This window comes from Crassostrea angulata, chromosome 6 (assembly GCF_025612915.1).
Source record: "Crassostrea angulata isolate pt1a10 chromosome 6, ASM2561291v2, whole genome shotgun sequence".
NCBI lineage: Eukaryota > Metazoa > Mollusca > Bivalvia > Ostreida > Ostreidae > Magallana > Magallana angulata.
Window position 1 is genome coordinate 32,844,210 of NC_069116.1, and position 70,387 is coordinate 32,914,596.

General features: G+C 35.5%; 3 protein-coding genes and 26 non-coding genes across 35 annotated transcripts in view; 2 read left to right on the forward strand and 27 right to left on the reverse strand.

The window, feature by feature from the left end:
* The first annotated feature begins 5,630 nt into the window (after positions 1-5,630).
* Positions 5,631-10,188, forward strand: LOC128186724 (uncharacterized). Its single transcript, XM_052856585.1, has 2 exons — positions 5,631-6,853; positions 8,680-10,188. The coding sequence occupies exon 1, from the start codon at positions 5,760-5,762 to the stop codon at positions 6,510-6,512; it is 753 nt and encodes a 250-aa protein (XP_052712545.1). The 5' UTR covers positions 5,631-5,759; the 3' UTR covers positions 6,513-6,853; positions 8,680-10,188.
* Positions 10,189-12,931: 2,743 nt separating this feature from the next.
* Trnat-agu (transfer RNA threonine (anticodon AGU)) lies at positions 12,932-13,005 on the reverse strand. The gene has a single exon. It is a non-coding gene; the product is annotated as a tRNA-Thr (tRNA).
* Positions 13,006-13,075: 70 nt separating this feature from the next.
* Trnak-cuu (transfer RNA lysine (anticodon CUU)) lies at positions 13,076-13,148 on the reverse strand. Its single transcript has one exon. It is a non-coding gene; the product is annotated as a tRNA-Lys (tRNA).
* A 2,185-nt stretch (positions 13,149-15,333) lies between these two features.
* On the reverse strand, positions 15,334-15,407 carry Trnat-agu (transfer RNA threonine (anticodon AGU)). Its single transcript has one exon. It is a non-coding gene; the product is annotated as a tRNA-Thr (tRNA).
* A 70-nt stretch (positions 15,408-15,477) lies between these two features.
* On the reverse strand, positions 15,478-15,550 carry Trnak-cuu (transfer RNA lysine (anticodon CUU)). Its single transcript has one exon. It is a non-coding gene; the product is annotated as a tRNA-Lys (tRNA).
* Positions 15,551-17,732: 2,182 nt separating this feature from the next.
* Positions 17,733-17,806, reverse strand: Trnat-agu (transfer RNA threonine (anticodon AGU)). The gene has a single exon. It is a non-coding gene; the product is annotated as a tRNA-Thr (tRNA).
* Positions 17,807-17,876: 70 nt separating this feature from the next.
* Trnak-cuu (transfer RNA lysine (anticodon CUU)) lies at positions 17,877-17,949 on the reverse strand. Its single transcript has one exon. It is a non-coding gene; the product is annotated as a tRNA-Lys (tRNA).
* A 2,182-nt stretch (positions 17,950-20,131) lies between these two features.
* Positions 20,132-20,205, reverse strand: Trnat-agu (transfer RNA threonine (anticodon AGU)). Its single transcript has one exon. It is a non-coding gene; the product is annotated as a tRNA-Thr (tRNA).
* A 70-nt stretch (positions 20,206-20,275) lies between these two features.
* Trnak-cuu (transfer RNA lysine (anticodon CUU)) lies at positions 20,276-20,348 on the reverse strand. Its single transcript has one exon. It is a non-coding gene; the product is annotated as a tRNA-Lys (tRNA).
* Positions 20,349-22,533: 2,185 nt separating this feature from the next.
* Trnat-agu (transfer RNA threonine (anticodon AGU)) lies at positions 22,534-22,607 on the reverse strand. Its single transcript has one exon. It is a non-coding gene; the product is annotated as a tRNA-Thr (tRNA).
* Positions 22,608-22,677: 70 nt separating this feature from the next.
* On the reverse strand, positions 22,678-22,750 carry Trnak-cuu (transfer RNA lysine (anticodon CUU)). Its single transcript has one exon. It is a non-coding gene; the product is annotated as a tRNA-Lys (tRNA).
* Positions 22,751-24,937: 2,187 nt separating this feature from the next.
* On the reverse strand, positions 24,938-25,011 carry Trnat-agu (transfer RNA threonine (anticodon AGU)). The gene has a single exon. It is a non-coding gene; the product is annotated as a tRNA-Thr (tRNA).
* A 70-nt stretch (positions 25,012-25,081) lies between these two features.
* On the reverse strand, positions 25,082-25,154 carry Trnak-cuu (transfer RNA lysine (anticodon CUU)). Its single transcript has one exon. It is a non-coding gene; the product is annotated as a tRNA-Lys (tRNA).
* A 2,175-nt stretch (positions 25,155-27,329) lies between these two features.
* On the reverse strand, positions 27,330-27,403 carry Trnat-agu (transfer RNA threonine (anticodon AGU)). The gene has a single exon. It is a non-coding gene; the product is annotated as a tRNA-Thr (tRNA).
* A 70-nt stretch (positions 27,404-27,473) lies between these two features.
* Trnak-cuu (transfer RNA lysine (anticodon CUU)) lies at positions 27,474-27,546 on the reverse strand. The gene has a single exon. It is a non-coding gene; the product is annotated as a tRNA-Lys (tRNA).
* A 2,186-nt stretch (positions 27,547-29,732) lies between these two features.
* On the reverse strand, positions 29,733-29,806 carry Trnat-agu (transfer RNA threonine (anticodon AGU)). Its single transcript has one exon. It is a non-coding gene; the product is annotated as a tRNA-Thr (tRNA).
* A 70-nt stretch (positions 29,807-29,876) lies between these two features.
* On the reverse strand, positions 29,877-29,949 carry Trnak-cuu (transfer RNA lysine (anticodon CUU)). The gene has a single exon. It is a non-coding gene; the product is annotated as a tRNA-Lys (tRNA).
* A 2,184-nt stretch (positions 29,950-32,133) lies between these two features.
* Positions 32,134-32,207, reverse strand: Trnat-agu (transfer RNA threonine (anticodon AGU)). Its single transcript has one exon. It is a non-coding gene; the product is annotated as a tRNA-Thr (tRNA).
* Positions 32,208-32,277: 70 nt separating this feature from the next.
* Positions 32,278-32,350, reverse strand: Trnak-cuu (transfer RNA lysine (anticodon CUU)). Its single transcript has one exon. It is a non-coding gene; the product is annotated as a tRNA-Lys (tRNA).
* Positions 32,351-34,529: 2,179 nt separating this feature from the next.
* Trnat-agu (transfer RNA threonine (anticodon AGU)) lies at positions 34,530-34,603 on the reverse strand. Its single transcript has one exon. It is a non-coding gene; the product is annotated as a tRNA-Thr (tRNA).
* A 70-nt stretch (positions 34,604-34,673) lies between these two features.
* Positions 34,674-34,746, reverse strand: Trnak-cuu (transfer RNA lysine (anticodon CUU)). The gene has a single exon. It is a non-coding gene; the product is annotated as a tRNA-Lys (tRNA).
* A 2,183-nt stretch (positions 34,747-36,929) lies between these two features.
* On the reverse strand, positions 36,930-37,003 carry Trnat-agu (transfer RNA threonine (anticodon AGU)). The gene has a single exon. It is a non-coding gene; the product is annotated as a tRNA-Thr (tRNA).
* A 70-nt stretch (positions 37,004-37,073) lies between these two features.
* On the reverse strand, positions 37,074-37,146 carry Trnak-cuu (transfer RNA lysine (anticodon CUU)). The gene has a single exon. It is a non-coding gene; the product is annotated as a tRNA-Lys (tRNA).
* A 2,185-nt stretch (positions 37,147-39,331) lies between these two features.
* Positions 39,332-39,405, reverse strand: Trnat-agu (transfer RNA threonine (anticodon AGU)). Its single transcript has one exon. It is a non-coding gene; the product is annotated as a tRNA-Thr (tRNA).
* A 70-nt stretch (positions 39,406-39,475) lies between these two features.
* Trnak-cuu (transfer RNA lysine (anticodon CUU)) lies at positions 39,476-39,548 on the reverse strand. Its single transcript has one exon. It is a non-coding gene; the product is annotated as a tRNA-Lys (tRNA).
* A 2,183-nt stretch (positions 39,549-41,731) lies between these two features.
* On the reverse strand, positions 41,732-41,805 carry Trnat-agu (transfer RNA threonine (anticodon AGU)). The gene has a single exon. It is a non-coding gene; the product is annotated as a tRNA-Thr (tRNA).
* Positions 41,806-41,875: 70 nt separating this feature from the next.
* On the reverse strand, positions 41,876-41,948 carry Trnak-cuu (transfer RNA lysine (anticodon CUU)). Its single transcript has one exon. It is a non-coding gene; the product is annotated as a tRNA-Lys (tRNA).
* A 3,618-nt stretch (positions 41,949-45,566) lies between these two features.
* On the forward strand, positions 45,567-54,259 carry LOC128190459 (uncharacterized). 6 transcript variants are annotated; one of them, XM_052862520.1, is made up of 5 exons: positions 49,206-49,359; positions 49,807-49,928; positions 49,963-50,759; positions 52,757-52,813; positions 53,098-54,259. In XM_052862520.1, exons 3-5 carry the CDS (start codon positions 49,981-49,983, stop codon positions 53,888-53,890), a joined length of 1,629 nt encoding a protein of 542 aa, XP_052718480.1. In that variant the 5' UTR covers positions 49,206-49,359; positions 49,807-49,928; positions 49,963-49,980; the 3' UTR covers positions 53,891-54,259. The 6 variants fall into 6 exon arrangements, with proteins under 6 accessions (XP_052718481.1, XP_052718482.1, XP_052718486.1 ...); XM_052862521.1 differs by lacking the exon at positions 49,206-49,359 and adding an exon at positions 45,567-45,768 and having other exon boundaries at positions 49,807-50,759; positions 53,098-54,258; XM_052862522.1 differs by lacking the exon at positions 49,206-49,359 and adding an exon at positions 46,381-46,655 and having other exon boundaries at positions 49,807-50,759; positions 53,098-54,258.
* Positions 54,260-60,129: 5,870 nt separating this feature from the next.
* LOC128189597 (uncharacterized) overlaps positions 60,130-70,387 on the reverse strand; it is a 14,244-nt gene continuing 3,986 nt past the window's right edge. The window contains exons 1-8 of one of the 2 annotated variants that reach the window (XM_052861258.1): positions 68,498-68,673; positions 68,264-68,323; positions 67,477-67,645; positions 64,228-64,445; positions 63,882-64,004; positions 62,738-62,881; positions 61,742-61,897; positions 60,130-60,463 (exon numbers count right to left, since the gene is read on the reverse strand). In XM_052861258.1, coding sequence (XP_052717218.1) covers positions 60,171-60,463; positions 61,742-61,897; positions 62,738-62,881; positions 63,882-64,004; positions 64,228-64,445; positions 67,477-67,645; positions 68,264-68,321 — 1,161 coding nt within the window. In that variant the 5' untranslated portion in view covers positions 68,322-68,323; positions 68,498-68,673 and the 3' untranslated portion in view covers positions 60,130-60,170. Of the gene's footprint in view, positions 60,464-61,741; positions 61,898-62,737; positions 62,882-63,881; positions 64,005-64,227; positions 64,446-67,476; positions 67,646-68,263; positions 68,324-68,497; positions 68,674-70,387 lie in introns of those variants that run through there. The other variant, XM_052861257.1, reaches the window with a different exon arrangement.

The following is a 70,387-nucleotide window of genomic DNA, read 5'->3' on the forward strand; positions in this document are numbered from 1 at the left end:
ATGTGTTTATATTTACAAGACCTTTTATTTGATATCAAGAAAAAGGGGCTGGCCCCTCAAATAAGGGGCCAAGAGGGCTGTAAATTCTTTTTATAATAACTGTTAACTGAAAAATAATTTGTTATCAATTATAGAACCAAAAATGTTCATTGTACATTTGTTTATCTATACGGTACCATACATATGTCATATGATACGTAATTAGGGGTTTCAAGGGGCCATATGTCCAAAACTTTGATCATTAATATCTAGAAAAGGAGAAATATTTTGATAAGAATTATAGAACAAAAAATGCTTAAAATAATGTTCTTAACGATATGGTATCTAAAACATATATGTTGGTGGCCCTGGTAAGGAGTTTAAGGGTCGGCCCCTAAAGCACAATTGTTCGGATATCTCTAGATCGGTCAACAATTCGTGAATACATGTTGAACAAAATATGTTTATATTTACAAGACCTTTCAGTTGGTATCAAGAAAAAAGGAGTGACTCCTCAAATAAGGGGCCAAAGGGGCTACGAAGACTTTTCATAATAACTTATTTTTTGCGATAATTTGTAATTAATCATAATAACAGAAAATAAGAACTTATTATTCATAATTCAAAACTGAAATCCGTTCTTAAATCGGACGATGCAATACAGAGATATAGGGGTTTAAAAATTGATTTTTCCGGACATTTTGATTCCACATTCTTGGTTAAGAAAATAGTTTATGTTCAGAGTTAAATGAACTCGTACCTAAAATTATTCGATAATTGTTGAATCGTACTTTTACACATTCGGATTTGTATTTGCTAAGTCGTTCTTGAAATCGATAAGCTTTGTTAATTCGTACTTGGAATCATTCGGATTTTGTTAATTCGTACCAAGAATAATTCGATTTTTTTTCGTCTTAGTTTCTTATGTTGGTTTAAGAACCCTGCTTTTTACAGGAACTTCTAGCGTTACTTTCGACATTACCGGAAGACCCACTCGTTGCTTTGCAACGAGCTTTGCTCTAGTTTTTATTTCTTGTTCTTTTCAATACAATGTGATATTACTTTCAGAAAAAAATTCCGAAATACTAATTACAACTTTCTTTTTTGTGTAATCATTTGAATTTTTTCTGGGTTCGTGTATATATATGTACAGAACATACTTATTTACGCGCGAATGATACGACATAGGAAAAAAATAATCGGTTGTTCGTAGAACATTTTTATCTTACGAATGTGACTAAATTTATTTTAAATATTTTTCAACATTATCAATGTAAATAATATCAGGTGTATTTACTGTTTGTGTTTTTACATCGTAATCTCTGAAACCAATAAAAATACTAATATTAGCAGAAAAATCAAATCCCGCCGAATACTGAAAAACCGATTTCAGTTAGCAATCATACGGATTTTATTTTTGGTATTGACTATTGAGTAACGGTAATTTTTTTTCTGGATGATTTTATTATTTATTATTTTATTTAAAAGCACCATTCCATCAGTTACTCAATTATATAACAATTGATGACCTGGGGCTATATATATTCCGAGCTGTGTGCGCTGAAGCGACACAAGATTCTCGGTCGCATGTGGCGATTGAATTTACACAGACTGACCGAATAAACAAACGGGTGGGAAAGTGAAACTAAATGTTACACATGAGAAGAAGCCACCAAAAATGATTTTCGATAGATCTTGATATCGTTTTGACAATTAAAAAAGTCCAGCGCAGCTCCTGTCAGCGGGGCGGGGGGGGGGGGGGCAGATGAAAACATAATAAAATATAGTTGTGTCCGTGCAAAATATGAAACATGAACGCGCGATAAGGTACATGTAGAAGAACACGAACCGACCCCGGATTACTTGTCCACTCGCGCCGGTTCTCCTCAGCCATGTGCGAGGGATGATCATCATTTAAAAGTTTACTATTTGTGTGTGTGTGTGTGGGGGGGGGGTTTGATTTAAAACATTATTTGTGCAGTTTCTAAAATATTTTACATAAACAAACTAACCACTAATTTATGTCTTACATGTACGATGTTTACGGTTTGGAGTAATATCGCTCATTAATATTCATTTACACTCAAATGTTCAATTGAATAAATACAAGATGGAAAAACTTTTTTAGGATTAAATTGAAACAGTTCCTGTTTTTACGGCTATATTAAGTCAAACACGTTCATATGCATGTAAGTGTGCGTCGCGTTTTGAGAATCTTGTGTATTAAATACCCGCTTAATATTACCGCTAGGTAGTGCAGCCGTGGCTGATCTCATCGGCTGTTGGCGAAGGATATATTACGTAAAGGTACATGTACAACGCACAGACAGGCACAGTTCAGAACCCAGGAAGATTTGAAAAGTTTGCAGTATAACGACCATAATCTATCAAATAGAAGTTATTTATTTTAAACTTCAAACCCACAATTGATCTGTGTCTATTATTGCTTTAGATTGAGAATGACATTGCTTTTATTAATTAACTGAACGATTTCTTAATTGACACCCAATCGTTTAATCCATAAAAAAATTATGTGTAATCAAAACGAAACCAATTATCGAGTTTGCGGCTAAATAAACTAATACATGTTTAAGAGACACAGCTTTCGTGTATTAAATTACCGCTGACTGTTACAGCCGCGAGCATGGTGACCGATTTTCTCGGCCGCGGGCGAGGGAGAGCTTACGTAATAGTACACACACACACAGCTCTGATTCAAGGTAGATTTTAAATGCATGGAGTTAATAAATAAAATGTAATGCATAGAGTTTTTTAATTCCATATTTTGTGGTTAAATAGAAAAGAAAAAGAATGTTTTGTTTTCCAATTGCCGTTTTTAATGATTTTGCACAATAAGAACTTAACAACAATGACTTAAACTCCTAAAAAAAAGCATGTACTCCAACAGAAAAAAAATTCTTATAAATTAATGCCTCCTGTATAAACCAGCATACTTTCTGCGGCAACTTTATGCCAGTTGTACGCACAAAGACTTTCGTTAACTTGTCAAATGAAAACAGGTACATGTCAACATGTAAAGCTTTTTACACTCATACTACACAAATCACTTACAAAATAATATTGTTACGACCTTTATGAGATCCCAACAAACAACTTTTCCAGCGACATCCATATCAAAATCCTAACCGTTTTTGGGTTATTAAGCAAAAACTTTTAGGGGCTACTTGCCCTTAATTTAAGGGGCCAGTCCTTTTTTATTGGTGTCAAATGAAAGCCCTTGATATTTTGCACAACTTCTATTCTACATGTCTTAACAAAATATTTTTCATTAAAAAGATATAAAGGAAAATATGTCTAAATTTTTGCACTTTTTGGAAACCTGTTTTTTGACCCCCTACCTTTTCCTAAATAAGGAACGTAATCCAAAAACAAAAACCGATGTGTACAACTTCAATGTCTTTGTTATTCAAATTCGTTGGATTCCCATTCCCTGCTATTATAGTCTGGGAGCCTTTGTCTGGAAACCAAAGGCCCTAAAAATTTTTAAAAGGGGAATAACTCGTTAACGGAAAAAGAATTCTAACTTTTATGAATTGATGAAGATAGTGTTTTGTAAAGTCCATTAGCCCTGAAAATTTGAGCAAAATCCGTTCAGAAATGAGCACGATATGAAGCCTCAAAGTTCGCGTCTAGGAAGAAAAAAAAAAAAGAAAAATAAGAATAATCTTAACCCGCACAATAATAGAAAGGTCTTCCGTTGGAAACGGAAGACCTTAATAACATTGTAACGACCTTTATGAGATCCCAACAAACAACTTTTCCAGCGACAGCCATATCAAAATCCTAACCGTTTTTGAGTTATTAAGCAAAATTTTTTAGGGGCCATTGGCCCTTAATTTAAGGGGCAAGTACTTTTTTATTGGTGTCAAATGACAGCCCTCTATATTTTGCACAACTTTTATTCTACATGTCTTAACAAAATATTTTTCGTTTAAAAGATATAAAGGAAAATATGTCTAAATTTTCGCACTTTTTTGAATCCTGTTTTTTGATCCCCTACCTTTTCCTAAATAAAAAACGTAATCTAAAAACAAAAACAGATGTGCACAACTACAATGTCTCTGTTATTCAAATTCGTTGGATTCCCATTCCCTGCTATCATAGTCTCGGAGCCTTTGTCTGGAAACAAAAGGCCCTAAAAAATTTTAAAAGGGGAATAACTCTTTAACGGAAAGGGAATTCTAAATTTTATGAATTGCTTCAGATAGTGTTTTGAAAAGTACATTAGCCCTGAAAATTTGAGCAAAAACCGTTCAGAAATAAGCAAGATATGAAGCCTCAAAGTTCGCGTCTAGGAAGAAAAAAAAAAAAAGAAAAATAATCTTTCCCGCACAATAATAGAAAGGTCTTCCGTTGGAAACGGAAGACCTTAAAAAGAAACAAAGCAATAACAAGAAGGTCTTCCGTTGGAAACGGAAGACCTTAATAAAGGAGGAAAAGAAACAAAGCAAAAACAATAAGGTCTTCCGTTTCCAACGGAAGACCTTAAATATGAAACACAGTCTTTAGTTATGACGGAGGATCCAAGGATTAATCAAAGACCACTATCACGTTGGCTTTTGTCAACTGTTGTTTGAGAGCAGGGAGTCGCAAATTTTTTACTATCTTAAATATGTTGTATAAAATTTCAATTCAAATTGATATTGTGTAAATTGTCGCTTAATGGTATATCTTGTGAAATATTTATTGCTTAATTTTGTTCCTGTTGGTGACCTGTGTCTTATAATTACAACAAAGTCGTAAACCTTTTCAGCCCCACGGAATGATCCCCAATGCATAAATTTTTACAAAAATATTTTATTCCGAACTAGTTAAAAAGATTCAGTTATTAGTGATAAAGATAGGGGCTCGCTTGTCGGATAGCACATTTTCGTATTGTTTGCCATTTGTTCTGTGTTCTAAAAATAGATCCCATGTCGGCTGATGAAAATAGGGTACCGTATTTTGAAGCAAAGTTACAACATAAATGTGCAAGCTTCAAACTTTTCAGATTTTTTCAGATTTTTAAAACTTAAGAATAAATCTGTAGCTGCGCAGTTCGACAGCTGCTTTAAGTGATTAAAAAGGCATTATCCTGTTCTTGTATGCATAAATTGCATAGAAAACAACATCTCATATTTCATGTTTAAAGATGAACATTGCATACAAGTAAGTAAAACAGCTATGGGCACCAAAATGGCTCCCTCTTATCTGCTTTAATATTATGCCAATATTTTAATGGGAAGATTATAACGCATCTTCTTTATCCTTCATGATCCTTAGCGCTCCATATAAACCTTTAAGCTGGTTGCGTTACATAGACGATATTGAGATAAAATGGGTCGAAAACCGAGACTGCCGAAATGATTTCATAATCTTTGCCAGTTCTTTCCATAATTTAATCAAATTCACAGTTGACATACCAAGTTCCAAAGCGTATTTAATTTTTTGGACACTACATTAGCTCTGGAAGATGGTGAAATAAGATGCAGTCTCCATACCAAACCTACTGATTTTCATCTCTATCTGAAGTCGTCTAGCTTGCCACCCTCCATATACCTTAAATTTAGACGAATTCTTAAATGTTAAACAACAGTCAAACGAATTAAAAATACTGTAGCCTGATTATTTGTTCTGAATGTGTATAATTGAAATTATGTGCGTGATGGGTTTTCATACGTACTCGAATGGGTTTCGGGTCACGTGGTCAGGTAATATAAATAGTAGGACCATGCGGTGGCTTGGCACTCTAAGCTCGCTCGCTAGTAGTAGTAGTTAAAATGGCTACAGATGATATGGAAAGTGTTGATTTAGGACTATCAAACGAAGAGGCAGTTTCGTTATTTAGTTCATCATTAAACAAAGCGCTGGAAAAGCAGAGTAATTTAATTGTGAATACCATAACGGGGCTCACTGAGCAACTTGCAAAAAACAATACGGTAAGCGGTGCTGCGCACGTGGCAGAGACCGGACCAGCTTTTGAATTTAAGCACGAGGGGCACAAAATCCAATTCACTTTCAACCAGGAGAGGTCTCAAAAGTTGGCTGAAATTGAAGGTCTAGTTCAGGAGGGAAACTTAGCGAAGGCCGCGCTCGTAATTAACGAAGAAAAAGCCGCTCTACAACAAAGAAACAAAATCCTTAAAATCGCTGACCGTCATGGCTGGGACACAGTACACGACTATCTGGACGACCCGCTGGCAGACGGTACTGAAGATGCTGCTAAGCTTCGTTACGCTATGGGTCGTGCTGCAAGGAAACGTGCCTACAGAAGTAGACCGTACGGCAGGCGCAGGGGCGGTTTTGCGCCCAGTGACTTTTTTCGTGGCTTTAGCCAGTCGTATAGCTCCACCGACAAATTCAGCAATGCAACCTCAAAAGTCGGACCCACAGGATTTCAATTCCCAAGAGAGCGTGCTGGGTGTTTCTACTGTCGGCAAGTCGGTCACATGGTCAGGGAATGCCTCTATCTCAAAGGACAACCAATCCCAACCTTGTCAGCACCGAATACTAGCGGAGTCCCAAAACAGTGAACATAGTGAAGTTGAGTATATGTTTGATTTGCATGAGAAATATGAATATAAACAAAATGTTAAAGTTATTAATGTTAAATCAAAGCTCAAGAAAAATGTGGGTTTTTGGAATACTGAACTGAATGCTAATAGCTTTATTTTGAATGTTATAAAATGTGGGCATGCAATTCCTTTTAAAGAATTTCCAACGAGTATCATCTTAAAGAACAACAAGTCATCATTGAATAATGCAGATTTTGTTCATGGCGCTGTTTCAGAACTTCTTGATAATGGGTGTATAAAGGAGGTTAATAAGCCATCTTTTGTAGTTAATCTATTGACAGTTTCGGTCAATACCTCAGGTAAAAAACGTTTGGTGCTAGATCTTCGGCATGTAAATCAGTTCATTGAAAAACAAAAAGTTAAATTTGAAGGTATTTAAGAGGCTATGTATTACGCAAGAAAGGGAAAGTTTATGATCAAGTTTGATATAAAATCTGGTTATCACCATGTTGATATACATCCTGAATTTCAGAAATATTTAGGTTTTAGTTGGGAAATTGAAGGTAAAAATAGATATTTTGAATTCACTGTTTTGCCTTTCGGGCTTTCTTCAGCTGGTTACATTTTTACAAAAATTGTCAGAGTATTGGTGAAGTATTGGAGATCTCAATGTATTCCGGTTGTTGTATATCTAGACGATGGTTGGGTTTGTTCTGACTATAATTCGTGCATAGAGACAGCTAGTTTTTTGCGAAAAACTTTAGAATGTTCAGGTTTTCAAGTAAATATAGAAAAGTCGCAATTCGTACCGGTGGATAAGATAATTTGGTTAGGTTTTTTGTGGAATTTGAGAGATGGTATATTAGAAGTACCTAATGAAAAAATTGAAAAGATTCGTAAGAATGTAGAATTGGTAGTGGCTGATATCGAACGAGTGAGTGCGCGAGATGTCGCTTCTTTTGTTGGCAAAGTTATTTCATTGAAACCTGCGTTAGGTAGTATTTGTCAGTTGATGACACGGTGCTTGAGCATGGCCTTGTGTAAAAGGACTGGTTGGGATAGTGTATTGAATTTGTCACGTGATTGTGTTACAGAACTGTTTTTCTGGAATAAAAATTTGGGTAATTTGCCAAGTTCTAAAATCACATGGTTTAATAAAACACCATCAAAAGTTTTGTTTTCTGATGCAAGTGGGTTTGCAGGCGCAGGCTATTCTATTGAACAAGATACAAAGATAGTACATTATATGTGGAGTGACTGGGAAAAATCAAAAAGTTCTACGTGGCGAGAGTTGAAAGCAATATGTGTTATCATTGAAAGTTTATGTGATGATCTGTCGGGCAGATTTGTAAAGGTGTACACAGATAATCAAAATTCTGTATTAATTGCATGTAAAGGTAGTATGAACAATGAGCTGCATCAGCTTGCATTAGATATGTTTGGATTATGTGTGGCACATTCGATAAAATTGGAAATAGAATGGATACCTAGAAATATGAATACAGTTGCAGATGAGCTAAGTAAGATGTATGACTATGATGACTGGGGAGTTTCGGATAAAATTTTTGAATGCTTGAATAAGATGTGGGGTGAATATACATGTGATTTATTTGCAGACAGCAAAAATACCAAAGTCAAAAAATTTTACTCTAGATTTTGGACTCCTGGGACATCAGGAGTTGACGCTTTTGCACAAAATTGGGCGGATGAAAATTGTTGGGTTGTTCCGCCTCCTGTTGTAATTTGTCGAGTAATTGTGCATATGAGAATTTGTAAAGCATTTGGTACATTAATTATTCCAAAATGGAAATCTTTGTTTTGGCCTATGGTTTGGAACGCTAAATCTAATAACTTTTACAATTTTGTGTTAAAGTTTATTGAATATAAAAATCCAAAAAGGTTTTTTACGGTGGGTTCAGATACTAAAAGCATTTTTGCTGCAGAAAGATTTAACAGTAACGTGCTGGTTTTGAAAGTGGATTTTAGAGGTGTTGAAATTGAATGAAAAAAGCACCATGTGCATTTTGTTATATGGGTATAGGCACCATGTGCGAAAGTTACACAATAGTGACACCATGTGTTATTTATAAAGCACCATGTGCAAAACGAAAGAAATTTAAACAGTAATGTTGATCGTTTTTAATGGTTTTTAATTTAAATTTATTTTAAAAAATTTTACATATAGGTCCGCAATATTTGGACGGAAATTCAGGATTTGGAAAAGGACAACAGATTTTCGTCAGCAGCTTCGAACATTCGTTATATCATCAGAAAAGGAAAGAGCGACAACTCGAATAAAATTTATGATTCTTACTTCAAGAAGTTTCAAAGCTGGTGTTTAAAGCATTGCGTTTCTCATCTGCCAGATACAGTGAGTACAGTAGCCGTTTTTCTTAGCAGTCTAGTGCAGGAGTCAGTGTCTGAATCAGTGTTATCAGCATATTTCTACAGTATTAAGTGGTACCACGATCTAAATGTATATGTTAATAATCCGTGTGATTCTAAGCTTTTACATATGGTTATGGAGGGAGGAAAGAGAATTCTTAGCAAGCCGATCCAGAAGAAGGAACCGATTACTCCTGAAATTTTAGAACAGACCATAGCGAAGTATGGAAATGACAACTGTAAACGTGATTTATTATGTGTAAGATTGTGCGCTATGTTTTTGATTGGATTTGCAGGATTTTTCAGATGCAATGAGTTAGCAAATTTACGTGTTAGAAATATATCATTTCATGAGATGTATATGTCTGTACATATTGAAAGTAGCAAAACTGATGTTTATAGACGAGGTAATGATGTGCTTATTGCTAGTACAGGTAAATCTACCTGTCCTGTTTTTTGGACAAAGCTTTATTTGCAGCTTGCAGAATTATCGGATAAGCCAGACAATTTCATTTTTCGTTCCATACGTTATTTGAAATCGCAAAAATGTCACAAGCTTTGTGTCATTAACAAACCTTTGTCTTATACTAGGGCGCGTGAAATTCTGCTTGAGGCTATATCGTCTATTGGTTTAAATTCAAAGCTTTTTGGTTTGCATAGTTTGCGCAGTGGCGGTGCTACATCTGCAGCTTCAAGTGGGGTAAATGATAAATTATTAAAACTACATGGCCGATGGAAATCGGATTTTTCAAGGGACAATTATGTTAAAGACACTGTTGTAAATCAATTAAACGTTACAAAAAATTTAAGCATATAAAATTAAATGTTTATAGATGTATGTTGTCGTTTATTGTGTTATTAATTGTATTGCTTGTATATCTGTCAGCCAAACGTCATATTAGTATCTCTTTGAATCTCTAAACGCTAGCGAGCAGCGTACCTATGTAGTACTTGTTGGTTTTATTCATTTAGCACTTTATTGTTTTATATTCGGACGAACGTAGTGAGGGAGAATATAATTGAAATTATGTGCGTGATGGGTTTTCATACGTACTCGAATGGGTTTCGGGTCACGTGGTCAGGTAATATAAATAGTAGGACCATGCGGTGGCTTGACACTCTAAGCTCGCTCGCTAGTAGTAGTAGTTAAAATGGCTACAGATGATATGGAAAGTGTTGATTTTTGGCTGACAGATGGTTGTTTAATGTGTTTTTGTGTATAAATAAAATAACGCTAGCGAGCAGCGTACCTATGTAGTACTTTTTGGTTTTATTCATTTAGCACTTTATTGTTTTATATTCGGACGAACGTAGTGAGGGAGAATATAAACACATGTAATTGATAACCCCACTTCCCTTTCATATTACTCGAACTGAAGATATTAGTATTGAAAAATGACATTGTGAAAAAAATTGTTTCCTATGTTCATTTAAGCACTGAATGCTTATTTTTGGATGTCGTTGGTCCAATTACACACCAAGCGGTGCAGACAAATTGAATACCGCGCGTTAACTTACACATGTTACATCTACGTGTAAATTTTTCATATCAGTACGCTGATTAGCGGTGAAGCTTGAATACAGAACTGAACTGTATCGGTTCATCGGTAAATTAATTACTCGTTGATTGTATTTTCTATAGTAATAATTAATTTGCACTCAATAACCTCATTATGATAGTGATGCCTGTACGGAGATGTTAATTGGTTCCATTAAAGCTGCTACATTAGAAGCAAATAAATAATCAATTCTGATTGGTCAAACAACCTCAAATTGAGGTTCAGACGCTTCCTGAATTTGTTGTAAAACTGCTTGTGATTGGATATCCAAACCACGACTCATGGATGAATCTTAGAGCTAGCCGGGCGGTGATTTACCTGTGGTCGCCTTGTCGCCTTTGGCTCACCTGTGTCCTTCGCTTCACTTTTACGGTCCATCTTCTCGGCGGGATTCAGTCACCCGCAACGGAAATTAATATCACAAATTAATCACACACAAAAATAAATGATTGAGTGTTAAATCAAATGGACTCCGACTGAAATACCGTGGTCCGATTTTTGGCGCTGAATGTGTATCAAAAACATTTAATTGATTATCCTACCATCCTTTCAAATTACTCGAACTGAAAAAAGCACTGAAAAATGACATTGTGAAATGAAGTTGTTTCCTATGTTCATATTCTATTGAAGACGAACTTCGCTTTATCTTAATATGTCCCATACACGAAGGTCATCGCAAAAAATACATTAAGCTTTATTACTGGGGGGATAAACACCTTCAATGTCTAAACTTTTGCAGCTTTTTAATGCTTGTTAGCTTAAAAATTAGAACAGATTTATGTAAGGCATATTAGATGTTGATATCATATGTACACTTCTGTCACATTCTCCTGTTAACCTACCTGTACGTGTACAGTAAAACTCGTTTAGTACGATCAGGGATATAGCGAAATCTTCGAATATAGCGAAGTGTTTTTGAGTCCCCGGTAAAATGCTTAACAAATATTTCCAAAATTTTACGGTTATAACGAATTCGGATATAACGAATTTACGGATATAGCGAACTGATTTTGAGTACCGTAGAGATGAGTGATAACGAAATTTCACAATTTTATAACGAAGTTCTTTACAGTTTAAAAAATTTGCACTACCATTTAACATAATAGTTTGAATGAATTTATTTTCACATAAATTCTTCAATTCACAATCCGATTATCAAAGGTATCAAAAGATTGTTTTTCATTCTCAGTCTCACTTAGCAAAAATTGCAGTCTTGTGAAAGAAAATATGTATATAATGAATTCGCTATAGTTATTATTACGAATTCGTTATACGGATATAACGAACTACGGATATAACGAAGTAATTCCATTGGTCCCTAGGACTTCGCTATGACCGAGTTTTACTGTATATTGTTTATATTTAGATAATTATAGCACTGATAAGCTCTACAGCTTTAAGTTAATACAGAACTGAACTGTATCGGTTCATCGGTAAATTAATTACTTGTTGCTTGAATTTCCTAAGGCAATTATGGATATGCACTTAATTACCCTCATTATGATAGTGATGACTGTACGGAGGTGTTAATTGGTGACTTATTGGACCAATCATTGCGCTCTTAACCCCAGGTCACTTTCAAGACGAAACGTATCATTGGTCAACGATTTTTAGGAATCAGCAATCATACCCAATTCAGTTAATCATTCAATCAACAAACCAAAGTCATACAATAATGTGGTAGTTAAACGGTTGTCGCGGGCGCGCCAAGCGCTAAGTACAGCTTCTTCGAAGCGAATTTTCTTGTTTCCAATTCAATATATGACAACAGTAGGCAATGTACTATTTTCCTCAGTTTTAAGTTCTTGAGACCATTAAAATGTTTTGATTTATATACATAAAGTAATTGTCGAGAACGAACACACTTTTCCCACCGAAACCTGATCTATCAATGATTCCATTCGACTGCGATTGAAATAATTAATAGAAAAAGTGTCATCTCAAACAAGATACTGTTAGCAATCTTCGTCCGTATTGTTCCGTTTGGTGTCTAAAAGTAAGCGGTTTTGTAAACACAAAGTCGAGTCAGACGTTTCTTTTTTCCGGATGAAAACAGAACCTCATAATGTACCAAAGTGATTTTGTTACTAATGAGCACTGTTGGCTCTTCAAAGATCTAACTATACCGCCTGCTTTCTCCATCCCATCAATGTGCTGGTGGGGTTTTATTTTTTTCTTTCAATTCATCGATGAATAGTTTTCGCAAGAACGCTAATTTGAATGAGATTAAAAAAAAGAGAACGTCTGAAGTGAATTGGTCATCTTCCATAAGAAACAGAGGACACATGTGATCGAAACAGTGATGAGTACCTGAAAGAGAAGGGTTTTATGGATAGGCGATGCTCTGTGGAACGCTCTGTGGTACATGTGGAATTCGTGATAGGGGAAGCATTGGATATCTGACGCATTCGCAAAAGTTTAGCAGAGCGTAGTTTCGATCTACGGACCTCTGGGTTATGGGCCCAGCACGCTTCCACTGCGCCACTCTGCTGAAGGCTCCAGAGGGAGTCGAACCCTCGACCTCCAGTTTACTAGACTGGCGCTCTAACCAACTGAGCTATGGAGCCTTATATATAGACCAGTAGAGCGACCATATCAACCAGGATAAGAAAGGTAGGAATAAAAATGAAAATGATACGCCCAACGTGGGGCTCGAACCCACGACCCCGAGATTAAGAGTCTCGTGCTCTACCGACTGAGCTAGCCGGGCGGTGATTTACCTGTGGTCGCCTTGTCGCCTTTGGCTCACCTGTGTCCTTCGCTTCACTTTTACGGTCCATCTTCTCGGCGGGATTCAGTCACCCGCAACGGAAATTAATATCACAAATTAATCACACACAAAAATAAATGATTGAGTGTTAAATCAAATGGACTCCGACTGAAATACCGTGGTCCGATTTTTGGCGCTGAATGTGTATCAAAAACATTTAATTGATTATCCTACCATCCTTTCAAATTACTCGAACTGAAAAAAGCACTGAAAAATGACATTGTGAAATGAAGTTGTTTCCTATGTTCATATTCTATTGAAGACGAACTTCGCTTTATCTTAATATGTCCCATACACGAAGGTCATCGCAAAAAATACATTAAGCTTTATTACTGGGGGGATAAACACCTTCAATGTCTAAACTTTTGCAGCTTTTTAATGCTTGTTAGCTTAAAAATTAGAACAGATTTATGTAAGGCATATTAGATGTTGATATCATATGTACACTTCTGTCACATTCTCCTGTTAACCTACCTGTACGTGTACAGTAAAACTCGTTTAGTACGATCTGGGATATAGCGAAATCTCGAATATAGCGAAGTGTTTTTGAGTCCCCGGTAAAATGCTTAACAAATATTTCCAAAATTTTACGGTTATAACGAATTCGGATATAACGAATTTACGGATATAGCGAACTGATTTTGAGTACCGTAGAGATGAGTGATAACGAAATTTCACAATTTTATAACGAAGTTCTTTACAGTTTAAAAAATTTGCACCACCATTTAACATAATAGTTTGAATGAATTTATTTTCACATAAATTCTTCAATTCACAATCCGATTATCAAAGGTATCAAAAGATTGTTTTTCATTCTCAGTCTCACTTAGCAAAATTTGCATTCTTGTGAAAGAAAATATGTATATAATGAATTCGCTATAGTTATAATTACGAATTCGTTATACGGATATAACGAACTACGGATATAACGAAGTAATTCCATTGGTCCCTAGGACTTCGCTAAAACCGAGTTTTACTGTATATTGTTTATATTTAGATAATTATTGCACTGATAAGCTGTACAGCTTTAAGTTAATACAGAACTGAACTGTATCGGTTCATCGGTAAATTAATTACTTGTTGCTTGAATTTCTTAAGGCAATTATGGATTTGCACTTAATTACCCTCATTATGATAGTGATGACTGTACGGAGGTGTTAATCGGTGACTTATTGGACTAATCATTGCGCTCTTAACCCCAGGTCACTTTTAAGACGAAACGTATCATTGGTCAACGATTTTTAGGAATCAGCAATCATACCCAATTCAGTTAATCATTCAATCAACAAACCAAAGTCATACAATAATGTGGTAGTTAAACGGTTGTCGCGGGCGCGCCAAGCGCTAAGTACAGCTTCTTCGAAGCGAATTTTCTTGTTTCCAATTCAATATATGACAACAGTAGGCAATGTACTATTTTCCTCAGTTTTAAGTTCTTGAGACCATTAAAATGTTTTGATTTATATACATAAAGTAATTGTCGAGAACGAACACACTTTTCCCACCGAAACCTGATCTATCAATGATTCCATTCGACTGCGATTGAAATAATTAATAGAAAAAGTGTCATCTCAAACAAGATACTGTTAGCAATCTTAGTCCGTATTGTTCCGTTTGGTGTCTAAAAGTGAGCGGTTTTGTAAACACAAAGTCGAGTCAGACGTTTCTTTTTCCGGATGAAAACAGAACATCATAATGTACCAAAGTGATTTTGTTACTAATGAGCACTGTTGGCTCTTCAAAGATCTAACTATACCGCCTGCTTTCTCCATCCCATCAATGTGCTGGTGGGGTTTTATTTTTTTCTTTCAATTCATCGATGAATAGTTTTCGCAAGAACGCTAATTTGAATGAAATTAAAAAAAAAAGAGAACGTTTGAAGTGAATTGGTCATCTTCCATAAGAAACAGAGGACACATGTGATCGAAACAGTGATGAGTACCTGAAAGAGAAGGGTTTTATGGATAGGCGATGCTCTGTGGAACGCTCTGTGGTACATGTGGAATTCATGATAGGGGAAACATTGGATATCTGACGCATTCGTAAAAGTTTAGCAGAGCGTAGTTTCGATCTACGGACCTCTGGGTTATGGGCCCAGCACGCTTCCACTGCGCCACTCTGCTGAAGGCTCCAGAGGGAGTCGAACCCTCGACCTCCAGTTTACTAGACTGGCGCTCTAACCAACTGAGCTATGGAGCCTTATATATAGACCAGTAGAGCGACCATATCAACCAGGATAAGAAAGGTAGGAATAAAAATGAAAATGATACGCCCAACGTGGGGCTCGAACCCACGACCCCGAGATTAAGAGTCTCGTGCTCTACCGACTGAGCTAGCCGGGCGGTGATTTACCTGTGTTCGCCTTGTCGCCTTTGGCTCACCTGTGTCCTTCGCTTCACTTTTACGGTCCATCTTCTCGGCGGGATTCAGTCACCCGCAACGGAAATTAATATCACAAATTAATCACACACAACAATAAATGATTGAGTGTTAAATCAAATGGACTCCGACTGAAATACCGTGGTCCGATTTTTGGCGCTGAATGTGTATCAAAAACATTTAATTGATAATCCTACCATCCTTTCAAATTACCCGAACTGAAAAAAAGCACTGAAAAATGACATTGTGAAATGAAGTTGTTTCCTATGTTCATATTCTATTGAAGACGAACTTCGCTTTATCTTAATATGTCCCATACACGAAGGTCATCGCAAAAAGACATTAAGCTTTATTACTGGGGGGATAAAAACCTTCAATGTCTAAACTTTTGCAGCTTTTTAATGCTTGTTAGCTTAAAAATTAGAACAGATTTATGTGAGGCATATTAGATGTTGATATCATATGTACACTTCTGTCACATTCTCCTGTTAACCTACCTGTACGTGTACAGTAAAACTCGTTTAGTACGATCAGGGATATAGCGAAATCTCGAATATAGCGAACTGTTTTTGAGTCCCCGGTAAAATGCTTAACAAATATTTCCAAAATTTTACGGTTATAACGAATTCGGATATAACGAATTTACGGATATAGCGAACTGATTTTGAGTACCGTAGAGATGAGTGATAACGAAATTTCACAATTTTATAACGAAGTTCTTTACAGTTTAAAAAATTTGCACCACCATTTAACATAATAGTTTGAATGAATTTATTTTCACATAAATTCTTCAATTCACAATCCGATTATCAAAGGTATCAAAAGATTGTTTTTCATTCTCAGTCTCACTTAGCAAAATTTGCATTCTTGTGAAAGAAAATATGTATATAATGAATTCGCTATAGTTATAATTACGAATTCGTTATACGGATATAACGAACTACGGATATAACGAAGTAATTCCATTGGTCCCTAGGACTTCGCTAAAACCGAGTTTTACTGTATATTGTTTATATTTAGATAATTATTGCACTGATAAGCTGTACAGCTTTAAGTTAATACAGAACTGAACTGTATCGGTTCATCGGTAAATTAATTACTTGTTGCTTGAATTTCCTAAGGCAATTATGGATTTGCACTTAATTACCCTCATTATGATAGTGATGACTGTACGGAGGTGTTAATCGGTGACTTATTGGACTAATCATTGCGCTCTTAACCCCAGGTCACTTTTAAGACGAAACGTATCATTGGTCAACGATTTTTAGGAATCAGCAATCATACCCAATTCAGTTAATCATTCAATCAACAAACCAAAGTCATACAATAATGTGGTAGTTAAACGGTTGTCGCGGGCGCGCCAAGCGCTAAGTACAGCTTCTTCGAAGCGAATTTTCTTGTTTCCAATTCAATATATGACAACAGTAGGCAATGTACTATTTTCCTCAGTTTTAAGTTCTTGAGACCATTAAAATGTTTTGATTTATATTCATAAAGTAATTGTCGAGAACGAACACACTTTTCCCACCGAAACCTAATCTATCAATGATTCCATTCGACTGCGATTGAAATAATTAATAGAAAAAGTGTCATCTCAAACAAGATACTGTTAGCAATCTTCGTCCGTATTGTTCCGTTTGGTGTCTAAAAGTAAGCGGTTTTGTAAACACAAAGTCGAGTCAGACGTTTCTTTTTCCGGATGAAAACAGAACCTCATAATGTACCAAAGTGATTTTGTTACTAATGAGCACTGTTGGGATCTTCAAAGATCTAACTATACCGCCTGCTTTCTCCATCCCATCAATGTGCTGGTGGGTTTTTTTTTTTCTTTCAATTCATCGATGAATAGTTTTCGCAAGAACGCTAATTTGAATGAAATTTAAAAAAAGAGAACGTCTGAAGTGAATTGGTCATCTTCCATAAGAAACAGAGGACACATGTAATCGAAACAGTGATGAGTACCTGAAAGAGAAGGGTTTTATAGATAGGCGATGCTCTGTGGAACGCTCTGTGGTACATGTGGAATTCGTGATAGGGGAAGCATTGGATATCTGACGCATTCGTAAAAGTTTAGCAGAGCGTAGTTTCGATCTACGGACCTCTGGGTTATGGGCCCAGCACGCTTCCACTGCGCCACTCTGCTGAAGGCTCCAGAGGGAGTCGAACCCTCGACCTCCAGTTTACTAGACTGGCGCTCTAACCAACTGAGCTATGGAGCCTTATATATAGACCAGTAGAGCGACCATATCAACCAGGATAAGAAAGGTAGAAACAAAAATGAAAATGATACGCCCAACGTGGGGCTCGAACCCACGACCCCGAGATTAAGAGTCTCGTGCTCTACCGACTGAGCTAGCCGGGCGGTGACTTACCTGTGTTTGCCTTGTCGCCTTTGGCTCACCTGTGTCTTTCGCTTCACTTTTACGGTCCATCTTCTCGGCGGGATTCAGTCACCCGCAACGGAAATTAATATCACAAATTAATCACACACAAAAATAAATGATTGAGTGTTAAATCAAATGGACTCCGACTGAAATACCGTGGTCCGATTTTTGGCGCTGAATGTGTATCAAAAACATTTAATTGATAATCCTACCATCCTTTCAAATTACCCGAACTGAAAAAAGCACTGAAAAATGACACTGTGAAATGAAGTTGTTTCCTATGTTCATATTCTATTGAAGACGAACTTCGCTTTATCTTAATATGTCCCATACACGAAGGTCATCGCAAAAAATACATTAAGCTTTATTACTGGGGGGATAAAAACCTTCAATGTCTAAACTTTTGCAGCTTTTTAATGCTTGTTAGCTTAAAAATTAGAACAGATTTATGTAAGGCATATTAGATGTTGATATCATATGTACACTTCTGTCACATTCTCCTGTTAACCTACCTGTACGTGTACAGTAAAACTCGTTTAGTACGATCAGGGATATAGCGAAATCTCGAATATAGCGAACTGTTTTTTGAGTCCCCGGTAAAATGCTTAACAAATATTTCCAAAATTTTACGGTTATAACGAATTCGGATATAACGAATTTACGGATATAGCGAACTGATTTTGAGTACCGTAGAGATGAGTGATAATGAAATTTCACAATTTTATAACGAAGTTCTTTACAGTTTAAAAAATTTGCACCACCATTTAACATAATAGTTTGAATGAATTTATTTTCACATAAATTCTTCAATTCACAATCCGATTATCAAAGGTATCAAAAGATTGTTTTTCATTCTCAGTCTCACTTAGCAAAATTTGCAGTCTTGTGAAAGAAAATATGTATATAATGAATTCGCTATAGTTATAATTACGAATTCGTTATACGGATATAACGAACTACGGATATAACGAAGTAATTCCATTGGTCCCTAGGACTTCGCTAAAACCGAGTTTTACTGTATATTGTTTATATTTAGATAATTATTGCACTGATAAGCTGTACAGCTTTAAGTTAATACAGAACTGAACTGTATCGGTTCATCGGTAAATTAATTACTTGTTGCTTGAATTTCCTAAGGCAATTATGGATTTGCACTTAATTACCCTCATTATGATAGTGATGACTGTACGGAGGTGTTAATCGGTGACTTATTGGACTAATCATTGCGCTCTTAACCCCAGGTCACTTTTAAGACGAAACGTATCATTGGTCAACGATTTTTAGGAATCAGCAATCATACCCAATTCAGTTAATCATTCAATCAACAAACCAAAGTCATACAATAATGTGGTAGTTAAACGGTTGTCGCGGGCGCGCCAAGCGCTAAGTACAGCTTCTTCGAAGCGAATTTTCTTGTTTCCAATTCAATATATGACAACAGTAGGCAATGTACTATTTTCCTCAGTTTTAAGTTCTTGAGACCATTAAAATGTTTTGATTTATATACATAAAGTAATTGTCGAGAACGAACACACTTTTCCCACCGAAACCTGATCTATCAATGATTCCATTCGACTGCGATTGAAATAATTAATAGAAAAAGTGTCATCTCAAACAAGATACTGTTAGCAATCTTCGTCCGTATTGTTCCGTTTGGTGTCTAAAAGTAAGCGGTTTTGTAAACACAAAGTCGAGTCAGACGTTTCTTTTTCCGGATGAAAACAGAACCTCATAATGTACCAAAGTGATTTTGTTACTAATGAGCACTGTTGGGATCTTCAAAGATCTAACTATACCGCCTGCTTTCTCCATCCCATCAATGTGCTGGTGGGGGTTTTTTTTCTTTCAATTCATCGATGAATAGTTTTCGCAAGAACGCTAATTTGAATGAAATTTAAAAAAAGAGAACGTCTGAAGTGAATTGGTCATCTTCCATAAGAAACAGAGGACACATGTGATCGAAACAGTGATGAGTACCTGAAAGAGAAGGGTTTTATAGATAGGCGATGCTCTGTGGAACGCTCTGTGGTACATGTGGAATTCGTGATAGGGGAAGCATTGGATATCTGACGCATTCGTAAAGGTTTAGCAGAGCGTAGTTTCGATCTACGGACCTCTGGGTTATGGGCCCAGCACGCTTCCACTGCGCCACTCTGCTGAAGGCTCCAGAGGGAGTCGAACCCTCGACCTCCAGTTTACTAGACTGGCGCTCTAACCAACTGAGCTATGGAGCCTTATATATAGACCAGTAGAGCGACCATATCAACCATTATAAGAAAGGTAGAAACAAAAATGAAAATGATACGCCCAACGTGGGGCTCGAACCCACGACCCCGAGATTAAGAGTCTCGTGCTCTACCGACTGAGCTAGCCGGGCGGTGACTTACCTGTGTTTGCCTTGTCGCCTTTGGCTCACCTGTGTCTTTCGCTTCACTTTTACGGTCCATCTTCTCGGCGGGATTCAGTCACCCGCAACGGAAATTAATATCACAAATTAATCACACACAAAAATAAATGATTGAGTGTTAAATCAAATGGACTCCGACTGAAATACCGTGGTCCGATTTTTGGCGCTGAATGTGTATCAAAAACATTTAATTGATAATCCTACCATCCTTTCAAATTACCCGAACTGAAAAAAGCACTGAAAAATGACACTGTGAAATGAAGTTGTTTCCTATGTTCATATTCTATTGAAGACGAACTTCGCTTTATCTTAATATGTCCCATACACGAAGGTCATCGCAAAAAATACATTAAGCTTTATTACTGGGGGGATAAAAACCTTCAATGTCTAAACTTTTGCAGCTTTTTAATGCTTGTTAGCTTAAAAATTAGAACAGATTTATGTAAGGCATATTAGATGTTGATATCATATGTACACTTCTGTCACATTCTCCTGTTAACCTACCTGTACGTGTACAGTAAAACTCGTTTAGTACGATCAGGGATATAGCGAAATCTCGAATAGAGCGAAGTGTTTTTGAGTCCCCGGTAAAATGCTTAACAAATATTTCCAAAATTTTACGGTTATAACGAATTCGGATATAACGAATTTACGGATATAGCGAACTGATTTTGAGTACCGTAGAGATGAGTGATAACGAAATTTCACAATTTTATAACGAAGTTCTTTACAGTTTAAAAAATTTGCACCACCATTTAACATAATAGTTTGAATGAATTTATTTTCACATAAATTCTTCAATTCACAATCCGATTATCAAAGGTATCAAAAGATTGTTTTTCATTCTCAGTCTCACTTAGCAAAATTTGCAGTCTTGTGAAAGAAAATATGTATATAATGAATTCGCTATAGTTATAATTACGAATTCGTTATACGGATATAACGAACTACGGATATAACGAAGTAATTCCATTGGTCCCTAGGACTTCGCTAAAACCGAGTTTTACTGTATATTGTTTATATTTAGATAATTATTGCACTGATAAGCTGTACAGCTTTAAGTTAATACAGAACTGAACTGTATCGGTTCATCGGTAAATTAATTACTTGTTGCTTGAATTTCTTAAGGCAATTATGGATTTGCACTTAATTACCCTCATTATGATAGTGATGACTGTTCGGAGGTGTTAATCGGTGACTTATTGGACTAATCATTGCGCTCTTAACCCCAGGTCACTTTTAAGACGAAACGTATCATTGGTCAACGATTTTTAGGAATCAGCAATCATACCCAATTCAGTTAATCATTCAATCAACAAACCAAAGTCATACAATAATGTGGTAGTTAAACGGTTGTCGCGGGCGCGCCAAGCGCTAAGTACAGCTTCTTCGAAGCGAATTTTCTTGTTTCCAATTCAATATATGACAACAGTAGGCAATGTACTATTTTCCTCAGTTTTAAGTTCTTGAGACCATTAAAATGTTTTGATTTATATACATAAAGTAATTGTCGAGAACGAACACACTTTTCCCACCGAAACCTGATCTATCAATGATTCCATTCGACTGCGATTGAAATAATTAATAGAAAAAGTGTCATCTCAAACAAGATACTGTTAGCAATCTTCGTCCGTATTGTTCCGTTTGGTGTCTAAAAGTGAGCGGTTTTGTAAACACAAAGTCGAGTCAGACGTTTCTTTTTCCGGATGAAAACAGAACATCATAATGTACCAAAGTGATTTTGTTACTAATGAGCACTGTTGGCTCTTCAAAGATCTAACTATACCGCCTGCTTTCTCCATCCCATCAATGTGCTGGTGGGGTTTTATTTTTTTCTTTCAATTCATCGATGAATAGTTTTCGCAAGAACGCTAATTTGAATGAAATTAAAAAAAAAAGAGAACGTCTGAAGTGAATTGGTCATCTTCCATAAGAAACAGAGGACACATGTGATCGAAACAGTGATGAGTACCTGAAAGAGAAGGGTTTTATGGATAGGCGATGCTCTGTGGAACGCTCTGTGGTACATGTGGAATTCATGATAGGGGAAACATTGGATATCTGACGCATTCGTAAAAGTTTAGCAGAGCGTAGTTTCGATCTACGGACCTCTGGGTTATGGGCCCAGCACGCTTCCACTGCGCCACTCTGCTGAAGGCTCCAGAGGGAGTCGAACCCTCGACCTCCAGTTTACTAGACTGGCGCTCTAACCAACTGAGCTATGGAGCCTTATATATAGACCAGTAGAGCGACCATATCAACCAGGATAAGAAAGGTAGGAATAAAAATGAAAATGATACGCCCAACGTGGGGCTCGAACCCACGACCCCGAGATTAAGAGTCTCGTGCTCTACCGACTGAGCTAGCCGGGCGGTGATTTACCTGTGTTCGCCTTGTCGCCTTTGGCTCACCTGTGTCCTTCGCTTCACTTTTACGGTCCATCTTCTCGGCGGGATTCAGTCACCCGCAACGGAAATTAATATCACAAATTAATCACACACAACAATAAATGATTGAGTGTTAAATCAAATGGACTCCGACTGAAATACCGTGGTCCGATTTTTGGCGCTGAATGTGTATCAAAAACATTTAATTGATAATCCTACCATCCTTTCAAATTACCCGAACTGAAAAAAAGCACTGAAAAATGACATTGTGAAATGAAGTTGTTTCCTATGTTCATATTCTATTGAAGACGAACTTCGCTTTATCTTAATATGTCCCATACACGAAGGTCATCGCAAAAATACATTAAGCTTTATTACTGGGGGGGGGGGGGGACCTTCAATGTCTAAACTTTTGCAGCTTTTTAATGCTTGTTAGCTTAAAAATTAGAACAGATTTATGTAAGGCATATTAGATGTTGATATCATATGTACACTTCTGTCACATTCTCCTGTTAACCTACCTGTACGTGTACAGTAAAACTCGTTGAGTACGATCAGGGATATAGCGAAATCTCGAATATAGCGAAGTGTTTTTGAGTCCCCAGTAAAATGCTTAACAAATATTTCCAAAATTTTACGGTTATAACGAATTCGGATATAACGAATTTACGGATATAGCGAACTGATTTTGAGTACCGTAGAGATGAGTGATAACGAAATTTCACAATTTTATAACGAAGTTCTTTACAGTTTAAAAAATTTGCACTACCATTTAACATAATAGTTTGAATGAATTTATTTTTCACATAAATTCTTCAATTCACAATCCGATTATCAAAGGTATCAAAAGATTGTTTTTCATTCTCAGTCTCACTTAGCAAAAATTGCAGTCTTGTGAAAGAAAATATGTATATAATGAATTCGCTATAGTTATTATTACGAATTCGTTATACGGATATAACGAACTACGGATAAAACGAAGTAATTCCCTTGGTCCCTAGGACTTCGCTATAACCGAGTTTTACTGTATATTGTTTATATTTAGATAATTATTGCACTGATAAGCTGTACAGCTTTAAGTTAATACAGAACTGAACTGTATCGGTTCATCGGTAAATTAATTACTTGTTGCTTGAATTTCCTAAGGCAATTATGGATTTGCACTTAATTACCCTCATTATGATAGTGATGACTGTACGGAGGTGTTAATCGGTACCTTATTGGACTAATCATTGCGCTCTTAACCCCAGGTCACTTTCAAGACGAAACGTATCATTGGTCAACGATTTTTAGGAATCAGCAATCATACCCAATTCAGTTAATCATTCAATCAACAAACCAAAGTCATACAATAATGTGGTAGTTAAACGGTTGTCGCGGGCGCGCCAAGCGCTAAGTACAGCTTCTTCGAAGCGAATTTTCTTGTTTCCAATTCAATATATGACAACAGTAGGCAATGTACTATTTTCTTCAGTTTTAAGTTCTTGAGACCATTAAAATGTTTTGATTTATATACATAAAGTAATTGTCGAGAACGAACACACTTTTCCCACCGAAACCTGATCTATCAATGATTCCATTCGACTGCGATTGAAATAATTAATAGAAAAAGTGTCATCTCAAACAAGATACTGTTAGCAATCTTCGTCCGTATTGTTCCGTTTGGTGTCTAAAAGTAAGCGGTTTTGTAAACACAAAGTCGAGTCAGACGTTTCTTTTTTCCGGATGAAAACAGAACCTCATAATGTACCAAAGTGATTTTGTTACTAATGAGCACTGTTGGCTCTTCAAAGATCTAACTATACCGCCTGCTTTCTCCATCCCATCAATGTGCTGGTGGGGTTTTATTTTATTCTTTCAATTCATCGATGAATAGTTTTCGCAAGAACGCTAATTTGAATGAGATTAAAAAAAAGAGAACGTCTGAAGTGAATTGGTCATCTTCCATAAGAAACAGAGGACACATGTGATCGAAACAGTGATGAGTACCTGAAAGAGAAGGGTTTTATGGATAGGCGATGCTCTGTGGAACGCTCTGTGGTACATGTGGAATTCGTGATAGGGGAAGCATTGGATATCTGACGCATTCGTAAAAGTTTAGCAGAGCGTAGTTTCGATCTACGGACCTCTGGGTTATGGGCCCAGCACGCTTCCACTGCGCCACTCTGCTGAAGGCTCCAGAGGGAGTCGAACCCTCGACCTCCAGTTTACTAGACTGGCGCTCTAACCAACTGAGCTATGGAGCCTTATATATAGACCAGTAGAGCGACCATATCAACCAGGATAAGAAAGGTAGGAATAAAAATGAAAATGATACGCCCAACGTGGGGCTCGAACCCACGACCCCGAGATTAAGAGTCTCGTGCTCTACCCACTGAGCTAGCCGGGCGGTGATTTACCTGTGGTCGCCTTGTCGCCTTTGGCTCACCTGTGTCCTTCGCTTCACTTTTACGGTCCATCTTCTCGGCGGGATTCAGTCACCCGCAACGGAAATTAATATCACAAATTAATCACACACAAAAATAAATGATTGAGTGTTAAATCAAATGGACTCCGACTGAAATACCGTGGTCCGATTTTTGGCGCTGAATGTGTATCAAAAACATTTAATTGATTATCCTACCATCCTTTCAAATTACTCGAACTGAAACAAGCACTGAAAAATGACATTGTGAAATGAAGTTGTTTCCTATGTTCATATTCTATTGAAGACGAACTTCGCTTTATCTTAATATGTCCCATACACGAAGGTCATCGCAAAAAATACATTAAGCTTTATTACTGGGGGGATAAAAACCTTCAATGTCTAAACTTTTGCAGCTTTTTAATGCTTGTTAGCTTAAAAATTAGAACAGATTTAGCATATTAGATGTTGATATCATATGTACACTTCTGTCACATTCTCCTGTTAACCTACCTGTACGTGTACAGTAAAACTCGTTTAGTACGATCAGGGATATAGCGAAATCTCGAATATAGCGAAGTGTTTTTGAGTCCCCGGTAAAATGCTTAACAAATATTTCCAAAATTTTACGGTTATAACGAATTCGGATATAACGAATTTACGGATATAGCGAACTGATTTTGAGTACCGTAGAGATGAGTGATAACGAAATTTCACAATTTTATAACGAAGTTCTTTACAGTTTAAAAAATTTGCACCACCATTTAACATAATAGTTTGAATGAATTTATTTTCACATAAATTCTTCAATTCACAATCCGATTATCAAAGGTATCAAAAGATTGTTTTTCATTCTCAGTCTCACTTAGCAAAATTTGCAGTCTTGTGAAAGAAAATATGTATATAATGAATTCGCTATAGTTATAATTACGAATTCGTTATACGGATATAACGAACTACGGATATAACGAAGTAATTCCATTGGTCCCTAGGACTTCGCTAAAACCGAGTTTTACTGTATATTGTTTATATTTAGATAATTATTGCACTGATAAGCTGTACAGCTTTAAGTTAATACAGAACTGAACTGTATCGGTTCATCGGTAAATTAATTACTTGTTGCTTGAATTTCTTAAGGCAATTATGGATTTGCACTTAATTACCCTCATTATGAAAGTGATGACTGTACGGAGGTGTTAATCGGTGACTTATTGGACTAATCATTGCGCTCTTAACCCCAGGTCACTTTTAAGACGAAACGTATCATTGGTCAACGATTTCTAGGAATCAGCAATCATACCCAATTCAGTTAATCATTCAATCAACAAACCAAAGTCATACAATAATGTGGTAGTTAAACGGTTGTCGCGGGCGCGCCAAGCGCTAAGTACAGCTTCTTCGAAGCGAATTTTCTTGTTTCCAATTCAATATATGACAACAGTAGGCAATGTACTATTTTCCTCAGTTTTAAGTTCTTGAGACCATTAAAATCTTTTGATTTATATACATAAAGTAATTGTCGAGAACGAACACACTTTTCCCACCGAAACCTGATCTATCAATGATTCCATTCGACTGCGATTGAAATAATTAATAGAAAAAGTGTCATCTCAAACAAGATACTGTTAGCAATCTTAGTCCGTATTGTTCCGTTTGGTGTCTAAAAGTGAGCGGTTTTGTAAACACAAAGTCGAGTCAGACGTTTCTTTTTCCGGATGAAAACAGAACCTCATAATGTACCAAAGTGATTTTGTTACTAATGAGCACTGTTGGGATCTTCAAAGATCTAACTATACCGCCTGCTTTCTCCATCCCATCAATGTGCTGGTGGGGTTTTTTTTTCTTTCAATTCATCGATGAATAGTTTTCGCAAGAACGCTAATTTGAATGAAATTTAAAAAAAGAGAACGTCTGAAGTGAATTGGTCATCTTCCATAAGAAACAGAGGACACATGTGATCGAAACAGTGATGAGTACCTGAAAGAGAAGGGTTTTATAGATAGGCGATGCTCTGTGGAACGCTCTGTGGTACATGTGGAATTCGTGATAGGGGAAGCATTGGATATCTGACGCATTCGTAAAGGTTTAGCAGAGCGTAGTTTCGATCTACGGACCTCTGGGTTATGGGCCCAGCACGCTTCCACTGCGCCACTCTGCTGAAGGCTCCAGAGGGAGTCGAACCCTCGACCTCCAGTTTACTAGACTGGCGTTCTAACCAACTGAGCTATGGAGCCTTATATATACACCAGTAGAGCGACCATATCAACCAGGATAAGAAAGGTAGAAACAAAAATGAAAATGATACGCCCAACGTGGGGCTCGAACCCACGACCCCGAGATTAAGAGTCTCGTGCTCTACCGACTGAGCTAGCCGGGCGGTGACTTACCTGTGTTTGCCTTGTCGCCTTTGGCTCACCTGTGTCTTTCGCTTCACTTTTACGGTCCATCTTCTCGGCGGGATTCAGTCACCCGCAACGGAAATTAATATCACAAATTAATCACACACAAAAATAAATGATTGAGTGTTAAATCAAATGGACTCCGACTGAAATACCGTGGTCCGATTTTTGGCGCTGAATGTGTATCAAAAACATTTAATTGATAATCCTACCATCCTTTCAAATTACCCGAACTGAAAAAAGCACTGAAAAATGACACTGTGAAATGAAGTTGTTTCCTATGTTCATATTCTATTGAAGACGAACTTCGCTTTATCTTAATATGTCCCATACACGAAGGTCATCGCAAAAAATACATTAAGCTTTATTACTGGGGGGGATAAAAACCTTCAATGTCTAAACTTTTGCAGCTTTTTAATGCTTGTTAGCTTAAAAATTAGAACAGATTTATGTAAGGCATATTAGATGTTGATATCATATGTACACTTCTGTCACATTCTCCTGTTAACCTACCTGTACGTGTACAGTAAAACTCGTTTAGTACGATCTGGGATATAGCGTAATCTCGAATATAGCGAAGTGTTTTTGAGTCCCCGGTAAAATGCTTAACAAATATTTCCAAAATTTTACGGTTATAACGAATTCGGATATAACGAATTTACGGATATAGCGAACTGATTTTGAGTACCGTAGAGATGAGTGATAACGAAATTTCACAATTTTATAACGAAGTTCTTTACAGTTTAAAAAATTTGCACCACCATTTAACATAATAGTTTGAATGAATTTATTTTCACATAAATTCTTCAATTCACAATCCGATTATCAAAGGTATCAAAAGATTGTTTTTCATTCTCAGTCTCACTTAGCAAAATTTGCAGTCTTGTGAAAGAAAATATGTATATAATGAATTCGCTATAGTTATAATTACGAATTCGTTATACGGATATAACGAACTACGGATATAACGAAGTAATTCCATTGGTCCCTAGGACTTCGCTAAAACCGAGTTTTACTGTATATTGTTTATATTTAGATAATTATTGCACTGATAAGCTGTACAGCTTTAAGTTAATACAGAACTGAACTGTATCGGTTCATCGGTAAATTAATTACTTGTTGCTTGAATTTCCTAAGGCAATTATGGATTTGCACTTAATTACCCTCATTATGATAGTGATGACTGTACGGAGGTGTTAATCGGTGACTTATTGGACTAATCATTGCGCTCTTAACCCCAGGTCACTTTTAAGACGAAACGTATCATTGGTCAACGATTTTTAGGAATCAGCAATCATACCCAATTCAGTTAATCATTCAATCAACAAACCAAAGTCATACAATAATGTGGTAGTTAAACGGTTGTCGCGGGCGCGCCAAGCGCTAAGTACAGCTTCTTCGAAGCGAATTTTCTTGTTTCCAATTCAATATATGACAACAGTAGGCAATGTACTATTTTCCTCAGTTTTAAGTTCTTGAGACCATTAAAATGTTTTGATTTATATACATAAAGTAATTGTCGAGAACGAACACACTTTTCCCACCGAAACCTGATCTATCAATGATTCCATTCGACTGCGATTGAAATAATTAATAGAAAAAGTGTCATCTCAAACAAGATACTGTTAGCAATCTTCGTCCGTATTGTTCCGTTTGGTGTCTAAAAGTGAGCGGTTTTGTAAACACAAAGTCGAGTCAGACGTTTCTTTTTCCGGATGAAAACAGAACATCATAATGTACCAAAGTGATTTTGTTACTAATGAGCACTGTTGGCTCTTCAAAGATCTAACTATACCGCCTGCTTTCTCCATCCCATCAATGTGCTGGTGGGGTTTTATTTTTTTCTTTCAATTCATCGATGAATAGTTTTCGCAAGAACGCTAATTTGAATGAAATTAAAAAAAAAAGAGAACGTCTGAAGTGAATTGGTCATCTTCCATAAGAAACAGAGGACACATGTGATCGAAACAGTGATGAGTACCTGAAAGAAAAGGGCTTTATGGATAGGCGATGCTCTGTGGAACGCTCTGTGGTACATGTGGAATTCGTGATAGGGGAAGCATTGGATATCTGACGCATTCGTAAAAGTTTAGCAGAGCGTAGTTTCGATCTACGGACCTCTGGGTTATGGGCCCAGCACGCTTCCACTGCGCCACTCTGCTGAAGGCTCCAGAGGGAGTCGAACCCTCGACCTCCAGTTTACTAGACTGGCGCTCTAACCAACTGAGCTATGGAGCCTTATATATAGACCAGTAGAGCGACCATATCAACCAGGATAAGAAAGGTAGGAATAAAAATGAAAATGATACGCCCAACGTGGGGCTCGAACCCACGACCCCGAGATTAAGAGTCTCGTGCTCTACCGACTGAGCTAGCCGGGCGGTGATTTACCTGTGTTCGCCTTGTCGCCTTTGGCTCACCTGTGTCCTTCGCTTCACTTTTACGGTCCATCTTCTCGGCGGGATTCAGTCACCCGCAACGGAAATTAATATCACAAATTAATCACACACAACAATAAATGATTGAGTGTTAAATCAAATGGACTCCGACTGAAATACCGTGGTCCGATTTTTGGCGCTGAATGTGTATCAAAAACATTTAATTGATAATCCTACCATCCTTTCAAATTACCCGAACTGAAAAAAAGCACTGAAAAATGACATTGTGAAATGAAGTTGTTTCCTATGTTCATATTCTATTGAAGACGAACTTCGCTTTATCTTAATATGTCCCATACACGAAGGTCATCGCAAAAATACATTAAGCTTTATTACTGGGGGGGGGGGACCTTCAATGTCTAAACTTTTGCAGCTTTTTAATGCTTGTTAGCTTAAAAATTAGAACAGATTTATGTAAGGCATATTAGATGTTGATATCATATGTACACTTCTGTCACATTCTCCTGTTAACCTACCTGTACGTGTACAGTAAAACTCGTTGAGTACGATCAGGGATATAGCGAAATCTCGAATATAGCGAAGTGTTTTTGAGTCCCCAGTAAAATGCTTAACAAATATTTCCAAAATTTTACGGTTATAACGAATTCGGATATAACGAATTTACGGATATAGCGAACTGATTTTGAGTACCGTAGAGATGAGTGATAACGAAATTTCACAATTTTATAACGAAGTTCTTTACAGTTTAAAAAATTTGCACTACCATTTAACATAATAGTTTGAATGAATTTATTTTTCACATAAATTCTTCAATTCACAATCCGATTATCAAAGGTATCAAAAGATTGTTTTTCATTCTCAGTCTCACTTAGCAAAAATTGCAGTCTTGTGAAAGAAAATATGTATATAATGAATTCGCTATAGTTATTATTACGAATTCGTTATACGGATATAACGAACTACGGATAAAACGAAGTAATTCCCTTGGTCCCTAGGACTTCGCTATAACCGAGTTTTACTGTATATTGTTTATATTTAGATAATTATTGCACTGATAAGCTGTACAGCTTTAAGTTAATACAGAACTGAACTGTATCGGTTCATCGGTAAATTAATTACTTGTTGCTTGAATTTCCTAAGGCAATTATGGATTTGCACTTAATTACCCTCATTATGATAGTGATGACTGTACGGAGGTGTTAATCGGTACCTTATTGGACTAATCATTGCGCTCTTAACCCCAGGTCACTTTCAAGACGAAACGTATCATTGGTCAACGATTTTTAGGAATCAGCAATCATACCCAATTCAGTTAATCATTCAATCAACAAACCAAAGTCATACAATAATGTGGTAGTTAAACGGTTGTCGCGGGCGCGCCAAGCGCTAAGTACAGCTTCTTCGAAGCGAATTTTCTTGTTTCCAATTCAATATATGACAACAGTAGGCAATGTACTATTTTCTTCAGTTTTAAGTTCTTGAGACCATTAAAATGTTTTGATTTATATACATAAAGTAATTGTCGAGAACGAACACACTTTTCCCACCGAAACCTGATCTATCAATGATTCCATTCGACTGCGATTGAAATAATTAATAGAAAAAGTGTCATCTCAAACAAGATACTGTTAGCAATCTTCGTCCGTATTGTTCCGTTTGGTGTCTAAAAGTAAGCGGTTTTGTAAACACAAAGTCGAGTCAGACGTTTCTTTTTTCCGGATGAAAACAGAACCTCATAATGTACCAAAGTGATTTTGTTACTAATGAGCACTGTTGGCTCTTCAAAGATCTAACTATACCGCCTGCTTTCTCCATCCCATCAATGTGCTGGTGGGGTTTTATTTTATTCTTTCAATTCATCGATGAATAGTTTTCGCAAGAACGCTAATTTGAATGAGATTAAAAAAAAGAGAACGTCTGAAGTGAATTGGTCATCTTCCATAAGAAACAGAGGACACATGTGATCGAAACAGTGATGAGTACCTGAAAGAGAAGGGTTTTATGGATAGGCGATGCTCTGTGGAACGCTCTGTGGTACATGTGGAATTCGTGATAGGGGAAGCATTGGATATCTGACGCATTCGTAAAAGTTTAGCAGAGCGTAGTTTCGATCTACGGACCTCTGGGTTATGGGCCCAGCACGCTTCCACTGCGCCACTCTGCTGAAGGCTCCAGAGGGAGTCGAACCCTCGACCTCCAGTTTACTAGACTGGCGCTCTAACCAACTGAGCTATGGAGCCTTATATATAGACCAGTAGAGCGACCATATCAACCAGGATAAGAAAGGTAGGAATAAAAATGAAAATGATACGCCCAACGTGGGGCTCGAACCCACGACCCCGAGATTAAGAGTCTCGTGCTCTACCCACTGAGCTAGCCGGGCGGTGATTTACCTGTGGTCGCCTTGTCGCCTTTGGCTCACCTGTGTCCTTCGCTTCACTTTTACGGTCCATCTTCTCGGCGGGATTCAGTCACCCGCAACGGAAATTAATATCACAAATTAATCACACACAAAAATAAATGATTGAGTGTTAAATCAAATGGACTCCGACTGAAATACCGTGGTCCGATTTTTGGCGCTGAATGTGTATCAAAAACATTTAATTGATTATCCTACCATCCTTTCAAATTACTCGAACTGAAACAAGCACTGAAAAATGACATTGTGAAATGAAGTTGTTTCCTATGTTCATATTCTATTGAAGACGAACTTCGCTTTATCTTAATATGTCCCATACACGAAGGTCATCGCAAAATATACATTAAGCTTTATTACTGGGGGGATAAAAACCTTCAATGTCTAAACTTTTGCAGCTTTTTAATGCTTGTTAGCTTAAAAATTAGAACAGATTTAGCATATTAGATGTTGATATCATATGTACACTTCTGTCACATTCTCCTGTTAACCTACCTGTACGTGTACAGTAAAACTCGTTTAGTACGATCAGGGATATAGCGAAATCTTCGAATATAGCGAAGTGTTTTTGAGTCCCCGGTAAAATGCTTAACAAATATTTCCAAAATTTTACGGTTATAACGAATTCGGATATAACGAATTTACGGATATAGCGAACTGATTTTGAGTACCGTAGAGATGAGTGATAACGAAATTTCACAATTTTATAACGAAGTTCTTTACAGTTTAAAAAATATGCACTACCATTTAACATAATAGTTTGAATGAATTTATTTTCACATAAATTCTTCAATTCACAATCCGATTATCAAAGGTATCAAAAGATTGTTTTTCATTCTCAGTCTCACTTAGCAAAAATTGCAGTCTTGTGAAAGAAAATATGTATATAATGAATTCGCTATAGTTATTATTACGAATTCGTTATACGGATATAACGAACTACGGATATAACGAAGTAATTCCATTGGTCCCTAGGACTTCGCTATGACCGAGTTTTACTGTATATTGTTTATATTTAGATAATTATAGCACTGATAAGCTGTACAGCTTTAAGTTAATACAGAACTGAACTGTATCGGTTCATCGGTAAATTAATTACTTGTTGCTTGAATTTCCTAAGGCAATTATGGATATGCACTTAATTACCCTCATTATGATAGTGATGACTGTACGGAGGTGTTAATTGGTGACTTATTGGACCAATCATTGCGCTCTTAACCCCAGGTCACTTTCAAGACGAAACGTATCATTGGTCAACGATTTTTAGGAATTAGCAATCATACCCAATTCAGTTAATCATTCAATCAACAAACCAAAGTCATACAATAATGTGGTAGTTAAACGGTTGTCGCGGGCGCGCCAAGCGCTAAGTACAGCTTCTTCGAAGCGAATTTTCTTGTTTCCAATTCAATATATGACAACAGTAGGCAATGTACTATTTTCCTCAGTTTTAAGTTCTTGAGACCATTAAATTGTTTTGATTTATATACATAAAGTAATTGTCGAGAACGAACACACTTTTCTTACCGAAACCTGAATTATCAATGATTCCATTCGACTGCGATTGAAATAATTAATAGAAAAAGTGTCATCTCAAACAAGATACTGTTAGCAATCTTCGTCCGTATTGTTCCGTTTGGTGTCTAAAAGTAAGCGGTTTTGTAAACACAAAGTCGAGTCAGACGTTTCTTTTTTCCGGATGAAAACAGAACCTCATAATGTACCAAAGTGATTTTGTTACTAATGAGCACTGTTGGCTCTTCAAAGATCTAACTATACCGCCTGCTTTCTCCATCCCATCAATGTGCTGGTGGGGTTTTATTTTTTTCTTTCAATTCACCGATGAATAGTTTTCGCAAGAACGCTAATTTGAATGAGATTAAAAAAAAGAGAACGTCTGAAGTGAATTGGTCATCTTCCATAAGAAACAGAGGACACATGTGATCGAAACAGTGATGAGTACCTGAAAGAGAAGGGTTTTATGGATAGGCGATGCTCTGTGGAACGCTCTGTGGTACATGTGGAATTCGTGATAGGGGAAGCATTGGATATCTGACGCATTCGTAAAAGTTTAGCAGAGCGTAGTTTCGATCTACGGACCTCTGGGTTATGGGCCCATCACGCTTCCACTGCGCCACTCTGCTGAAGGCTCCAGAGGGAGTCGAACCCTCGACCTCCAGTTTACTAGACTGGCGCTCTAACCAACTGAGCTATGGAGCCTTATATATAGACCAGTAGAGCGACCATATCAACCAGGATAAGAAAGGTAGGAATAAAAATGAAAATGATACGCCCAACGTGGGGCTCGAACCCACGACCCCGAGATTAAGAGTCTCGTGCTCTACCGACTGAGCTAGCCGGGCGGTGATTTACCTGTGGTCGCCTTGTCGCCTTTGGCTCACCTGTGTCCTTCGCTTCACTTTAACGGTCCATCTTCTCGGCGGGATTCAGTCACCCGCAACGGAAATTAATATCGCAAATTAATCACACACAAAAATAAATGATTGAGTGTTAAATCAAATGGACTCCGACTGAAATACCGTGGTCCGATTTTTGGCGCTGAATGTGTATCAAAAACATTTAATTGATTATCCTACCATCCTTTCAAATTACTCGAACTGAAACAAGCACTGAAAAATGACATTGTGAAATGAAGTTGTTTCCTATGTTCATATTCTATTGAAGACGAACTTCGCTTTATCTTAATATGTCCCATACACGAAGGTCATCGCAAAAAATACATTAAGCTTTATTACTGGGGGGATAAAAACCTTCAATGTCTAAACTTTTGCAGCTTTTTAATGCTTGTTAGCTTAAAAATTAGAACAGATTTATGTAAGGCATATTAGATGTTGATATCATATGTACACTTCTGTCACATTCTCCTGTTAACCTACCTGTACGTGTACAGTAAAACTCGTTTAGTACGATCAGGGATATAGCGAAATCTTCGAATATAGCGAAGTGTTTTTGAGTCCCCGGTAAAATGCTTAACAAATATTTCCAAAATTTTACGGTTATAACGAATTCGGATATAACGAATTTACGGATATAGCGAACTGATTTTGAGTACCGTAGAGATGAGTGATAACGAAATTTCACAATTTTATAACGAAGTTCTTTACAGTTTAAAAAATTTGCACTACCATTTAACATAATAGTTTGAATGAATTTATTTTCACATAAATTCTTCAATTCACAATCCGATTATCAAAGGTATCAAAAGATTGTTTTTCATTCTCAGTCTCACTTAGCAAAAATTGCAGTCTTGTGAAAGAAAATATGTATATAATGAATTCGCTATAGTTATTATTACGAATTCGTTATACGGATATAACGAACTACGGATATAACGAAGTAATTCCATTGGTCCCTAGGACTTCGCTATGACCGAGTTTTACTGTATATTGTTTATATTTAGATAATTATTGCACTGATAAGCTGTACAGCTTTAAGTTAATACAGAACTGAACTGTATCGGTTCATCGGTAAATTAATTACTTGTTGCTTGAATTTCTTAAGGCAATTATGGATTTGCACTTAATTACCCTCATTATGAAAGTGATGACTGTACGGAGGTGTTAATCGGTGACTTATTGGACTAATCATTGCGCTCTTAACCCCAGGTCACTTTTAAGACGAAACGTATCATTGGTCAACGATTTCTAGGAATCAGCAATCATACCCAATTCAGTTAATCATTCAATCAACAAACCAAAGTCATACAATAATGTGGTAGTTAAACGGTTGTCGCGGGCGCGCCAAGCGCTAAGTACAGCTTCTTCGAAGCGAATTTTCTTGTTTCCAATTCAATATATGACAACAGTAGGCAATGTACTATTTTCCTCAGTTTTAAGTTCTTGAGACCATTAAAATCTTTTGATTTATATACATAAAGTAATTGTCGAGAACGAACACACTTTTCCCACCGAAACCTGATCTATCAATGATTCCATTCGACTGCGATTGAAATAATTAATAGAAAAAGTGTCATCTCAAACAAGATACTGTTAGCAATCTTAGTCCGTATTGTTCCGTTTGGTGTCTAAAAGTGAGCGGTTTTGTAAACACAAAGTCGAGTCAGACGTTTCTTTTTCCGGATGAAAACAGAACCTCATAATGTACCAAAGTGATTTTGTTACTAATGAGCACTGTTGGGATCTTCAAAGATCTAACTATACCGCCTGCTTTCTCCATCCCATCAATGTGCTGGTGGGGTTTTTTTTTTCTTTCAATTCATCGATGAATAGTTTTCGCAAGAACGCTAATTTGAATGAAATTTAAAAAAAGAGAACGTCTGAAGTGAATTGGTCATCTTCCATAAGAAACAGAGGACACATGTGATCGAAACAGTGATGAGTACCTGAAAGAGAAGGGTTTTATAGATAGGCGATGCTCTGTGGAACGCTCTGTGGTACATGTGGAATTCGTGATAGGGGAAGCATTGGATATCTGACGCATTCGTAAAGGTTTAGCAGAGCGTAGTTTCGATCTACGGACCTCTGGGTTATGGGCCCAGCACGCTTCCACTGCGCCACTCTGCTGAAGGCTCCAGAGGGAGTCGAACCCTCGACCTCCAGTTTACTAGACTGGCGTTCTAACCAACTGAGCTATGGAGCCTTATATATACACCAGTAGAGCGACCATATCAACCAGGATAAGAAAGGTAGAAACAAAAATGAAAATGATACGCCCAACGTGGGGCTCGAACCCACGACCCCGAGATTAAGAGTCTCGTGCTCTACCGACTGAGCTAGCCGGGCGGTGACTTACCTGTGTTTGCCTTGTCGCCTTTGGCTCACCTGTGTCTTTCGCTTCACTTTTACGGTCCATCTTCTCGGCGGGATTCAGTCACCCGCAACGGAAATTAATATCACAAATTAATCACACACAAAAATAAATGATTGAGTGTTAAATCAAATGGACTCCGACTGAAATACCGTGGTCCGATTTTTGGCGCTGAATGTGTATCAAAAACATTTAATTGATAATCCTACCATCCTTTCAAATTACCCGAACTGAAAAAAGCACTGAAAAATGACACTGTGAAATGAAGTTGTTTCCTATGTTCATATTCTATTGAAGACGAACTTCGCTTTATCTTAATATGTCCCATACACGAAGGTCATCGCAAAAAATACATTAAGCTTTATTACTGGGGGGATAAAAACCTTCAATGTCTAAACTTTTGCAGCTTTTTAATGCTTGTTAGCTTAAAAATTAGAACAGATTTATGTAAGGCATATTAGATGTTGATATCATATGTACACTTCTGTCACATTCTCCTGTTAACCTACCTGTACGTGTACAGTAAAACTCGTTTAGTACGATCTGGGATATAGCGTAATCTCGAATATAGCGAAGTGTTTTTGAGTCCCCGGTAAAATGCTTAACAAATATTTCCAAAATTTTACGGTTATAACGAATTCGGATATAACGAATTTACGGATATAGCGAACTGATTTTGAGTACCGTAGAGATGAGTGATAACGAAATTTCACAATTTTATAACGAAGTTCTTTACAGTTTAAAAAATTTGCACCACCATTTAACATAATAGTTTGAATGAATTTATTTTCACATAAATTCTTCAATTCACAATCCGATTATCAAAGGTATCAAAAGATTGTTTTTCATTCTCAGTCTCACTTAGCAAAATTTGCAGTCTTGTGAAAGAAAATATGTATATAATGAATTCGCTATAGTTATAATTACGAATTCGTTATACGGATATAACGAACTACGGATATAACGAAGTAATTCCATTGGTCCCTAGGACTTCGCTAAAACCGAGTTTTACTGTATATTGTTTATATTTAGATAATTATTGCACTGATAAGCTGTACAGCTTTAAGTTAATACAGAACTGAACTGTATCGGTTCATCGGTAAATTAATTACTTGTTGCTTGAATTTCCTAAGGCAATTATGGATTTGCACTTAATTACCCTCATTATGATAGTGATGACTGTACGGAGGTGTTAATCGGTGACTTATTGGACTAATCATTGCGCTCTTAACCCCAGGTCACTTTTAAGACGAAACGTATCATTGGTCAACGATTTTTAGGAATCAGCAATCATACCCAATTCAGTTAATCATTCAATCAACAAACCAAAGTCATACAATAATGTGGTAGTTAAACGGTTGTCGCGGGCGCGCCAAGCGCTAAGTACAGCTTCTTCGAAGCGAATTTTCTTGTTTCCAATTCAATATATGACAACAGTAGGCAATGTACTATTTTCCTCAGTTTTAAGTTCTTGAGACCATTAAAATGTTTTGATTTATATACATAAAGTAATTGTCGAGAACGAACACACTTTTCCCACCGAAACCTGATCTATCAATGATTCCATTCGACTGCGATTGAAATAATTAATAGAAAAAGTGTCATCTCAAACAAGATACTGTTAGCAATCTTCGTCCGTATTGTTCCGTTTGGTGTCTAAAAGTGAGCGGTTTTGTAAACACAAAGTCGAGTCAGACGTTTCTTTTTCCGGATGAAAACAGAACATCATAATGTACCAAAGTGATTTTGTTACTAATGAGCACTGTTGGCTCTTCAAAGATCTAACTATACCGCCTGCTTTCTCCATCCCATCAATGTGCTGGTGGGGTTTTATTTTTTTCTTTCAATTCATCGATGAATAGTTTTCGCAAGAACGCTAATTTGAATGAAATTAAAAAAAAAAGAGAACGTCTGAAGTGAATTGGTCATCTTCCATAAGAAACAGAGGACACATGTGATCGAAACAGTGATGAGTACCTGAAAGAAAAGGGCTTTATGGATAGGCGATGCTCTGTGGAACGCTCTGTGGTACATGTGGAATTCGTGATAGGGGAAGCATTGGATATCTGACGCATTCGTAAAAGTTTAGCAGAGCGTAGTTTCGATCTACGGACCTCTGGGTTATGGGCCCAGCACGCTTCCACTGCGCCACTCTGCTGAAGGCTCCAGAGGGAGTCGAACCCTCGACCTCCAGTTTACTAGACTGGCGCTCTAACCAACTGAGCTATGGAGCCTTATATATAGACCAGTAGAGCGACCATATCAACCAGGATAAGAAAGGTAGGAATAAAAATGAAAATGATACGCCCAACGTGGGGCTCGAACCCACGACCCCGAGATTAAGAGTCTCGTGCTCTACCGACTGAGCTAGCCGGGCGGTGATTTACCTGTGTTCGCCTTGTCGCCTTTGGCTCACCTGTGTCCTTCGCTTCACTTTTACGGTCCATCTTCTCGGCGGGATTCAGTCACCCGCAACGGAAATTAATATCACAAATTAATCACACACAACAATAAATGATTGAGTGTTAAATCAAATGGACTCCGACTGAAATACCGTGGTCCGATTTTTGGCGCTGAATGTGTATCAAAAACATTTAATTGATAATCCTACCATCCTTTCAAATTACCCGAACTGAAAAAAAGCACTGAAAAATGACATTGTGAAATGAAGTTGTTTCCTATGTTCATATTCTATTGAAGACGAACTTCGCTTTATCTTAATATGTCCCATACACGAAGGTCATCGCAAAAATACATTAAGCTTTATTACTGGGGGGGGGGACCTTCAATGTCTAAACTTTTGCAGCTTTTTAATGCTTGTTAGCTTAAAAATTAGAACAGATTTATGTAAGGCATATTAGATGTTGATATCATATGTACACTTCTGTCACATTCTCCTGTTAACCTACCTGTACGTGTACAGTAAAACTCGTTGAGTACGATCAGGGATATAGCGAAATCTCGAATATAGCGAAGTGTTTTTGAGTCCCCAGTAAAATGCTTAACAAATATTTCCAAAATTTTACGGTTATAACGAATTCGGATATAACGAATTTACGGATATAGCGAACTGATTTTGAGTACCGTAGAGATGAGTGATAACGAAATTTCACAATTTTATAACGAAGTTCTTTACAGTTTAAAAAATTTGCACTACCATTTAACATAATAGTTTGAATGAATTTATTTTTCACATAAATTCTTCAATTCACAATCCGATTATCAAAGGTATCAAAAGATTGTTTTTCATTCTCAGTCTCACTTAGCAAAAATTGCAGTCTTGTGAAAGAAAATATGTATATAATGAATTCGCTATAGTTATTATTACGAATTCGTTATACGGATATAACGAACTACGGATAAAACGAAGTAATTCCCTTGGTCCCTAGGACTTCGCTATAACCGAGTTTTACTGTATATTGTTTATATTTAGATAATTATTGCACTGATAAGCTGTACAGCTTTAAGTTAATACAGAACTGAACTGTATCGGTTCATCGGTAAATTAATTACTTGTTGCTTGAATTTCCTAAGGCAATTATGGATTTGCACTTAATTACCCTCATTATGATAGTGATGACTGTACGGAGGTGTTAATCGGTACCTTATTGGACTAATCATTGCGCTCTTAACCCCAGGTCACTTTCAAGACGAAACGTATCATTGGTCAACGATTTTTAGGAATCAGCAATCATACCCAATTCAGTTAATCATTCAATCAACAAACCAAAGTCATACAATAATGTGGTAGTTAAACGGTTGTCGCGGGCGCGCCAAGCGCTAAGTACAGCTTCTTCGAAGCGAATTTTCTTGTTTCCAATTCAATATATGACAACAGTAGGCAATGTACTATTTTCTTCAGTTTTAAGTTCTTGAGACCATTAAAATGTTTTGATTTATATACATAAAGTAATTGTCGAGAACGAACACACTTTTCCCACCGAAACCTGATCTATCAATGATTCCATTCGACTGCGATTGAAATAATTAATAGAAAAAGTGTCATCTCAAACAAGATACTGTTAGCAATCTTCGTCCGTATTGTTCCGTTTGGTGTCTAAAAGTAAGCGGTTTTGTAAACACAAAGTCGAGTCAGACGTTTCTTTTTTCCGGATGAAAACAGAACCTCATAATGTACCAAAGTGATTTTGTTACTAATGAGCACTGTTGGCTCTTCAAAGATCTAACTATACCGCCTGCTTTCTCCATCCCATCAATGTGCTGGTGGGGTTTTATTTTATTCTTTCAATTCATCGATGAATAGTTTTCGCAAGAACGCTAATTTGAATGAGATTAAAAAAAAGAGAACGTCTGAAGTGAATTGGTCATCTTCCATAAGAAACAGAGGACACATGTGATCGAAACAGTGATGAGTACCTGAAAGAGAAGGGTTTTATGGATAGGCGATGCTCTGTGGAACGCTCTGTGGTACATGTGGAATTCGTGATAGGGGAAGCATTGGATATCTGACGCATTCGTAAAAGTTTAGCAGAGCGTAGTTTCGATCTACGGACCTCTGGGTTATGGGCCCAGCACGCTTCCACTGCGCCACTCTGCTGAAGGCTCCAGAGGGAGTCGAACCCTCGACCTCCAGTTTACTAGACTGGCGCTCTAACCAACTGAGCTATGGAGCCTTATATATAGACCAGTAGAGCGACCATATCAACCAGGATAAGAAAGGTAGGAATAAAAATGAAAATGATACGCCCAACGTGGGGCTCGAACCCACGACCCCGAGATTAAGAGTCTCGTGCTCTACCCACTGAGCTAGCCGGGCGGTTATTTACCTGTGGTCGCCTTGTCGCCTTTGGCCCACCTGTGTCCTTCGCTTCACTTTTACGGTCCATCTTCTCGGCGGGATTCAGTCACCCGCAACGGAAATTAATATCACAAATTAATCACACACAAAAATAAATGATTGAGTGTTAAATCAAATGGACTCCGACTGAAATACCGTGGTCCGATTTTTGGCGCTGAATGTGTATCAAAAACATTTAATTGATTATCCTACCATCCTTTCAAATTACTCGAACTGAAACAAGCACTGAAAAATGACATTGTGAAATGAAGTTGTTTCCTATGTTCATATTCTATTGAAGACGAACTTCGCTTTATCTTAATATGTCCCATACACGAAGGTCATCGCAAAAAATACATTAAGCTTTATTACTGGGGGGATAAAAACCTTCAATGTCTAAACTTTTGCAGCTTTTTAATGCTTGTTAGCTTAAAAATTAGAACAGATTTAGCATATTAGATGTTGATATCATATGTACACTTCTGTCACATTCTCCTGTTAACCTACCTGTACGTGTACAGTAAAACTCGTTTAGTACGATCAGGGATATAGCGAAATCTTCGAATATAGCGAAGTGTTTTTGAGTCCCCGGTAAAATGCTTAACAAATATTTCCAAAATTTTACGGTTATAACGAATTCGGATATAACGAATTTACGGATATAGCGAACTGATTTTGAGTACCGTAGAGATGAGTGATAACGAAATTTCACAATTTTATAACGAAGTTCTTTACAGTTTAAAAAATATGCACTACCATTTAACATAATAGTTTGAATGAATTTATTTTCACATAAATTCTTCAATTCACAATCCGATTATCAAAGGTATCAAAAGATTGTTTTTCATTCTCAGTCTCACTTAGCAAAAATTGCAGTCTTGTGAAAGAAAATATGTATATAATGAATTCGCTATAGTTATTATTACGAATTCGTTATACGGATATAACGAACTACGGATATAACGAAGTAATTCCATTGGTCCCTAGGACTTCGCTATGACCGAGTTTTACTGTATATTGTTTATATTTAGATAATTATAGCACTGATAAGCTGTACAGCTTTAAGTTAATACAGAACTGAACTGTATCGGTTCATCGGTAAATTAATTACTTGTTGCTTGAATTTCCTAAGGCAATTATGGATATGCACTTAATTACCCTCATTATGATAGTGATGACTGTACGGAGGTGTTAATTGGTGACTTATTGGACCAATCATTGCGCTCTTAACCCCAGGTCACTTTCAAGACGAAACGTATCATTGGTCAACGATTTTTAGGAATTAGCAATCATACCCAATTCAGTTAATCATTCAATCAACAAACCAAAGTCATACAATAATGTGGTAGTTAAACGGTTGTCGCGGGCGCGCCAAGCGCTAAGTACAGCTTCTTCGAAGCGAATTTTCTTGTTTCCAATTCAATATATGACAACAGTAGGCAATGTACTATTTTCCTCAGTTTTAAGTTCTTGAGACCATTAAATTGTTTTGATTTATATACATAAAGTAATTGTCGAGAACGAACACACTTTTCTTACCGAAACCTGAATTATCAATGATTCCATTCGACTGCGATTGAAATAATTAATAGAAAAAGTGTCATCTCAAACAAGATACTGTTAGCAATCTTCGTCCGTATTGTTCCGTTTGGTGTCTAAAAGTAAGCGGTTTTGTAAACACAAAGTCGAGTCAGACGTTTCTTTTTTCCGGATGAAAACAGAACCTCATAATGTACCAAAGTGATTTTGTTACTAATGAGCACTGTTGGCTCTTCAAAGATCTAACTATACCGCCTGCTTTCTCCATCCCATCAATGTGCTGGTGGGGTTTTATTTTTTTCTTTCAATTCATCGATGAATAGTTTTCGCAAGAACGCTAATTTGAATGAGATTAAAAAAAAGAGAACGTCTGAAGTGAATTGGTCATCTTCCATAAGAAATCTGCGCTATGCTGTAAGATGACAATTTTGGGAAAGAAATTAATTATAAAATTATACTTGATTTGTTTGTTTATTTTGATGAATAAAAGGTCACAACATGGAAGTGTCTCATAAGAATCGTTAAGACACTTAATTAACATTTTTATAAGTCAATGATTTTCAGTAACCAGTAATCTTACCCGATTCAGTTAATCATGCAATCCAAAAAACAAGACCATGAAATCAAATGTTTGTCACGGGCGCGCCAAACGCTTAGTACAGCTCCAAAACTAAAGCATCTGGAGACAGTTTTTTATGCATAATGTTTTGGATTACCCCCATTTACCGTTGAATTGCTAAATATTCATAATTTGCACCTGGACCAAAATGACTTGTAAATACCTGTTGGACTTAAGGAAGGACATTGTCATTATGGTTGGAAAAATATCTTCCATATATTTTTGTGGTCAATAAGTAGCTATATAGAAATTGTAATGTAACATGTCTCTTCCCTGCAAGTCTGTATCGCCCAACCTCCCATTCATGTCATTTTGACACTATTTCACTTACTGTCTGCCCTACTTTCTTCTTGCATTAAAAATGAGCACACTGTTAAAAGCCGCCGTTTCGCATCTGACTTACAAGCACCCCTTATTACAATAGGGGACCTACATGCTTAACATCAAAATATAGGAAAGACTCCGTGTATTATTATAAAATCATCACCTTTAATCAATTCAATTTTTATAGTACATACAGACCTTCAAATACAGTATCACTCATTTTTCCTTAAATATTGACGGGTACTTTATGCGAAACTGTCCCTTGCTACCTTATTTACCTGTTTCCAATACGGTATAGGATAGAAGGCACTTAATCACCCGCATTATGATTGTTGGAGGAAAAGGGAAATATCTTTTTACTTATTTTTTTTTAAATCTACACTTTTGAGCCATGGGTACTGCACCGGCCTTGGAGAAGAGCACGTAGTAAAAGTATAATTATCGTATTTAATGTCAAAATGCGTGTACATATGTAGCTACTCTTTTGCTGTTTACATGGAGATGCTGTAAATGAAATATTATAATTATACAACTTTAAGTTTCTTGTACCTACATAATCAAGAGTTATATTCGATGAACTTTTACAGGAGTGTAGGGATTTCTTATCGGTCATATAAATCAATAATTTTCTTATGATAAGACGGACTATACTGGTATATGTGATATCATACTGAACTGAATTACGATTGACACTAGAGCATAAATGTATACTTGTTATCGGTTTAATGTAATTTTAAAGCCATTTATTATTTAAATTAAGAATCACTGTTTTCAGTTTTATTCCTGGAGAAGATACAAACAGAAAAAACGGTGGTTTATTAGACGTAAAAAAAAAACCTTACTCATACACAGCTTTGACTAATACTTCTCGTTGTTTTCTTTATGAATTGTTTATTTCATATCAAGAAGCTTCTGATCCATTTAAACAAGTAAACATAAATGATATTGTTATTATTCGTTGAGAGATTGCATCACACGTTAAATGAACAGGCGTGCACTTTATATTTGCTATGACAGTTTTATATCTAATAATCTTTTATTGAAAGATCGAAGCGAGGAACGGTGACCTTAGGGTCTCAAATGGATAAACTGATCCAAACAGGGGACTTTAAATGTCATTTAATGGCTAATTTTGAACTGCGAACAGCCCGCTGCTAACGTCAAATTTCAAATTATTCGATAAAATGGTTTTGGAAAGTGGATTAGCTACGTTTTGATTAAGCGTCCGGGTGAACATTTTTAAAGAAGTATATCCTCAAAAACTGATAGAACGAGAATAAACGTCTTACAGGCAGGATGATATAAATTAAAACAAAGGTAGGCATCACGTTATATGTAATTAATATTGTGAAACAGGTCATGTCATAAAGGATGATCGATATCTCTCTCTCTCTCTCTCTCTCTCTCTCTCTCTCATGATTTAAAGAATAAAGTTATTCGGTATTTTGTAAAAATCAGAAACTAGAGACTGCTTACAATCTAAATCAATGCCTCTTAAATCCCCAAACAAGAGACATTAAACTGATATGCTGCGTATTTCCCAATCTCAAAACAAGTTTATCTTTAGTATCAAGTAGTATTTTAACCGAATAATAATTTCTTTATATAAAGGTATTTGATTATAGTGTTTAAAACAATTCAAATCTACCCTTTCATCTGCTTTGTGGGGTGTTTATTCTAAATACGTTTTTATCAAAAAAAAGTTAGACAAATGTTTACATGGGGAAGTCTGTAAATATTTTTTAAGCAATAGCCCTGTTGACTGTCACCAAACAGTATCTTAATACAAAGAAGCGTCGATTTAAATAAGTTCAATTATCTTCACCCAGAGTTGTTTGCCAACACAGGTACGGTACTTGAAATTTGCACGTCCCCTCTGGTCTATCTTAGCATTTCCTTTTCGTTTAGGAGCAGGCATTGATATGTATCTTTAGTTGTTCTATTTGGAAAACATAAACTGGAGAGTCCTATTGCTATAGGGAGTGAAGCACCCATATTGAATTTTGATTAACGAGGAATATGTTCTTTCGTTACGAAAACATTTACTATGTAACACACCATATTGCAGCAACGGATTATAACATTTGAATTGGTCTGTTGAAAATACAAATAAGAGCTAACACTTCAAGACACCGTACAAATACATTTCAGGAAAATGTTATCTTTAACCGTAAACAGGGAGTTTGCTTTAAGGGGACGTGCAGGTATGGTACTCTACAATTTTTTTTAGCTTTAAAAAAGTTTATCATCGAAATCTACTTTGTATGAAAAGATCCTCAATTTTTCTATTCCTGCGAATTTGAGTGTTAAGAAAAGTACAATCATATTGCATGAGACGTCGACTTATGGTTCTATTGCAAATGTGCCAGCATTTTAGACAAAGTGTTATATCTTTTAGTCATATCTTATCTTTCCTGTATGCATATCAGGCAGTCTGCCCAGGCTGAATATGAATTTACATGTATTCATTCTTTTTATTTGAATGCTTCTTCAAATTTAAGAAAAAATAAAAGAATAAACTAACAGGTCTTGAAAACAGCAAGAGACTATTCTATCAAATAAGTCTATAAGTAATATAAGAAATAGATAATTAGTTATCAAATATACTACCAATGAGAGAAGATGATGAAAAAAGAACGTTATGATATTAATAAGTGATAGTGGATTTTTTTGCATCTTATTTACCCAGTATCAAAGGGATCATAATAAAAAATTAATGTTGGGTTGTCTTTGTGTGTCTGACTGACTACACGAAATTGGTTTCTCATGGTAATTGTGAATTATGAATTTCAGAAATTGATATGGATCTTTTTTTATTGAGTTGGTTGTAACTAGGTTGTCGTAGTAGCTTCGTCAGTAGTAGTTGAAGAAAATATGATGACGTAATCCAATCAAGAGATAACAAATCGCTTTTTATTTTATTTTCTCGAGCTCGATGGGATAATATGAAGGTGTCTGTCGGTTGATCTACACCGATCTATCTGTCTTTCTGTGTGTCTTACTAGTATATGAAGCCGCGTTTCTCGTTGAAAATAAAGGTATGTCTGCAATTGAAATTCGACATTATTCTCCGTACTACGAGAAAAAACATCGTCTGAAATCCATTTACAGCTTTACATATTGCATACTTACTGACTATGGCCCAACTCATTTAACTTGCTTGTTTTCTAGAGTTTTCATCGATTAACAGAGAACAAAAGTAGAAATAGGACTTGAAGCATTCTTGAGCATGCTGAGTGCAAGATAAACGACAACGTTATAATATTGTGGCCAACTGTTAGTACGGGTAAGCGAAATGGTTGTAGGTTTTAGTTTCTTACGATAAACCAGATAGAGGATTTATAACCATCTTTAGGGCGAAAAGTCAGAGTTAGAGGCCCGATTACTATATATGAGGTCAAATATCAGATTTTCTATGGGATTTTAACATCGTCTGAAGTGGTCATTTTTTTTTCAATCTCAAAACAGATATCGTTATCATTGTTATTTCTAATTTGCACCATTCTATCTAGTACTTCAGTGAATGAGATCAATCAGAATCAAAAAATGCATTCATTAAAAACATCCTTACAACCCTTTGTCTCGATATAATACTGTGTTTAAAAATGGGAAAATATTTTTGTCGATGGTACTCGGGGCGTAATATTTCAAATGTTGTTAAAATCAATAACCACAGCTGTTGATGGTCCCCGAGTATTTAATCAGTGTAAATCATTAATTGTGTGAGAGCTATGTAAATACTAAAGATATGAAGCGCTGAGTGGAAGTTTTAATGGCCATAGATTTATTAGATTTTTTGATGTGAAACTTGAGTTTTATACAAGTGTACATCTATATCACAAAAATTCACCCACGAATGCTCTGCAATAAAACGCAAATTTGTTCCCATGACCTTGTATTTTCTTTTTTTGAATATTCCAAACAAGTTTCGATTTTGATTATATTGTTACGTTACACGCAGAATCAAATAAGCTATGGAGATCTTTTCATACATACATACATACATACATACATCCATACAAACGTATATCAATTTTACAATTAATTGGGCGCTTCTTTAATTTAGACAACTTTCAAATAAATCGAGATCTCCATGGGGCGCTTACAAGATTCTTGCGCCGCGCATACAAGAATTCCTCTTTTCCCTTTTTTTCATTCCGCAGGTAGGCAAACAAAACACTTAATTAAATGGGTGGATACGCACACTGCACTTATCATCACCAGCCCGATCTAAAGAAAATAATATATGTAACCTTATGGATTCATTAGCCAGGGTTTGAGTTTCCATAATTCCATGTTCTAATGTCAATATTTCAAGAAATAATTCAATATTTACAGTTTAAATGTTATGTAAGTTATGCTCACACGTTTCATTGCAATATTGAAACAGTATATTAAATAGAGATTTAAAACTTTCAGACGTTGTTATTTAAATGTATTCATTTTAGTTTGTTTAGAATACAATAACATTTACATATTTTAGTAACTCCTAGCGATCTCTCTTTCCTTTTTATTTTCTGTTCTTTCTTTCTTTGATCACTGGCACCGATATACACCTTTACAAAGGTCCCTATTCTATCGAGACATAAAAAGGGGGGGGGGGGACCTGGCAGTATATCGGAGGCAATTCGGGCGTAACATATTGAAAAGTAAAATAATTTGTTTTTGCGATCTCATGCAAAAATATAAACAGAATGCAGGTTGAAAATTCCTGTCATGATTATTAAAGCCACTGCTTTCAGTTAACGCATAACAATTGGTCATTGTAGAAAGGGATTATCTTTCAGTTTTAAAAGGCCCGTGTCTATTGTGTACATTCTACACTTTGTTTGGAAGCAATTTTAAGTTCGTTGTTAATTGGGAACGCGAACAGTGAGTTTACAGGGACAGTCTTTAGTGGGTTATCATGTAAGTATTTGATTTGAAGCTCCTTTCCACTCGATAATCGTGTTTAACATTTTTAAATGTACAAATGAAAGAAGTTCATATTGTTGAATTATAGAAATGTACTATAGCATTTACGTTCAAGAATTTTCCAGTGTTTTCGAAATGTGATTTTTCTTTTTTTCCAAAATGAAAACAACAAAAGACAGAAAAATATCATTAAAAGACACTGTTCAAAATAACTATAGTTGGATACTCAAATCGGTAGACGCATGTATTGTGGTGGAAATACTACCTTTTGTTGATCTATAGTTATCATGTAATGGGCTCAACAATCTTCAAATTTTAATGTGTATATGGTTTCCATTTTATTTCTAAATAGAGAGAGGTTAACAAAGCTATTCCATAGAAAGGACGTCGGGAACGGATTTTAAAAGTCCAATTCACTATTCATTTGTCATTGTCTTTCAGGTAATCAGTTTGAGTGTCCCACTTCAATATCCTCGACTGAAATGGCAAACAAAAATCATTAACTATAACGGAATCGATTTGGTCTACTTCAGCTGAATAGACAACGAAAATGTGAAATCTAGAAATTTGATTAGTGACCAAAGTGTTTGCAAGAAAGAGTGCATTTTCATCAACATGCGGAAAAGTAACCATAGACCCTTTACAGCTGGCTCAACAATTTCCAATAGGTACGACCCTCTGCCGCGAATCTGGAGGCCTACTACTTCCATATGTCCTAAAGATAGCCAGGATGAAGAAGAAAAGGAAAACGATGACGAATCGAACATTGAAAGCAGTTCAGACGAGACATACGACAGCGACTCTACGGTTTCGGCAACTGAATCAGATTACAGACCTTCGCGCCATTGTTCAGCGGAATCATCTTCTGCGAAGACATCTCCTACGATAAAATCGGAGGGGGAATTGATGGACGAAGAAAGTGTGCCTCTCGATGAGTTTGTAAAAAGTAAACTCGAAGGACTTTCGTCTCTAAAGGACCAGGGTTGCCATTTTGGGGAGGTTTCAATGGAGCACACAGCCAAAAGAATGGATATAAAAGAACCAGACTGTTGCCATTGTCTTGCAAACCTAATGCATTATGAATCGGAAGGTTTTGGTCCCTGGAAAACAACTTGTAGACATAGACATAATCGACAACACAAGAGAACCGAGCAAAACAGTTCAAACTCATCAAAACTGTGCCAAGCAACGAGCCTCTATCAAAAACTTTACGGAAATGCGTCGAAGAGTTTAAGTTACCCTTTCTCTCATTTCGATAACAGTGAGAAGTATATTCAGCAATATAAAGAGTTATGTTCTTCGGTTGGCAAATTCCAGCAAGCATGGGATCTTTCTACGGGGAATAAGATTACCTTGTCAGATCCATACTTGAAGAAGCTGCGTTCAAAAGCGTGGTACGTATTAACGAGTTATGTTTTCAGGGTTTCACTGTCAAACAAAGTAACTAAAATTATTAAAAAAAACCATATCAATAATATTAACAATATTTAAGGCCAAAGATTAATTGTTAGTTACATATTGACTAAGATTTTTTTAAACGGTTGATAGGTTTTTTTTATTTATTCCGATTTAAATAAGAAGCACTAGAATGCGGAATACGCGAGTGACAAATTTAATGAAGTTTTAAAATTATTCAAACAAAATTCACGCAATATGAAATAAAATTTTATCGATTGGAGTATTCATTACGAACTTCGAAATATGAACATCAATAAAAACTTTTTATTAAAAGGCTATCTTCGACTGATGGATTTATGGTCTGTCAGTCAACCGGAAGTGTTTTCCTTTATGTCTGTGAATGCAGATTGGCGGAAGCTTCATGTGAATAAGCATCCATATATTCAAAGAAGTATTTTTATCTCTGCAAAAAAGAAGCAACTCCTATTCTATAGGCGTCCCAAGTAATTGTTTCCGTCACTTTTTGACGATTTTTAATGAAAATAAAAATACATTAAAGGGAGACAAAATACAAGATTTTTTTATTTGAAAAACTCGCAGGAATGGAAATTCGTAATGGGAAATGTTTACATATTTTCTCCTTATGAAAATGTTCGAGACACCTTGCACAGTTTTCCAACGTTATCATCTAGGTAACATGTTTGCAAAGCAAAATCCCCGTAGGCTTTTTACTTTTTTTTTCATAGCAATGAACGAACATCATATGCACCATGAAGTATTCATGAATACTTAGTATCGAATAACTTATGAAAATATGCTGCAAAAATATCTTGAGACAGGGTAGAGTATTTTTCATAGACGAAACATGTCAAAATTGTTGTGATGTATCTTTTCCCAAGTTTCATATAATTTGCTGATCCTTTTAAATTCTTTCGAACATAAAAAGAACTCGTATTGGACTCAACATGGGCAGAAAATCATTATTGACACACGAGAAATTAAATTTCGCTCTCTTGACTGGTTTTAAAAGCAATCAACAATCCAACAGACTGATCTTTTTAGAAATTAACGCGGTATTTGCAAGAAAGCCTTTAAAGTCACTTTTCTCATGAGAGCGTTTTGTTTAAATTTAAATTTGATTTTGACACAGATAAGGCGATTATATTTCGTGAGAAGTGTTTTTTGACATTTATTCTGGTTTATGCAAAGTGTCAAAATAAGATTTTACTTACTAATACCAGTATTACAATACAGTATGCGCTTTGTTTGGCGGTCGCAGTTATATGAATTAAGATGTAACAATTCATTTAAACTTTTAGAAATCTCTTCGAGTTAACCTTTTAACCTAGTTTATTATAAAGTCAGCAAGCATTTTGAACTAACGACTTTACTATTATCACTACTTATTTCAAATTCAAAAAAAATCATTTGCGTTACTAATACTTCAGTAAACCTTATATATCTGTATAAAAGGACTACTTTTGAAAATAAAAATTTAAAATAACATTTAACAACAAACTTAAATATTTTAAGGAAATCTGGAAAAGAAAAGTCATCAGATTTCTTAAACGAGTTGAATTTCTAAAAGATATCATTTTTGGAAAGTCTACAACTTTCTGAATACCCTAGGCTATCGGAAGATAGTTTTCGCCTATGATTCATTATTTTCCCATGATATATTCGTATTCGAAGATAGATTTCTCACTTGTCTGGTGGCATCCATTAAAAATAAGTGTATATACAATCTCCAAACAAAGTTTTATTGCATAAAATTGATGGGTTTTATGAAACTGCTCCTTAGAAGGGTGCAATTTAGCATATGTATAATTATCCAGCTGGTTTTATTTTCCCTGATCTTTCAAACTTTTTAAGAAAAAAATATTTCTAAAACTTTGAAGTCTGATATGGTAAAATTATGCGAGTGTTTCTCGTTGAAAAACGATTTTCCACGCTCTCTATGCACGATCAAAAACTTCTTGGTTTTTTTTTTCAGCTCCATTGCTGAAAGTTTCGATGTCTTCGCAATAATGGCTGTAGAAAGAGACACGAGGTATATAAATCACGAGTGATACAAAACAAATGCAAATTGTTACTGCTTTAAAAAAAGATCCTATAAGAAACGAAAGTGATATTTAAAACAATTTATATATTCAACAATGAATATAATTGTTTGTCGGATTATTCAGGTTACTTATTTCGCTCATTTATACATGTACCTTTAAAAAAAATCTCGCAATCGAATAACTTTGTATCAATTATTGAATAAGAGATACCAATGCCTTTTTGTGTTAGCAGTGTGGCATTTATTCAAAATCCTTTATTTCATGATTTCAGTGAAAAAGAAACACCTGAAATCAATGGAGATTCACTTCGCTCGATGACAGTCAATGACCGGGGAAAAAATCTTAATTTAGCACCTGTGCGGGACTCGCCTCCTCTAGAGTTATCTTCGCAGCAATATCTAGGAAAACCCACGAGCAAGAACTTTACGCCCTTTAACCAATACTTAAATCTTGTGATTCCAAAGACAACGATAAACGGAAACAACATTCAGCTTCACATTGACAATCCGAAAGACGTTTGGACTCCGAGGTTTGAGACCAACCGGAACCCCGCCAAACATTCTCACAGACGGTCCGAAAGCGTCGACACGCATTCGCGACACTCGAAAAAGAAATCGTCAGACGGCAGCTCAACATCAAGGCGGTTTTCCGGTGGAAATAGGGCCAGTGAACTTCGATTACAACGTGCAGCAACACTGAGTGCGGAAGGCACCGGAATCAGGAGAGAGTCGGGATGCATTATCCCGCCGCCTGCAGCCATATCACAGAATACCTCAATTTTGACAAAACGCAATTGCAAAACACAAATTCAAAAAACGAAATGTGTCAGTCAAATTCGTGCCATGTTATCTGATCTCGACAGCTGTAAAGGAAAGCTAGATCGCACGTGCAGACGATTTGAAAATGCGAAAATAGGTCCTGAGGCAAAGCATGACCGGGTCATTCCAGCCACGAAGACATTTAGAGTCGAAGGACAAACATGTAGAACAGAAGACCAGCTCAGTATAATCCATCGCCTAAGAAAAGAAAAGGAAAGAACGCTGAGGGTTTCAGCAGTTCAATAACATTTATACACGTGTATTACGAAATAATTTATTTGTCAACAGCTGCATATTAACCAATATGATATACACAATGTGCAGTTTGATTTGTTAAATACATTAATACAAGTCTTCTTTTTTTGTTGAAAATATTTTCAACCAGTAAAAAATGCTGGTCCTTCAATATGATTAAACCACCACCACCACCCTTTTTTCTCATTGTCAGTATCTGACGGGTATCGATAGGGGTCATCCGTCAGGAAAGGACTTTCAATGGTTTACAAAATCTATTAGAACTCTTTTAAAGGAGATAGAAAAACTCCTCTTTGTTTACACCTCTCATAAAGCAATTAAGGCATGTCTGTGATTGATTGGGGGTATTTATAGATTGTATACAAATGACTGCCTGAATATTAAGGTCGTGTGAAGATGACCCCTTGTTGATACCTGGCAAACCCTAATGCGATAGGGGGGGGGGGGGGGGGTGATCAGATTGCTCGTCAATGGTGTAGCCAAAATGTGCGCCTTTGAGTGAGTTCATTTTTTGTTTGTTTAAGGTATGTAATAAAATTTTTAAAGAAATGAAAAATACGAGGAATTAGAAAAACTACAACAATGTGTTTTAGTGAATGAGTGTCTGGGCTTGGTTCTGCCTTTAGTGATTTCCTTAGATAAAAAATCTTATAGAATTTCGACAAAACCGCTTTATTACATGTATATACCCAATTTGTCAAATTTTATAAACACTTAAAGTTTAGTTCTTTTCGAACGTAGATGTAAGCCATCGTTTCTAGTTATATAACAATTCTAAGAAGCTTATCGGAGCTCACACATCTAATTCCTATCGAAAGGGGGAAATCTACAAGTAATTGGGTGTAAACTACTTTAAGATGCGATAACATTTTATTTATCTAGGGAAATACATTAATATTTTGTTTACTATTTCGAACTATGCATAGTTGTAATTGTATGAATGTTATACTTAAAAAGGTGAAATTCTCGCGTTAATGGACTAAGAAGGACAACTCTGTATTATTTTGAAAGGAGAAAGCGTACAATGTCAGTCGGATCCCCCGCACCTAGGACATTTAAATGGCTTATGTGCATCTTATATAAAGAAATCTTGAAGGTGTGCATCAGTTCATCTATTAAATAAAACTGCATTACCTAATCATTAACAAACATACATTTATACTCTATACTTTTCTTCTTATTTTCATTCTATGATTGTTTTCTTAACATTACAACGTGATCTAAAACAATCTTTGACTGTGCTAGCGCTATTGTTTATTAAACGTTATTTGGAATGGGCAATATCATAATTCATTTTTTGTCGTTATCTGAAGTGTTTTAAAGCTTTTACAAAATAATTCTAGATCTATTGAATAAACAATTTTTAAAAATAATATTTTATACCGCAAAGGAAGCAAAAGCGCAGAATTTAAAAAGAAAAGTCCACTGTAATTCGAACACTCTTTCATCCGAGAGGTACTGTCTATATTCCTCCGCATATCACACTGAGCTACGTTGACACATGCCAACCTACGTGAATAACTTTTATTGTTTGACAATTATAAATAACTTTTGAAGTTTAAAAAACAAACAATGAATTTTGACCAATTATGGGTCTAGACTTCACTTTAATAAATTATCCTTTAAAAAAAGTACTTTTGGGATGGAGTCTAGACCCATTAATACCATAAGATTGTAATTTATCACAGTAAATGGTCAGGATTTACACACAAAACGTCATGTGGCTTAATATGCTAATCTACACCTTTTAGGTTTATATAATGAAAACACGTTATTGACATATATATTAAAATGTATAGTATAAACAGCGTATACAAGCCAAGATTACATATTTTATTAACATCCGAACAAGTTCTTTTTATTGCTTCAAGTGGGGGATATGTAACACCTTGTCAAGTTCTTTTCAGGGTATTTGATAATATAATTTAGACTTTCTACAGTACTTAAAATTCAGTATACATATGTAAATACATGTATTCCTCAGTAAAATTGAAATTGTTTTACATGAATGTTTAAACAGAACAAAACAACAAGTTTTAGCTATCAAAAAAAATTGATAATACAAATGTTTGCAAAGTGTATGCATGTGTTAGCATTCCATTGCCCAAAAGAAAGAAAACAAGAGAAAAGCTGTAAATGTGACAGCAAACCGGGTTTTATTTTGGGTGAACAGTATCTATAATCTATTTGTCAACCCCGAGTTGATGAACACTACCTATCCAGTTAAATGGAGTACTCTATATGAAATGTCTTCGTCGAAAAATGACTAAGTTCAACAGCTAGTATCATTTTCATAAATTATCAGAAATCAAAATCCTAGCAATATGCACTACTTTGATATCTGCAAAACAACAACTTCCTAACTTGAAAAATGTAGAAGGACTTATCCGTAAAAAAGGAGTACCCTTTATGCAATATTTTGCAAAAAAAAATGACTAAGTTCAATAGCTGGTATTTTTTCATAAATCATTAGAAATCAAAATCCTAGGAATATGCACACCTCTGATATATATGTACAGTTGATCTGCATAACAATAACCGCAAATGATATCAAAAGTTGAAGATGTGATAAAATAAATGAACATCCCCCCTTCCAGATTAGAAATTTGAAGTTTTTTAGATATGCTGAGACTGTCTTATTGTTCCAGTCTTTGGGAACAAGCATCACAAAAGCCCATACATGTACGATCCCATGAAAATGGGATTTTACAAACATAGGATCGTCTTCGTACAACGTACCGGCTACCTCAGTTATGGCGGTTCCTAAATTTAGGGCGTGATATTAGATATACATGTAGATGGCGCTGGACCGGAAATCGACCCAAGATACATGTAGGACAACATCTTTACACGCACAAACAATTGTTTATGATACTTAATATATCCTCGTCCAACACATGCATCAAATATTCATTTAAATCATAATGGATTTGTTTACCAAAATGTAGGATGCATGTTAACTCCGTTAAATAAATTGCAAGATTCAATCGCTTAATGGACCCGCTATATGTTCATGCATATACAGTACCGTCAACGCGGATCCCGTATTTTCCGCGCACCCCCGCGGTCCAAATTGCAACGCGGTTTAAACACCTGTCTCAGGTAAAAGCCGCGTGCCCCCGCGGTTCAATCACCCATAATGAGAACACCCCCGCGGTTTGAACGATCGATTACAGGTGTTAAAAAGTATCGAAAAGGAACACGAGTTATCTCCCTCGATTAAAAAAATATAACATGCATTAAACATAAATATAAGTTAACAAATGCATAAAGATAATCAGGATCCTTTTATAGAAAATCACATATTTTGAAGGTAAATATTTTTTTTTGATATTTGCTGTTTATTTGAAACTGTACAATTTATCTGTACAATCCAAGGTAAAATGAGCCATGCCCGCAGGTGGTTGAAAAATCATGCTTTACTAACTTATTGATATATCGATATACGATTAAATTAAATTTTAAAATCTAACCAAAAAAATGATAAAATTAATAAGGCTTATTTAAATTAAATATTTTACTTTATAAATATTCAGGTATGTATATTTTTATTATCATTTTATCCTATGAAACCGTTTAAAATTCATTCAAATTTTAAAAGTGGCTTAATCGCTCATATTACGGAAAATCACGACTTTATAATTGCTGTAGCAAGCGTCATTGTTTTGATAAAGAAAATTATAATTTGTTCGGAAAATTTATTTCAACCAGCTCTGTAGACCGACTAGTTGTAGCCTTATGAAAACAATTGCTCACAATTAAATGTTCAAAGAAAAATCAGTTCTCCTAATTAAAACACAAAGGAAAAAGGTACTCATAATTAAAATTGTATGATTCTTCACATCGCACGGGTTTTATTCAGTTTTTAACTAAGTGTTGCCCTGAAAAGATACAGTGTACATACACGTATATTCTGTGATTTTCATAAAACAATGGCTAGGCGTTATGGTGTGCGTGAAGATAGACATTTCTTTACAAGAAATGGAATGAGGTTGTTACATCACAAAACAACATGGGAAGTTGTACATGTTATTAAATGCATACATCTCGAGTTACTTTAAAAAAAATTTAAATGCCAACTATTTTTGTTCACATTTCCTTCATTGTGTATATTAACTATAAGTCGCGATCATTTCCTGTGTATAGTGATTAACAAACCTAGGGTAGAAAGCCACATGCTCTAGGGGTTTTCACACCTATTCAAGACAAAAGAAAATCTCCAAATTGCGTACGGCTTCGTCCAACCGTACACCTATCTTACAGAGAAGGCTTCTTAATTGAGTGTCGCCGATCTTGATTTTATCTACGATCTTTATGTGTGTGTGTGTGTGTGAGAAGAGAGAGAGAGAGAGAGAGAGAGAGAGAGAGAGAGAGAGAGAGAGAGAGAGAGAGAGTAATGCTCTTTAGCCCCCCCCCCCCCCCCCCCCCACGACGCCACTGCATTCAATTGAAATATACTAATATAAAAATTTTCTAAGTTTAGCATTCATAAATTAAAGACATTGTGATTGAATCCAATATGCAGTTTCAGTCTGAGTCCACGTGCTTCACTTGTCAATTAATCAAATCAGCCCGCGAACTGCACCACGTGCTTCTTCCTTGATAAAGGAAAACAGTTTCGTTCTATTAGTCTTCGGGTAAAGGAAAAAAAGAAGTTTGTTTAACAAAAAAGTATTTAACACTGTTTATGATGTTTAATTTAATGCTTGACACTGTGTTTGTGAAGTTTAGTTCGTATACAACGTTATTTAAAAAGAAAACTAATTCTCTTTCTCTCTTTTCGGGGGAAGAGACATGTTAAACACCTTTTACAGTTTAAGAAGGCAGTAAAATGAAACAATTATTTATTGTTACTGTTAAATAAATTATTTGATATACGGGTAGAATTCCTGGATGTCACTTGTTGCAAGGAATATCCACCTGCCTCATACCCGTGTATTCTGTGCGTTCAAGCGAAGAGTCCTTTGTGTAAAACAATTGGGACAAATACAGTTAACTTTGACAGTCATTAAACGTTGGAAAGGGGGGTACAAAAACCGTTATAATTCGCTACAGATACGACATATGTGTAGTAGCTTCATATTCAACACACATAAAATGATATCAATATCTTAAAGTAAAGTAAAATTTTCATATTTTGCCGTTGATCGTATGGTATACGTACACCGCGTAGCATGTGCTTGTCACGGACTAGGTTAATTGTCTTCAGTATCGACAGTATCTCTCTCTCTCTCTCTTCTTATTACTGTTAGTAAAATTGTTTGAAAAACAAATGAAATTCCTGATGGTCACTCGTTACACGGATTATCCACCTGTCTCATATGTACATGTACCAGACTGAGTGTATTCTGTGCATTCAAGCGTAGAGTGATTTCCCGTCAAGGCGATGGTTTCACACCTTTGTGTTAAACAGTTGGGACTAAAGTCAAGTACAATTTACATGTACTTTCACGGTCATTAAAACGTTGAAGAGGTGGAGGGGGCGGTTACGAAAAACGGTATTCGCAGCTGATACTACATGTACATTTGTGTTGTAGCTTCATATTGAACTCCATAAAATTATGTCAATATAATTTAGTATTTTAAGGGTTGAGTAACATTTTCATATCATGCCGTTGACCGTAGGTAAACGTTCTCCGTGTAGCATGTGCCTGTCACGGACTGAATTAATTGTCTTGAGCATCGAGAGAATGCCGTAAAACGAGCTACAAACTGATATGGATTAAAACATTTTTGTAGTCGGAAATGTTTAAAATCATTAAAAAATCGAAAAAAAAATGTTTTATAGTTCTAACCCTCTCCGTCATGTAGATAACATTATAAAAATGACTAAATATTTTTGAAATAATAAGTATATCAACAGTTACATGAAAATTATTACGGGTGCAGATGATTCTTTAATTAAAATATCTCTAAAATAATCGATAAGGAGTTTTGAAAACGTGCATTTAAAATACGTAATCATTTTGATATGTGAAATGAAAACAATAGATCAGACATGGCCAGTATAGAATGACTCCCAGTGTTAGGTGGCCGTCTTATTGTCTAATAGCATACAGGTAAAAATCTCCGATCACATTGTACAACGGTAGGTCACACCGCCGCGGTTTAAACATGGCTGCAGCGAGGACCGCGATGAATTAACCGCGATGGTGTAACGCGGAAAGGATTAAATAACCGCGGGGGGAGCGCGGTCAAATACGGGATCCGCGTTGACGGTACTGTAATATGCATGAGCATAAAGCAAATTTCGGTTTCTGTAACGGATTTATCAGCGGGAATAAACGTTTTTCTTGAGAAGCCTGAACATATCAACGACGTTGGGGAAGTCTAGTAAAATAAAAAATCCGATTTCTATTGCGATAAACACTATTCCGCCGAATCCGATGAACTGTGAACTCCGTCGATTGTCCTCGGCGCACGTTTTGGTCCTGATGTACGCTGAAGTCTCTTTCTTGTCTATTGTTAGCTCTCGCTTTATTCGCGCCAAAACTTCCTCTAATGACACAGTTGAATTCGTTTCACACGGACAAAAACAGGTTTCAGTAGAGTATTGTGGAGATGCTGAAAGACAAATGAAACTTTTTAAAATGCTAATTGATTACAATTTACGATTTAGTATGAACTATGAAATTACAAAAAAATGCAACTTATCATTGAACTATAAGCATAATAAGTATCCAGAACAATTTATTGAACAATTCTTTTACATTTTGCCATATACTGTCCTCCAACATTAGAGTGAGAAGACGAGCATGCATACGCGAATTAAAATTACATAGTTCCGAACAAAGGACTTGCTCCATAAATATGAAAAATGCTTTGGATTCATTATACAAGCACCCCTGCGAATGTGTTCGGAATGTTTTCTTTATGGTTGCTAAGTATGTAATAAATCCAGAGGTGCTCGAATGAAAGTTCACGAGACTTCACCGAGATTTGTTCAGTTCCTGTGAAATTTCGAGCGGAAGTATAACTGTTCGGATAATATTCTCAAAATACGCAAGTACTGGTCGTTTTTCATATCAAATCCTTCTTTGATTTATGTTAAAACATGAAAATCTTTTAAGATGTGCGTCTTAATTCACCATCTAGCGGTTATTTATATCAAACGATAATATTCAGAACAGAGTTAACGTTCGTGTTCAACCACGTGTAGAGTGGTTGAAAATATAAACACTGGGTTGCTTAATAAAATCATAGCCATGTTTGATGCTTGTATTGAGCAATACTATGTTTAAAAAAAATAATGGGTGTCTGTTTTGCATAAAATCTTAGTATATTGAGCCATTTTCAAGGAACATTCTGCATAAAATAGAATAGTCTGTTTCACTATTGGTGCTATTACGTACTAAGTCAGGCGCGGATCGAAAATTAATCCTAAGGGGGGATCTCTACTAAGCATGTTAATTGTTGCAACAGCAGACAAAAACGATATTTTTTGTATTGTCACATTTATTTCTAGAACACATTTTATCCACCAATTAATGAAGATAAAGTTTAAAATCAATAAACCTTTAGATTTTATATTTGACTACAAGTACCTGTAGATTCTATGAAATAGACTATAGACACGAGGCGCGAAACTAAAAGGGTCAAATAAAACCACGTGGTTTAAAATTTAAATGACAATAACATTCGCAGGGGTGACAAGGAGAGTAGGACTAAGATCAAATTTTAAAGCACTGGTAAAGTCGATACGACCATCATCGCTCAACACATTTCTCTCTCTCTCTCTCTCTCTCTCTCTCTCAACACATCTCTCTCTCTCTCTCTCTCTCTCTCTCTCTCTCTCTCTCTCTCTCTCTCTCTGTGTTAATAAAAACTTTCAATTTAAAGTACTTTTTTCCAAGGCCATGGATTGTGTGGTAACATCCGGTAGCGTTGATGTTGAGACCGAGGCTACTTCCGTCTGTGACGTCGAGTATTGTATGAGACAGGAAGATTCGGGGCTAAGGCTATTGGAGTTATCAGAAACCACTGTGCTGTTGACAGTCTCTGTTGTGAAAAAGTTATATATTTAGTATAATCATGCATCATTGTACAATTACATTTCTGAATTTTAAAAAAGCAAATCCTACCGAAAGTATTATACATGTACAATGTACTTGTAATTTTAATATACATTTTTATTCAAAAAATCATTCAAAATTTACCATTTCAGGGACACACCCAGTTGAAAGGGGGGCAATATTGTAAGATATTGATATGTTATCAAGATATTCTTTTGATGTTCGATTATTATAATACTTATGTCAACGCTGTACCCCAAAAAAAGCATGAATTCCTATAAATTTCATGGTGCAGATATCTATCATTTTATCAAATTAAACGCTTTTAAAGCATCAATTTATAACAACACATTTTTATACGAAAACTAAATTCTAAACAGTACATAAAACAAAGGCTCGTTAAAAATTTCGTAGCTACATTTTTGACGTTTTTTGTGGGGATTTTTTTTTTCGTTTTCCGAGAAAAGTTCTTATATTTATAAAATTCGCATGATTTATTTTAAGCTGATCTTATCGACTGATCAATGCAAAGTCATACAAATCCTTCTCTTACTCTCATGCAAGGATTATTTTATAAAAGCAATTAATACAATTTAGTCCACATTTACACGTTTTACTTTACTACTGGTACAATCAAATTTTGCATTGAACAATTGAGGATGCATGGTTTAGAAGAAAAAAAAGATAGGCACTGGTTTCTCTTTTGATATTTCTGGAGTAAAATCACATAATAAAATGCAACGTGTTTTTTTTTTAATTGTTATAATCATGGGTGTGCGTGAGGAAGTTTTTAAGATACCTCACATGAATTGTGTGTGTAACGTACGAGTAAAACAGGTCTTGATGTACATATCAATTGATGCAAATTGAAAGTTATCTTTGGCGCACGCCTCTGGGTCAACAGACAAAAACATCCAACAATCTTCTTGTGCATAGTTCAGGTAGAACCCTACCCCCCAGCATTCCTCACCTGTAAATCAAAATAAAATTTATTATAATGCATAACATCATTAAAAGAATAAAAACTGCTCTCAATGAAATGAGAGAGAGAGAGTTTTTATGTTATATGTTGTCTCTAAGAGTGTCTATAATATACTGGTAGATATATATACAGCATGACACAGTAGTACTGCTCAAAGCAATAGGTAAAGTTCTAATTTTGTTCACGTGTAACCCCCCTCCCCCCCCCCCCCATTTCAGTCTCAAGGGAGTTTTATTATCGTATTCTTGTAAATTATAGTTATTAAGTTTCATATACTAATTGTGTGTACTACCCAAAGTTGTACTTTCCGAATAAAATTCCCTTTTGGGAAAATATTGTTCAGAACCAAACATGAACTCAGTGTACTGGATAAATTTAATTTCATTTGTTAAAGTAAAGAGTAATTAATTACATTTTTAAAAAATCAATGTACTTGAAATTGTAATAACAAGTAACTGACAAAATTAATTATCAATGTATTTGAAAATATATATACATTTCAAAGTAATTGACCCAAACCCTGGTCTATTTAAGAGTGTGTATTCTTTAATGTCAATATTGTTATGTTGTCTTTCAATAGATTTTCTTTAAGGAATAAGGAATCATTCTTTGAGTATTATGAGGTGATAATTTCGGTCGGGGCGTGATCAAATCCAATAAAGCCCGAAGGGCTTTATGATAGATTTGATCACGCCCCGACCGAAATTATCACCTCATAATATTCAAAGAATGATTCCTTATTACTTATATTTATATGATTTTAAATCATCGTACAATTAAATATTTAAATATAAATAAGCAAACCCCGCTGGAGCCTCAATTTGGCTTCTTTTGAAGTTATGGGTTTTATTGTACAAAATCGATACGTAGTGTTATCACAAGCAAAGCCACTGGAAAATGTAAATATATGAGGATATTGTCAAATTTTGTCTGAGTCAAGAATTCTATAATAGATTATATGATTTAACTTTATGGTATATATGCATACCCCCCGGCTGTATTGGAATGTTACGACAGTTGTTGAGGCAATCGGAAAGTGTGACTTCCGATTTCTGAGGCGATGCTACTCCACATCCGGTTCCCGGGTACATCCTATCAAAGTCACACTGACCTGAGAAATAAATGTTGTCTTAATATTTTTGTAACATGCATGAAAATCATTGCTGTTTCATTACGCAACGGGACATATAAAAATTGTTTCACATTTTGTCAAATCAAATGAAAGTTTTTGATGTCCTTTCTTTTTTTATATATTTCAGGATGTTTGGGCAAGAGAATCACAGATTTTAGCAACATTGTATTTTGAAAGAAGTTTTCTACATTTTTTTCTATACCCATGTTTTCTTCGCAGACAAAACCAAATTTTTGATCGCATCTTTCCGACTTCCACTGTCCAGCAAAATCAACCGTAAAACATTTGCTGTCGTCTGGAGTCGAACTTGGACCGGGGACAGCGAGGTTTCTGTACATTGGATCTTCGCATCCAACCCACTGCACGTTTGATCCATCAAGCGGATCAATTTCATGTAAACCAATCCATACACCTCCACTTCTGAAGAAAAAAAAAACAAAATAAATTAGAACGTGAGAAAATAGGTTCTTTAGCTTTGAAATGATCTTATTGAATTGTGTATAAAACATTAATAAATACGATTTATACACAAAACCAAATCTGTTTTTCATTCAAAATATTAGATATTTCAATCAGAAGGTATCGACTAATTTAAACACCATTCTAAAAATGGAGACACCGGGTGACAACTTTTGCTGAAATTGAACATTCTATCACTCAGTATGAAATTAACATGCTGAAATATTTACATCAACCGAGTATTTTCTCCTTTATTTCTTTAGAGATCTGATGATGGCGTTCTACTGTCTGACTTAATCTTTATCATCAATTTAAATTAAATTATGTCCACAAATAAATGTCCATGTGTGTTTTAAAATAGGCATTCCTTGGCCCTTATAAACCTGCATTCCAATTTATCATTACTAAAAAGTGTTCTGTGCATTTAGTAACAGCGTTCTTTAAAGTAGGCCTAACGTTTCGTTTATAAATTATATAACTAAGACTTATTTAAAGGAGGCAAAATAACCATCAGAATGCATGTTCACGAAGCTATCTTAGGACTATGATGTGTGCTAAGTACATCTTGGGATACGTCTTAGTCTTAAGTCTGTTTCTCGAAGCTCTCTCTAACTTTAGGAATCGCCATAACTTTGTCCTAACTTTTGGACATCACTTACCTTGTCCTAAGACCATCCTAAGGCTGCAAATCACGTTTTGGGGGGATATTGGGACTGTTGTGAAGCCTTTTCTTGATACCGGTAGAATTAAACAATATTTTCTACTGTTCTAGCCTTTTCGACAAATCTAAAATACCAAATCCAGGAGTTGGGGGGCATAGTCATTTATTCTATAATGTATGTTCATTTTAACAAAATTATTTGGAGAAAGACCCTAATCTCTAATCCCCCTTCCCCGTTGCTACATGCCTGCCTGGAAGCTGAAAAATTAAGCAATTTTTTTCGCAAATACTGTCACTGTTTGGCGAATGAAAATTATTCACCTATTTTTGATATCTACATTGTACACTTAGTGAGTTACATTCTTTGTTTTGATTACTTTTGGAAATATTTCAAATGTTCTTGGCTAAAAAGTAAATTTACATCGGTTTATATAAGCCATGCGTGATCATGTTTAATTTTTATCACTTCATTCGGAAACAAATAATCTTTAAAAAAGTTCGTAATATTGAATAAGCTGTATAAATTTATGTATTTTCGAGATAAATTAAAACTAATTTCTTATTTAATAAGTTCGTGTATTCTATTTTTTGGAGATTAAAGGGAAATTGGTTGTGTTTGTACATGTACGTGTGTGTTTTTACATTATAACGTTTAAAAATTCTATGAAAAAGCGCGTGTTTATGTACATTGTATTACATGTACTTGAATTAAAAGGTTTTCAAATGTTAATTTGCACTCAAAGAATGCACACGTGTTGTTTTAATAATTATTTGATTGTAAGCCAATGTTCTGATACATATTTTCTTTAAAAGAAAATAGCAGTCATTTGGATTTCGGTGGGGGGGGGGTATTTTGTTTTTGGGTTATTTTTTAACTTGTTTTGGGTTTTTTAAACTAAATCGTTACTGGATACTGATATATATTTAAGTATTTGCAAATTTTTAAAAATGTATACATTGAAATGACATGATTTAGGTATATTGTGTTTACTACAGACACGTACAATTTTCTCTGGCAAAATGTTTAATGATATATCCTTATAAAAATCTATAAAATTTGATCTGTATGAATAAATGTGAAACATAAGAATGGTTGTAGAAGGTTAGGATATCCTAACTTAAGACGTTCTTAAGTTACAGTCGAGCTACATCTTAAGACGTGTCCTAAGTAGATCTTAGGCTGTTCCTAACCTTTTTCCTAAGTCATATCTTAGGAACACACTTAAGTCATATCTTAGGAAAGTTTCGTGAATATTCCTGCCGATTTGTCTAAAATTTTAAGTTATGATTGGTTTAGTTACATATATATATATATATATATATATATATATATATATATATATATATATTATCAAGTAAAGAAAAAATCCATATATTTTACTACATGTGTTAAGTTCGGTATTTTCCTATATTTTTAAAAAGAGCTCTTCTTCTAAAGGAGATCAATACAGTCTAAAAATAGCCAAGAACCATTGCGTCCTCTTAATACTTGCGTTGGTATTTCGCGATCGATATCATATATGATAAAATGCAAGGATTAACGCCAGACTTCCAAGTAAATTAGTTGTAGAAACATATAGAAATATTAAGAAATGCTATTTATTCTGTTTAACGTATACTTATCGAATATCAATTTAGACAATTGAACAAATTATTTCGTAAAGCCCGCTTTCCTCATATTCGCATGAAACATAAAAAAAATTTATTGTTCAATTAAGAATTGAAACAAAAAATCATTTATTTACCATGCAAATATGCTCCATAGAAAACTTCCGCTGTATATATTCAAGTTATATGTGTGTTTGATTCAATTTTATAGCCTTAAGTATTGAGGTTATAACCTAATGTTCTTTTGTGTTCATTGCTAATAATTGTTAATCTAGAGTTAAAAATAATTAAACTACAAAATGTGTCATGTAATAACTTTAAATTGTAAATGAGTAAAGTACATTTCAGGCACGTAGCATCGGTTCAGGATTTTGGAAGGTAACGTTTCTCTTTATTTTTTTTTTTTTTATTTTTGGCTTGTCAAGATTTTTTGGATGAATCTCCCCCCCCCCTTTCAAAAACGAAGCTACGTGCCTGCATTTCAATGTTTTGATATTTTTCTAATTACTATGTTTTTAAGACTCCTTCAATCTTAATCAATTCAACGGCTCTGATACGCTTCCGCGCTCAAGAGCAATCAGATTGAGACTCCTTAAAACTAATTACAATAAAAAAAAAGTATATCATACCAGGTATAAGAATCCATTGATAAAACGCTTTCATACATATTATTACATCAAATGAGCAGATATATCCTAAATACATGTAATTTGTGTCACTCACAAATGCGTACTCCATTCGTTTGCTAAATATTGCTCCAAGAAGTATTGTTTTGTGGAGGTGGTTATCTTCAGCAAGGTTCCGCCATTTGTCTCGCAGACGGTCTTCGCATCATTCCAGGATACGCCATGCAAGTAAAGCGTTAGCTTTTGTTTGGTTGAAGTCGATAATCCTTATATCATTAATACAAAAAAATATATAGTACATTAATGCAAAGTAGACACAAACAATGCTTTTGGAGGTTTGGTAAGTAGAATAGGTTTGTTAATAGGTTTTACATATTTCCGTAATTGTCATGAATCAAAACCGTTTGTTGAGATAAATTTATAAATGCAACGATGAAGACATTCCTTCAACCATAACGCCATCATTGGTATCTTTCCTGTACGACATTTACACGAAAAGCTCCATCCAATACATATGATAAAGCGTCATTTGATTCAGAGGCTACTTTATTTCTCGAGACATTTAATTTGGTAGCATTGCCTGTGGACAAACTTGATTGAAAACAAAAAAATTGAAGATCCATCAATGTTCTGACACATCAAAGATCCATTTATTTTCAAACACACAGATAATCGCTTCCAAATATCTTTAAAACTTACATTTATTCTTACTAGATAAACAAAGATTGTGAACTGAAAGTGATTGGAAAGAAAGTATGACCAGTTTGAAGCAATGAAACTTTGCACTGCAAAATGATTTTGAAGTTGCATTTGATATCATATTTGAAGCAATAATTCAGTGTAACGTAAATTCAAAAACGTAAAAAAAAAATGCGATCACCAACCTGATTTGAAGACTGCAAAAGCCAAACAGCACATCAACGAAGTATGCGAAGAAAACATTTCTGGAAGTAAAAATATTAGTGTTCAGTTCCAAAAACACATGTCATGTCCAGACGCCATAATCCGATGACGATTAAGCATTAATGGAATGAAGAATCTCAGTTTGAAAAAAAAATTATATCAATTTCCTCATATATGACGTGACGTTTGCGTCATTAAAATACTCGAGTTCATACTTATTGTGAATTCATTTTATCTTTTGCTTTTGTATAAATCTCGTTGTTGTTTTCCATCCTCCGGCAACGTTGAGCAATTCCATTGATTTTGATATCCTGATTATTTGTGCGACGAGAAAGTGTTTGAATAGTGGTTTACAGAGTCTTTTCCAATCACTTATAGATGATTATTTACACTTGTTATTTAACACTGCTCTTCTCGAATAGAAGCTACCATATTCAGTATTCATGTTTCCGCTGATTATAAGGAATAATACCCAAAGGACAACAAGTACGTGGAATTATTAACAGGAAAAATTGGCGCGTTTGTTTTTAATCCCATCATCTTCAGCACAGAAACAAAAGGAAACTCTCTGAATAATATATGATTACGCGTCTACCACTGATGATCTCTACCTTTCATATTTATTCTGTTTTTAAATTGACAAGCTCCCAATTTTTTCATGTTACATCATTTTCATTTGATAAACAAACAATGTGGGTCTTTTTTTTCAACCATACCAGCGCTTGCTATCAACAAGTTTTTTTTTATACATACGGTAAAATAAAATTTTTTTTAAAAAAAATTATCTTTTTTATCAAAGTGATACAACGTTTAAATGCCGTGATCGTTAATTAAGGGGGCTCAATGGTCGTGGCGATTTTTAGACCGTATTGATCTCCTTCAGAAGAAGAGCTCTGTATAAAAATACAGAAAATACACAAATTTAAAAGTCTAATTTTACAGATTTTTCATTTTTATTATTAAATAATACATGTAGCTTACAGCCAAACCTATCATATCTTAAAATTCTAGATAAATCTGATGGTTAATATGCTGACGAATTAAGATGTTTCCATTCCGACGCACTGGTTTCGTTGACATGGGCATTTACTAGTATTCACGAGGGTCAATTTTCGTGAATGATTTATGAGTAGATTCTCAGAGATAGCATATATTCATAAAAAGATCATTATTCAGGCATCAACAGCACGTAAATTAAATTTTTTTACTTTAATTCAGCAAGAGTTTTGATAATTGAATGTAAAAAACAAAACAAAAAATATGATAATCTAATAGAGCTCTTAAAAATATAATTCGATATAAATATATTGTACATAACTTGGAATGTTTTATATTAATAAATCATACAAATTATTGGATTTCAAATTGTCACTGTATTATTAACACCGGGTTAAAATACTTAAGTATAATATATAAATATCGCAAGGTAAGTGACAGAATCTCATTAAACTATTATAATTATCATTTATTACTGCTGATACGTCATAGCTCATTGCATTTACTCAAAAATAAATCCATGTCTATTTTTGTATCAAACTTTTTATTGATTCGTTTAAGGTATCCGATCCATATTAGGACCAAATTTTTCCAACCTTGAATATCCATCATGTATTTAATACTTTGATATCTATTTAAAGCATTTAAGAGTAGAAAAAAATTTACCGAGAGAAATTTTCAAAAATATTATTAACTAAGCAGTAATTAATTAATGAAGATTGCATTAAGGTCTATGGAGACAAACACATTTCTTAAGATAAAAAAGTAATTACTAGGAATATCAAAAAATGCTTTGGCGGAAAGATGTATTATTTCATAAGGAATACAAAAACTTTAAATATAAATTTTACACCGTGTAGATTTGTTTAGAATTAATTTTTATAGAATAAAAGCAAAGGGGGACAACTCTTCAAAAAAAGAAAAGGTCATTAACTAGTACACATTCCACACTTACATATTGATACTTAAATAGGAAAATTATGCCCAATTATACTGAGCATTAAGCCCATACATATCTGTCATGCACCCAGATTCATTGAATCTGAGGCTGTTATGGATCGGATACCTTAAAATAACTCTGGACATGGCGTCTAGTAATGGGGACAGAC

Coding starts and splice junctions, on each gene's coding strand:
- LOC128186724 (XM_052856585.1), top strand. CDS start 5,760: ATGGCTACAGATGATATGGAAAGTGTTGATTTAGGACTATCAAACGAA.
- LOC128190459 (XM_052862521.1), top strand. CDS start 49,981: ATGCGGAAAAGTAACCATAGACCCTTTACAGCTGGCTCAACAATTTCC. Junction 50,760..52,756: donor AAGCTGCGTTCAAAAGCGTG/GTACGTATTAAC, acceptor TTTTTTTTTCAG/CTCCATTGCTGAAAGTTTCG. Junction 52,814..53,097: donor GCTGTAGAAAGAGACACGAG/GTATATAAATCA, acceptor TCATGATTTCAG/TGAAAAAGAAACACCTGAAA.